Source organism: Rhinolophus hipposideros (genome assembly GCF_964194185.1).
Source record: "Rhinolophus hipposideros genome assembly, chromosome: 21".
In the NCBI taxonomy this organism is placed as follows: domain Eukaryota; kingdom Metazoa; phylum Chordata; class Mammalia; order Chiroptera; family Rhinolophidae; genus Rhinolophus; species Rhinolophus hipposideros.
In genome coordinates, this window is record NC_138067.1 from 4,782,919 (window position 1) to 4,837,699 (window position 54,781).

General features: G+C 42.0%; 2 protein-coding genes across 2 annotated transcripts; both read left to right on the top strand.

The window, feature by feature from the left end:
* Positions 1 to 2,772: 2,772 nt before the first annotated feature.
* Positions 2,773 to 14,195, top strand: CNEP1R1 (CTD nuclear envelope phosphatase 1 regulatory subunit 1). The gene is made up of 6 exons (XM_081030351.1): positions 2,773 to 2,930; positions 4,108 to 4,179; positions 6,473 to 6,546; positions 9,557 to 9,666; positions 9,794 to 9,848; positions 12,838 to 14,195. Exons 1-6 carry the CDS (start codon positions 2,906 to 2,908, stop codon positions 12,877 to 12,879), a joined length of 378 nt encoding a protein of 125 aa, XP_080886477.1. The 5' UTR covers positions 2,773 to 2,905; the 3' UTR covers positions 12,880 to 14,195.
* Positions 14,196 to 20,111: 5,916 nt separating this feature from the next.
* On the top strand, positions 20,112 to 52,897 carry HEATR3 (HEAT repeat containing 3). Its single transcript, XM_081030352.1, has 15 exons — positions 20,112 to 20,427; positions 20,550 to 20,722; positions 22,077 to 22,164; positions 23,535 to 23,647; positions 25,560 to 25,669; positions 27,948 to 28,088; positions 29,568 to 29,845; positions 33,407 to 33,497; positions 33,611 to 33,768; positions 34,046 to 34,128; positions 35,048 to 35,184; positions 40,634 to 40,722; positions 45,982 to 46,125; positions 48,308 to 48,484; positions 51,998 to 52,897. The coding sequence occupies exons 1-15, from the start codon at positions 20,290 to 20,292 to the stop codon at positions 52,118 to 52,120; spliced, it is 2,043 nt and encodes a 680-aa protein (XP_080886478.1). The 5' UTR covers positions 20,112 to 20,289; the 3' UTR covers positions 52,121 to 52,897.
* The last annotated feature ends 1,884 nt before the right edge of the window (positions 52,898 to 54,781 follow it).

Here is a 54,781-nt window from a genome sequence, read left to right on the forward strand (position 1 = left end):
TGATGCCAAACCAACTTGCATTCCTGGGATAAATCACACTTCATCATGTTGTAGAATCCTTTTTATATTTGCTAATATTTTTTGAGAGTTCTGTGTGTGCGTTCATAAGAGATAGTCATGTATATTTAAAGGGGTGATGGTGAGTGTCACGCTGCCATGGTATGTAGGTTCCATTGACTACATTTAAAAGAATGATGTAACAGTTTCTTTACAAACGTCAATATCTACAATATATCACAAATGACATCTTTTACAAGTACTCAAACCCGTGATGAAAATTTCAGGTGTAACTTTAAAAACATGTGAGGAGCATATGGCTGTAAAAGGTGTTTTAGAAGATATAGCCGTGAAGTAGGGTGAGGATCACTGTTGTAGCCGCTTTGAGGAGCCGTTGGAAAGTTCTGGGCATAAGAGTACTGTGATCTCTTAGTGTTTTTACAAACCACTGTTTGGAACAAGGATGGAAGCAGACCAGTTAGAGGCCATGACAGCAAATCCAGGTTATATGGTGTTTGGGACCAGAGTGGTAGCAGTGGAAGTGGTGAGAAGGCATTAAGTTTTAAATATACGTTGAGAGTAGAGCCAACAGAAGATGCTAACTAATGTGATATACCATACTGGGGGGGCGGGAGAGAGAGAGAGAGAGAGAGAATGAATCAACAATAACTCCAGCTACAGGGTTTGAGGTTGATCAACTCATCTATGGACTCACCTCTGAAACGGCTTTAATACTACCCTTTGGCTCATAGAGCTGTTGTTGTGGGGTGTAAAGGGAGATATCACACTCGTGAACTATGAAAGGTGGGGTGCCAGACCTCCGAGCAAAATACAACAAACTTTAGCCGTTGTATTCAATATCCCTCTTCAAAGCTGACCTTCATTGCCTCACTGATGTTTTAAGAATCTTTGATTAAAACAACAACAACTTTGGTGTTTAGTCTTTATCTTTTCACCAAACTCTATTCTTACAGAGGACAAGAAGGAAAGATTTTTGCATTCTCGGCTCATATCCCAGTGCCTGGAACATGTATTCCTTAAATACTTGTTGACTATCTTCTCCTTGCCAAATTTCATCCATAGTATGTGTCTACAAATCTGTATCCTTTGGTCTCCCCATTATTTCATGTTCCAAATTTCATAACCTGACGTAAGGCTCTATGTTTCTCTCCTCCTGTACTACCCCCCCAAGCCCCATGACCCATACACATAGATGCTAATGACAGGTTAATAATGCGCCCCCTTTCAAAGGCATGTTCAGTGTTTATTTGTGCACAGCTGAAAATGAAAGGTGGAAAGGGAGAACCCCAGGAGGTAGTCCTTGGTCTTCCCTCTGTTGTCCCAAACTCTTGCTAGAAACTTGCACACCCGTCAGGAAGACAACAGAGGACTGCCTCTTTGGAAGACGCGTTGGCACAGCTCCCACGGGCCACAGTGCGTTGCAGCGTCCTGTTCGTCCGGGTCACTGCGCCCCTGCCCACATGCAGCCCAGGAGAGCCTGTCCAGCCCAGACGTTCACTAGCCCTTCTCTCGGCACTGCTGGGGCCGAAGGGAAATGTGATGAGTGAGCCTTGGAGATGGAGGGACGAGGAGTCAGGCGCGAGCGCTCACTGGGGGCTTAAATCCAGGCTACGACCAAAATGGCAAGACCCGGGCAAACTCATGTTTGCTTTTCTCGGTTGTAAAATGAGCCTCTGAATGCCCACCTTGGTGGCTTTCAAACGTCTTATTATTATTATTATTATTATTATCGTTATTATTATTGGGACCCTCCGTTATTTACATAATGATCAGAACCCAGCGGGCACCCCCACACGCAACCAAAACAGAAGATCATGAAGCAATACTTGTGCTTAATTCCAGGGGTGTTGATATTTTTAAATTTTACTTTTTTTTTTTTTTTTTGTAGTAACAGTCCCGGTTCATTGAATGGCTTTCCCACCCCCGGGGGTTCGGCCCCCGTTCCCGCAGGGCCCTCTCCGAGGGGAACCGGAGGGCGCGCGCCAGGCCGGGCGCGGAGCGGGGCGCCCCGGGCCGTGGGGGCGGGGCCGGGCAAGGCCGCCGCCCACGTGGCTCCACCGGCACCGCCCGCTGCCCGCGCCGGGACGAGGCTCGGCGCCAGCCAATCAGCGACGGCCGTGCTTCCCGCCGGCTGTTCGCGTTCACCGCGCGCGGCGAGCCGGTCGGCGCACGACCTCGAGGACGCGAGCGAGGACGCACTGTACCCCAACATCAGGGTCGTCGAGGCCTTACAAACGTTTCCCGAGTCCCAGGCATCGGGGCACTTTGTGCTGCCTCCCTTGTGATTCGTGAACGTGGCCGCAAGAAAAACGTGATGGAGGGGGAGGTGCTTGCAGACGGGGTTGCACTCGAGGGGCGAGGCGCTGTACGTTAACTGCATTCTTTACGGTTCCAGGTAGGTCTGTACCTTTTCCCCCCGGAGTCCTAGACGGACGGCAACTTGTTGATTTCTGTATCCCGTGTCCGCGACCAGAACACTGCCCGGAAGGTACTGAGCGCTCAGTAAAGATTTGAGGAATCAAAGAACCGAGCCGGAAAGTAGAAATACACGAAGGGACGAACCGACTCGGACAGGTTGCAGTTCCTCCCCGCGCCGGGAGGCGGCACCAGTGCAACAGCAGCCCGGCCGCCGGCAGTTCTTGGCCCCTCCGACTGACCGTCCACCCAGGCCCCGAGGCGAGTGAGTAGTGGACCAATAGGAAACCGTCTTAGTGGTGGGGTCTGACAGAGGCGCCCAATGAGCGTAGCGGGTCTAGGCAAGGGGCGGTGCGACGAGGAGGGCCAGAGAGGAGCGGTTAGAGGTGGGAGTCCGTGTTGCGGGCCGGGCGGGGGCCGCGGAGCTGCAATGCGGACGGGAGCGCGGCCGTGACCGGAGCTGCCGCCCGACATGAACTCGCTGGAGCAGGCAGAAGGTAGAGCGGGCCCTGCGGACGGGCCGCCGTGTCCCGGGCTCGTCCCGGAAGCCGGAGGGGCAGGAGGGGCAGGAGGCGAGGAGACCCCGCCCCGGGGAGCGGAGGCCGCGAGCGACGGGCCGGAGCGGCCGGGAGCCTGGGGGGCGCGGGGTCCGGCTCCGAGGCCCGAGGCTCCGAGGCCCGAGGCTGGCCGGCCCTGGCGGGACGCTGGGGGGCGTTGCACGTGCTGCGGCGGGGGCCCCGCGGTGTAAAGCGGGCGCTCGCCCTCCCTGGCCGGCTCGTACCCCGGGAAACAGCGTGTGTACTCGGCGCCGCGCGGTGCACGTGCCGTTGTCCTGCTGGTCTCGTGAGTCGTCGTCCCGACCCCTGTGGTTTACTCGGAGGACCGCGGGAGCCGTGCCCGTCGCGCCTGCCGGGTTTCCGGTGCCACCAGGCGGGTCAGGAAGCACCTCCTGATGCCACTGGTAACGTTTGCGGGACGCGGCTGGGGCAGGGACCCCCCCGGCTCCTAGGAGGGCGCCCCTTGGACGCCCCGGCCTTCCAGGGGGCGGCGGCGTCGGCGCTGCGGTCACCTGTCCCCGTGGGCAGGCGGCACAGGGCGCTGACCCTCCCGCCCGCCGCTAGCAGGCCGCGTCGGTGACGGCCGCGCGGAAAGTCGTGGTCGTGGGTTGTCGGGGCCGGAAGTGGGCGCCGGGCGGCGGCGGTCGGGCGTGGGCGTTCGGTGACACCTTGTTCTGCCACGGGGGCCCGGTTCTGCCAGGGGGGCCCCGGTTCTGCCAGGGGGGGCCCGGTTCTGCCGGGGGGGCCCCGGTTCTGCCAGGGGGGGCCCGGTTCTGCCGGGGGGGCCCCGGTTCCGGCGGCAGCAAGACCCGAGCTGATGGTCCTTTTTTTCGCGAGCCCCACGTTTCTAGCTTTGGGCTCGGGCCTGAGGCTGCTGCTGACTGTCCACACACAGCTTCTAAAAGTGAACCGGCCAGTGTCCTTATCTGTGGAACTGGGGTTAAAGAAACCTAATGTTTTGTCTGGTGTTTCACGCTGTCACAGTAAGCGGAGTAAGCAGTTCAGTGCCACACGCAGGTGGCTTAGGCCCGAAGCAGTCAGAGTGCCCGGGGTTTCATCTCTACAGACTCCGACTAGTGGGAGCAGCTAATGAGAAGGTTGGAATCTTTTTCCGTAGATCTCAAGGCTTTCGAGAGGAGACTTACGGAGTACATTCATTGCTTGCAACCCGCCACTGGACGTTGGAGAAGTAAGTGCCTGAATGTGTTTTTAAGGGAGAGTCAACTGACAATTGATACTTTTATCCCTGCCTAGCAATGATTGGCTTTGATGGAAAATCTGGTTAACAAATGCTTGCTTTACTAAAACACAACATTTCCTTTTGTTTTAATAGGTTTAAATTTTATTTAACATTATAAATAACACGCTGTAAAGAAATTTTTTTAAAAAGGAGCTGGCCACCCTAAAAGAACAGTCTTTGTGGTTGAATTTTTATTTTCCCATTAAAATAGATGTACTTTTTTATTAAACAAATGTTACAAATTTGATAAACAACACGTATAATAACATTTTCAGTAGGCCTGTTTAGCAGTTTTACTATTTGCCTACAAACTATTGAAATAAAGTTTTGTAAAGGAAGATCGTACTTAACATATACTTGCAAAGGTTATACAATTATCCTTAACTGATTTTAACAAAGCATAATTGTGCTGCTTTGGAGCCTAGCGTAGAAAAAAAAAAAAGTACATTATTATTGTCTAATCATAGATATCATGAGTACTACAAAGTATGATTTGAAAGAATTGTGGCTACTGCCCAGTGGAAATGTATAGGAAATGCAAACGTACAAGTGATGACATCAGTAAACAAAATGCTTTGCTGACTGATGTTGGAACCACTCTTAATTTCTTAGACGTTCCTTGTTGTAATTTAATTCCTGCCAAGAAAGAAGTACAGCAGCCCACATCAAGGACATATTTCATTTCAAAGTGTAACTCAGTTTTTGGGACCAAAAGAGCATTAGTGAAGTTAGGGTTCTGTTTCTATGGTGAGATTTCTTGTGTGATTTTATTAGATGTATTTGCACAGTTTTAATCGTACGTTGCTGTGAGAGTTCTGATTGGTCAGAATTCACAAGTAACGATTTCCTCAGGTTCTTTAGTTTACCTAGGGATTACCCCCAAAACCTTGCTTCACTGCTACTTGAGAATCTTTTACAATGTCCATTATGCTGTTCTTAGAAAATGTAAGATAGTGAACACACTTTACTTTCTCTGGTTCATGGTCTCAGTGCTTGCGTGTTAATGACATAAGCAAGCTTAATGTACAGGAAAAAGTAGGTGTGTGAGGTCCCTTCTAGTGGGTTTGCTTTTGCTTCACTTAAAAAAAACAACTGTACTGTAGTATATCTTTTATTGGCAATAAAGAATTATAGGAAATTGAGTTTATTCTGAGCTCAGACATAATTTTGCAAGTTTGATTCTGTTACTAAACATCTAAAATGAGATATTTTTCTGTGATTTGCCTCTTCTAAAAGTACATCACCAGGAATTCTACATAATTGAGGTTTTACTATATTTCTGTTGCTCTTTGAGGCTTGATCTCTGCATTTTAAAAATGTGGGCGTCCCAAATGAAAGATAGTAACTCTTGATCAGAGTATTAAGTAGGTCTTGGTGCCTTTTTATTTTTATTTTCTTAGAAATGCCATTCTTAAGTTTTACTTATGATCTATTCAGAATTTTTAAAATAATTCTAGCTTAGGGGGGATAAAGGAACGTTTTCTAAGATCTGCTATCAGTAATCTCTACCCCGACTTTCCTTTAAGTCCCTTAAAGAAAATCTAATACTGATTGGTGTGTTCCATCCACATTTTCTAACACTGACTTTTGTTTAATTGAAGAGCAGGCAGTTAACTGCAAGGCAAAATCCCTTAGGCAGAAATCTCAGTGCGTTCATAAAGGAGTCTTTGTGTGGTTTGTTTACATTAGACAATGAGAGGTGTGTTTTTTTACTTTGTAAGATCTGTGATGTCCGCACAAAGCACATTAAAAGTTATATAACATAGAATCTTATATTCAAGTTTAACCATCTTGGTTCTTACTGTTTTTAATTTCACTAATCTTCATAAGTTCTGTCTAAAGTAAGAAGGGGGACAGTATCCTTAATTACAACAAGCAGGTCTCCTAATTCCTGAGTCAAGTGCATTTTTCATTTAACATTGTGTTTCCCCAAAAATAAGATCGGGTCTTATGTTAATTTTTGCTCCAAAAGATGTGTTAGGGCGTATTTTCAGGGGATGTCTTATTTTTTCATGTACAACAATCTACATTTATTCAAATACAGTCATGTCATCTTCTTCTGGAACATCGTCATAACGTACTAAATGGGTCCGTCTGGCTGACGATCTTAACTGGGGCTTATTTTCGGGGAAAGATGGTCAAGTGCTGCATCTTTTGGCTGTCATTTATTAGGAAGCAGTGGTAGTAGTATCGAATATTAAGAGCTTGTTTCCTTACTAATTTCGTGTTTATCTTTCATCAGTGCTTCTTATAGTGGTCTCTGTCTGTACAGCTACCGGTGCCTGGAACTGGTTAATAGATCCTGAGACACAAAAGGTAGAAGTTTTGATTTAAAATATTTAATAGATAAAATGAGATACTGGATATAGCAGTGTTTTGTTCGTTGTAAAGTATTATTCAAGTGCTACCTATTACTACTAATAGTGATATTAATCATATTAAAAATGTGACATATTAATTTGCTTAAGAACAACTTTGGCTGCTGGATTAACTATCTTTACAGGGAAAGGGGCCTAAGAAATGTTACCCCACTTATATTCTCAGTCAGTCCTGGACTCCTGTGCAGCTTTACGTACCTCTCATACATGTTATTATGTATCTCAGTGTATACGTTGTCTTTGTTCAGCTTTGTTCATTTAGTGTCCTCAGTGCCAGCTTTTAAAAGTTAGAAAACATTTTCTTCTATGAGTTATCTCTGTTAATACCCTTCCTCATCCCATAAAACGTTTGAAACGACTTTGCAGGAAACATATAGTAAAATAGCAAAATATAAATGTAATAATAAGTCAGGATTAGAAACAAACTAATTGGACTAGGAGGTCAACACCAGGAAGGATAGCGGGTCCCTGATGTTAGAGGCCAGGTGGGCCAGCACAGCTGCCAGAATTGAGTCATAGATTAGTCTCTGAGTTTCCCAGTCAGTAAAGTCACAGCCAGACCTGTGGTGTTCAGTCTCTGTGAAGAGAAGACATGTATAAGTTCTTTAAGATGGCAAAGCTTTTCTCCCCTCAGTATTTATCTTTAACAAAAATTTCCAGCCGGAAGTTTAATATAAGAACCACCGAGAGATCTCCCACTGGGCACCAGCTAAGAATATCCTATACCAAATGCAATAACAGATTTCATAATCTTATTTCTTGAAGCATCCTTTGATGAAAGCTGATAGCATGTTTCTCAGATTGCTACCTCTTTCTACTAACTATGTCTTAATTTCATACTCGGGCTTTTTTATTAGAGAACCAGTAGTCTCCAATTTGTTAGTGGAGGTCCCCACCCAGCCCAGTGCAGCTTTATTTAGGTAATGATGTAATTTTCACAAATCTTACCTCCACTTCCCCTTCCCCCTTTTAACTAGGTAGACTACTTCCAGTGGCTTTGTTTATCACTTTTCAGGTTATATAGGAGAAAAGCCTAATAGTAAGGCTTTGTCAGCAGTCTAAATGGCAATTCAGACAGCCAGGGGTTTATTTAGCATGCAGTTTCCCTGACTTTATCCACTAGCGTGGAAACATAAAAGGATAGGAAGCAGGGGAGGTTGGTGATGGAATTTTATGTTAATAGAGGGGTTTTTGTGGCAGGTAGGAAACTCTCCTGTGTGTTCATTTATAAAAATCTGATCTTAAGGCTGCTCTTGGTACTCATCTTTAGGGGAAGAGTGAAGGAAGCTGGGAAGAAGATTGAAAAAGGTCTGTCTTGGGAAATGAATCTGACTTCTAATTGGGAAAAATGTAAGCTGATTTCAGCTACTTGAGATCTTAATAAAACACAGAATTAAATGTAATTTGAAATAGGCCCAAAACTCTGTAGTTAATATGATTTTCTAAATTAGGTGAGAATATAACTATTAGCCTAAGGCTTGGCTCTCTATATTTTAGTATTTAATAACCTCAAACCTGATGAGAGTTTTCCGCAGCAATTGTGTCTGTAGCAGGAGTTGCAAACTCAAAAGCCAATGGCTAGCTGGAGGAACCCCAGGTGAGAATATGGCAAATGGGAAAGTACATGAACACCTGATCGAAAGGGGGAAACTGCTGTTTGGATGTAGTTGATTATTGCCATGGAGGAAAGAAAGCTGGTAGTGACTGATCTAATTCAAATGAAGACATTAAACACTGTGTGCTAACGTTGTGCAAGCCACATAAAACATAGTGAGGCCATGGGGTTAAACTGTCCTCAAAGGTTTGAAGGAGCCATTCCTCTGGAATAGTAATCTTCAGGAGCTCATTCTTCTGGGAGCTGCTTCCCTCCTGATGTTTGTAGCAACTCCTTTCACATTTGACAAATGTATAAGTTTAGCTCTCAGTCTTGAATCACGCAAGCATCTCTTGGCATGATGGTGCAGTGCAGAGCCCCGTAGTTTGATTCTGTGACTCCCACTTAGTTTCTAGTCCTTTTGATTTCTTTTTCCAGACTCTAAATACTTGTCTTTTCTCCTTTAATCTGCTTTCCTGTTCCCCACTAGCCTGGCTTCAATGCCTGTTCTTGTTCCAATCCTGGATCTTAGACCCATGTCCCTTTACATATTGTTAGTTAGTATCGTGTTTTCTGCGATCATCTGATTATGCCCAGATCTGAAATTAGCCCTTCTTTTCTCTTGAACTCTAGTTCTTTGTGGATAGCTACTCATTGTCTTCCCTGCTTGAATGTCCTGTGACTGTCTAAATCTCAGTGGCTTCAAAACAAAACTCATTGGCTTCTGCACAGAGGAAGGCTGATGCTAGAGCTGAGTCTTATGGATGTGTAGGAGTTAGCCAGGCGGAGAGGAGACAAATTCACTAGCATATGTGCAAGAGGCCCATGAGATGATTCGACTGGGACCAAGTTATGCGTGGCAGAGTTTGCCCAGCTCTCTTTAACAGGGAGGGTAACTAGATCATGTTTGACTTGTGTTTTCATTGAGACCAGAGACCTCATCTTTATTGCACAGTATTTATCGAGCACCTGTGTTTGCCAAGTGCTACTTCAGATGTTGGGAGAACAGCAGTGCACAGGGTGATGGCCTTGCTCTGTGGACCTTAGTCTTGTGCTTTTCAAATTGCTTCTCCCTGGCAAGCGTTCGGTGCAGTTTTGGTAGGGTGGGTTTTGACTATAGGAATGAATGAATGGAGGGAATATTGCTGTATTGTCTCGCTACACTGAAGATATAAAATGTACATTACATATTTTTATAGCATAGCAATACGGAGAAATAGGATTATTGGAAGTCTTCAAATCCTCATATTTTCGATGATGAAAATGTTACATATCTTTATGCATGAATGGGGAGGGTAGGAATCAGTATTCTAAGATTTTTAACATTTTTGTATTGCAAACTCTTCCTCTACAGGTGTCCTTCTTTACGTCATTATGGAACCATCCGTTTTTCACCATTAGCTGTATCACGCTAATAGGCTTGTTCTTTGCTGGGATACACAAGAGAGTAGTTGCACCATCAATGTATCCTTTACCACGAATTGAGTTTTATTCTCTGAACTAAGTTAAAGCACCTTCTTGATGATCTAGGTGTGTTGTTTAAAAGATGACTCTTGAAATGAGAAATTTTCCTTTGACCCCATTCATTCAGTATAGCCGCTCGGTGTCGAACTGTATTAGCAGAGTACAATATGTCTTGTGATGATGTAAGTATTTTTTTCTCTAGGAAATTATAGACATGTGAAATGACTGAAATGTTTAGTTTAAGTAAAACAGGCATTTTATACAAACAATAAATTGTCTCCATGTAATTAATAGTGGGAATATTCCTCATAGCATTGGTTCTAAGACACTTTTTTAACATCTCTGAAATTGAGATTCTTCTAATAATCAGTGGTGTCTTAACAATTAAATTGGTAGAGCTGACAGTTTAATTTTTCTTAATGACATAAAATCATGATATATCTTATAATTGAAGCCATCTTAAATTTGATGAAATACAGTGTTCAATATTTATTCGCCCGAAATGGCTCAGTTCGATGTTGGTTTTGTAAACTATTATTTTTCTGATGGTATTTTGTATGTGGGATCCTAAATAGAGGCATAGATTAATTGATGGACTATGGATATACAAACCTGCTGTGTTTTTAAAAGTTGATCACGTACAAGGTGTGATCAAAAAGTATGGTGAATGTTTTTAAAAAAATTATTACAGTAAAAGACACCTTGCCATTAACCCCCCCTCAGAGTCGTCCCCCTCGCTTCAAACACACCCCATCGTTCTTGCCACTTTCTGAAGCAATTCTGGAAGTCCTCTTTTCATTTCCATTTGTTTCACCTGTCATACTGGCAGAAATGACACACTTGGAAGATACAGCACGGTGGTGGGATGGATTCACCCATACACTACTCGCTGAGAATACACATTGGTACAGCCATTTCGGAGGGCAGTTGTTATCATTCTTACAAAATGTAAAATGTGCATGCCTCACAACCCTACCGTTCTCCTCTTCATCTACCCTGGGGAACCACCACACATGCACACAAGGAGGCAGGTACAAAGTTGTTACTGTGACGTCCTTTGCAGTAGTGAAAAAATGGAAACGATTTTTATGCTTCTCAGCAGGGGAATGTTAAAATAGGCTGACTATGGCCACATCTTAGGAAACCAGAAGTCAGTCTGTAAATAGGGACATAGAAAGACATTCACGACATAATGTTAAATGCAAAAAGGAAATTACCAAACTGTGCTGAGTTTGGTACCATTTGTTTTTAAGTTTTAATTAGGAAAATTTCCAAACATAAAAAAGTAAAGAGAAGAATGTAACGAACTCCCATGTATCCATTTTCCAGTGTCAACAGCTATCAGCTCACGGCTGGACTCATTTCATGTGCTCTTGCCCTCATGGAATTATGTTGAAACAAATCCCAGGTGATACATTGTACCCCCAAATATTTCAGCACGTTAGAAATACCACATTTTTATTATTGATACATGGGAATGTAATCCATAGAAAACTATCTGGAAGAATTCATGCTAACACTGTTTTTTTCTGTAAGTGGGCCTAGCATTTGAAGTAGAAGCAGACAATGACTTTACCTGTATTTGAATTTTTTATAATGAGATTACATTAATGTATGACTTATGTAATTTAAGGTAAAGATATAATAGATTAAAACCATGAATAGACAAATAGTATAGTCATACAGTGGAATACTATATATTTTATATAAAAAGGTACAAATTGCTGAAATGTGGTAACAGATGAGACTCAGAAACACATTGAGTGAAAGAAGTAGATGTAAAAGAACACACCATGGGATTCCATTTATTTAAAGATCAGAAACAGGCAAGATTAATCTATGGTAAGCGGTTACGTCCGTGTAGGGAATGCGGATCCAATGACCGGAAAGAGTCATGAAGGAACTTTCTGGGTGATAGTAATATTCTCTAGCTTAATCTGGGTAGTGGCTACGTGGGTGCATTCATTTGTCAAAACTTACAAGACCGTACACAAGATTTAACTGTATATAAATTATACCTCAATAAAACAGAAAAATTGGTATCAAAGTTCTACCAAGATATCACACTATTACCCAAATTAAGTGAGACTCGAGAGGTCAGTAGTATCTTGACAATACTTTTGACCTGAGGATAATAAAAATCTGTTAATTGAAACCATCTAGAATCTTACCAGCTAAAGATAAACACCATGTTTTATATTTTGTCATATTTTCTCATTTACTTTTTTATAAATTAAAGGTGTATTATGGATTTTTCAAACCTTTGACTCAATGTTATGATTTAAGAGCTGCCATTTATTGGACATTAGCCATGAGTGAGGTATTGGACTTTTAATCTGTGTTATCTCACTTAAGGTCTTCCATTTTGTTTAATTATACGTCATCCCATTTTATGGCTGCATCGTAACTTAATTCCCTATTAGACATACAGTCTCCACACTTTCCATGTTATGTCAGTTGTACGTTCTCCACTAGAACTTTGCTTCACGAGGACAAGGGACTTTGTCTACATCGTTACTGGATCCCGGGTATTTCACACAAGGCCTGGCACACGGGAGGCACTCGGGAAATGTTGAAAGAATGAATAACACTTATATGCACATCTTCATCTGGCATTTAGGTTTTTCTTCAGATAAATTCCTAGAAGTGGAATTGTTTGGCATATGTGGTAGGCACTTTTTTTTGGCTAAGTATGACAGTTGGCCATCCAGGAAAGTTGTATTTACTTATGAACACCAGCAGTGTATGAGTGTCTATTGTTCCAACCATTGGTTTACATTTTAACTTGAAATTAAAATTTAATGTTAGAAAAAGAGAAATATTTTTGCCAGATACATAGTTTCATTCTTGTTCTATATACTTTGTTTGGGAAGGAGCATAAATTAGTCTCTTCAGGTTGGGATTTTATTTTATCCAATGTATTGATTGGCTGATTTTTAGATAGCCCGTGGACAGGAAATTCGTCAAATATTAAAATTGTATATGTGTGTTACAAAGTAATAGAAATTTTGGAAGAAACCTCCACACAAAGGAAACTTTGAAAACATAGCTATTAATTGCTTAATCTTGACTAAATGCAGAGAGGTGCTCTGATACCCTTCAAGGTTTATAGATAAGTGGTGGTGTTTTTAGAAGTGTGCATTGAAAAACTTTCATTTTGTATTTTTACAGACGGGAAAACTCATTTTGAAACCGAGGCCTCATGTTCAATGACAGTCTGCACTCATTGTTATGGGACCGAAAACAGCCTTTCTTCAACTGAGTGGTATAGCAAAAGCCATAAAGGATTCCTTTCATAGTTGGATATGTGAAGGTCATAGCAACAACTGACAAGAAGTGTGCAATATTTACCCAGATACCTTGATGATGGTGACTCACGTTATCAGTGCTTTGGTACCTTTGATTATCTGTATTGCAGTATTAGTGTCACTTTAGTACTTCAGCTCCTGTGAAGATGTTCGCAGATGAAGTATGTATGTATGTTGCTAAGTTAAACTTAGAAACAGAACCTCATCCAGTTTTTATAATGTATTTTTGAAAACTACTGTAAATAGCAAATCAATGCCAATGTTAAAGAGGAAAACGTTATGTGGACTTGGTTTTCCTGCACCAGTATTTCAGGAACATCTGGCCATCCCTACAGCTCTCAAACCAGCCGTTCTGTACAGCTGTGCCTTTCAGTTACGCTCCTCTCTTTTAATCTTAATGCAGGAAAAACAGATTGGGCTTAGACTGAGGAAAAGTCATCTCCATTATGTTGTAAGAAATTGGAAATGTATTGAGAAACAGTTTTTATTAAACCAGATAGTGAACTTCAGCCACTATTGTGGTGATATTTTCCTGTTCATTGTTTTCATTTAATGCGAAATTTACTTTATATTTTAAAAAATAATTATAAGAACGCTCCAAAGGCTTCTGAATATACAGGTTTAGTTATAAATTATGTCTGGAAATTTGATAGTCATTGTTTTAGATAATTGGATTTTACACTTTGTAGACATGCTGTTACACAAGTATTGCACAGGTGTAATTGATCAACCACTCCATCACAAGGAGAACGGGGGCGGTGCCACAAACCAGAGTCTACCATTCTCACTGTTTAGAGAGTGTTACTGACATACTGTGTATGCATATTAGCCACATGTACTATAATAGCCCTTAAAATTAAACTATTGGGATTGCTGTAAATATTTTAAAGATCTGGAGGTGCCTTTTACCTGTTTATTAGAAGATTTTGAAAAGATTTAAATTATTTCATGAGCAGTCTTTTAAATTTCATTTAACATAAAGCTGAAAATTCACTAACAGGACAAAAACGTTTTAACAAGGCTACCATTTAACTTAAATGTGTTCATCTTGGCTTTCATGTGTATAAAATTTTATTCTTTGAACTGTAGCAATAAAACCCTCTGCTCCTAAGATGTCTTAAGAGGGTATTCTATATATTCTGCATTGTTTTATTTTCTGTAAATTTTGTAGGTAAATATGTGCATAAAAAATAAATACTTTATATATAATTAGCAAATGGGCTTTTTCCTTGGTGTATTGTAAGTCTCTAACTCTAACAAAAATGTTTAAACATACTGTGTTTCAGATACAGGCTAGTTCCAGATGAGATACTTTATATTTCAACTCTGTCCAGTAGAGCAAATTGCAAGTAGCAATTGTACTTACCCACTTTATCAGCCTATGATTACTTTCACTATGTCTTATTCATCATTGTCTAATAACATTTAGCTGTTAATCAGGAAATGTAGGTTTTCTCAAAGTGTGCTTTACAAGCTTGCATTGCCAGTTTCCTCCAAGAGTGGAGGGATTTTATAGATCCTTAGATATTCTTGGAGTTACCTACTGTGAGTGTTTAATGAAAGCCGTGTATCTTTTCCCTAACAGAAATACACCTGTGTACATACATATACTTTGCATTTGGAGAGGATTTCATGGGTTTCCTGATGCCAGTCTACTTGGAGTCCATTGGCTCCAAGACAGAAACTTTTGTTAAAGATTTTTCATACCTTTAGTCCTAGCAGAACAGTTCATTTTCCAAAAAAAAATCTTTACTTTGGTCGAAATGGCCCAAGGATCATTGCCAGACTGCTTCTCTTCACCGCCACCCTCACCCTCAAACCCACTTTTGCAAAGTTAGAGAATTACTGATTGAATCCAGTCATGTATTTTACAGGTGGGGAAGACAGTCTCAGTTTCAAAGTAACTCGACTCTAGGTCCCCAAGACTTACAAAAGACAAAACCGGCACCTGAACCCACGGCTCTGGATTCAGATTAAAAGGATGTTCATGAGTGTGTGTCAACGTTGAACTGAATTCATGAAACAGTACAGTGTTATGGTTAAGAACGTGGACCCTTGGGGTGGCCGGTGAGCTCAGTTGGTGAGAACATGGTGCTGATGACACCAAGGTTGCCGGTTCGATCCCCGCATGAGCTACAACCTCCTTAAAAGAAACAAAAGAAAAATGTGGACTCTTTATCTCCAGAATGGATTTGATTCTCAGATGTGCTCCTTGCTAATTTTGTAACTTGAGGCAAATTGTGTACCCATGGTTTCCTCAATTGTAAAATGGGCATAATGCTTTTATCCTAGGTAGGTGATACATAGGACTGAGGTACAACGTCCAACTCCCAGGTTTGTATTGAGTATTAAATGTGTTCATTCGTGTAAAGCGCATGAACGGTGCTTGGCTACAGAGGCAGTGCTCAGTAAATCTAGTTGGTAAACCAATCCTAAAAGTTAAAAAAAAAAACAACTCACTGTTGCAACCTCACCCAATGTCAACATCTCTGTTGAGATAACTAGGAGGAAATTCTGCTTATCTTTTGAACCAAGCAAACACCTGAAGGGTGGATTAAATGCAAAAAAGAATATTTGGCCTCTGACGAAGAAACCTAAAGTGGCTCTAGGTGCCTTCTTCTCAGACAAGCTCACTGAAAACAAGGCTCCAGCTAACCTAGTGCTGCCTTTTGAGGCTCGCCTTTCTGACTGGACTCCTGATGGGCGTTTTGCAGAGACAGTTCAGACATTCTCTGCCTTCACCAGCAACTAGGGGAGCTCTGACTTCCTCTCCTGTTGACACCATAGAAACTTGAACCTCATTCCTCCCATGTGAAACTTTCTATATGCTTTTAACATTGGGTAAGTGTAATTTCTATCTCCCCCCCCCTTTCCCACAAAAATAGGAGGTGCGTCTTGTCTAGAACAAACATTTTAAAACCATGTTTTTTGTATATGATTGTTTACGATGAAAGTCTGATTGTGTAAGAGACATCTGTTACCTGAAGGTTTTGGTGTGTCTTTCATCATTGTTGTAGACCACCCTTGTGGCAGGTGCTTTGCTGGGTGTTTAAAATGTGAGGAAAAACTTTTTACCTCTCAGAACTTGATGTCTAGTGGAGAATACAGACCCGTGATAGAGCAATTACCATGTGGTTTAAGGGCTATGAAAGATAAAATGGACGCCCAGAAGAAGGGGGTCCAGCCCAGACAAGACTTTCTAAAGAAAGTTATGTCCAAACAGATCTGAAGGGTCAGTGGTGAGGGGTAGGGGCAGCGTGGAACTGCAGAGGGGTCATGGCCAGAGATGAGGCTGCAGGAAAGGAGGAATTGGCTTGGCAGTTTTCGTGAGAGCAGCCGGAAGCCACCGAAGTGTTTTGAGTTGGGAAGTGATTTAACTAGCCTTGCGTGTTATGGTCATGCCTGACTCTTGTGTGGACTGAAAGGGCATGACCTGGGAGGGCATGACCTCGTCCAGGTGAGAGATGCGGGCTCCTGAACTAGACTTCTGGTAGTGGAACCAGAGAGGTCAGAGCTTTTGGACGTCAAAGGAGTGGGACCTAGAGGCTGAGAGGGAGCAGAGGAGCAAAAAACATACCTGTACCCCATTGGAGAAATAAAGGGTCTGTGATGACCAGTGTTTGGGAACTGTTAGATCCTCCTTTTGGAGCGTCCCCACGCTCCATGTTAAAATTAAATGCTCTAAGTGGTCCTGTTGATGAGAGCCCTGTTTCCACCCATTTCCCTGCCATTTTGTAAAAAAACTATTAACATTCACTGGATATTTGGATAATTGTCAGGACGGTTTCTGTCCACCAAGCTCCTTTTGAGTAACCCTGCCAGGTTTAGGGACCAAATCATTTTAGCTCTCCCAGGAGACTTCCCCAACCCCTTTGTGTTTGGGGTACAGGCATGGGGGGAGGCAGTGGTGCTGCGTTTCAGGGCAGACGTAGTGCTCAGTGGTGGTGTCACCAGGTTCCTCATCAGGCCAGTTTGATGGCTTGGGTTTGGGCAAGATCTGGAACTAGAGGTGTTTGATTAGCTGCAGACAACCAGCAACATTCCTTATTGGTAACTACTGAGTCACTTTAGGGCCAGCTGAGACGAGGGCAGAAACCATCATGGGGGAGTAGACATCTCAGGAACTCAATTCAGCTGAGTGCTGGGCACTGGCAATAGCCCCTGCCCAACATGGGGCTCACAAGCTAGTGGGGACAGCACACGTGGGCAAATCCTAAGAGAGGTACACGTGGCGTGTCTGCTGGGGCAGGAGAGAGGATGAGGACAATACGCTTGGTCCCACAGGACAGCCATCTTTTTGGTTTACTTCTATCCCACAGTGAGTTCTTAAAACTCAGGAACTGTAAGTAGATCTGAGACTGTGTACCAGGACAGTGGAAGTGATGAATGCCACGGCGTGCTAAGGAAGTTTGCTGAGCTCTGCAGTCCCCCAGGCCCAGGTAAAGCAAAGGCCGCAGGGATTTCTGGGAAGACAGGTGGCTCCTGGCAAGTAATGATGTGTTTGAAGCATGTGGCAGGTTGCTGTGGCTTCGGTGTACCGTACAGGTCTGAACCCTATTCTACATGGTTCAGTCATGTACCTACATGCATGGGACTGTCGAAGACTTTTAAGAGATCTTGATCAGAGTGTGTCTGAGGAAGACTACCTTCCAAATCTGTGAAGGGGGAGACACAGGAGTCAGCAGCTAGTTCCTATTTAAAACAGAACTTACCTGACCAGTAATTGATTACAATCATTTTTATTATCTCAAGGGAAGAGGCTTCTAAGCAGTCTAATTCAAAAATTCCCTCTTGATAAAGAGAAGGAATGGTTAGGTAATCATTGCTAGATAATCATTGCTTGACTAGATTTTTTTAAATGACTGGTTAAGGATTAATAGATTAGTTAAAGGTCACTGGGCTCCTCTGAAACTGTTAAAAGGTCACTGGGTTCCTCCTATGACTGACAGGTGGTTCCCTGAAGGACTCCTAAGCTCATTAAATAAAGTTTACCATTCATTTTAGCAGAAATGTTAATTTCTCACAGGGAAGAGCGATTAACGGAAACAAACCACAAAACTCTTCCCTGCTAAGGTTTTGAACCATTTTTTTCTTGCTCATCCCCACAGTGAGAGAAACAGCAGGAATCTGTTTTTATTTCATCCTATTCTGTCTAGATTATACACCCTACTCTTTCCTGATTATATAACCTCTATTCATTCAAGAAATTGCATGCCTATTTTGTCAGGTCTTGGGCCAGTGTTGGGAATACAGTGATATGTGAAAGCAGGCAGTCTTGTCCTCATAGGGTTTACATACCATGTTTCCCCGAAAATAAGACCTAACCAGACCATCAGCTCTAATGTGTCTTTTGGAGCAAAAATTAATATAAGACCCAGTCTTATATAAGACCCAGATATTATATTAACCTGGTATTATGTTATATTATATTATATTATATTTATTATATTATCCCTGGTCTTATATTAAAATAAGATGGAGTCTTATATTAATTTTTGCTCCAAAAGACTCATTAGAGCTGATAGTCCAGCTAGATCTTATTTTCGGGGAGAGTATGTATATGAGTATTGTGTATAACTATATACAAATAACCTTAGATTGTAATTGTAATTTTGAGCTGTGCTTTGAAGCAGAGGAGCAGGATGTGTGCTATTTTAAGGGAGACCTGTTTCTGACTTTGAAATCAGAGGAGGCTGACTATGATAAGTGACAGGAGGAAAGGGGTAGAGGCTGGGAATTATTTAAAGTCCGAGGCAGAAAAGCGTTTGGCCCTCTGGAGGGTGACAAAAGCGCAGAGAACAGGAGGTGACAGAAGATGAAACTGGAGGCTGGGAGGAGACCCAGCTAAGATTGTGATCTTGATCCTAAGGGAAAGGGAAGCCATTGAAAGGTTTTAAGCAAGGGAGTAAATGTAATGCAAAAATTGGAGGGATATTCATTGCAAAAAAAAAAATCGCTTTAGCTGTTGTATGGAAGGACAGGATGGGAAAAGAGAGACCGGAAGGCTATGTGACTGAGACAAGACAAGACAATAACTTGGACTAGGGAAGTGGCAGGAGATCAGTGGCCAGATATGAGAGATCTAGGAAGTGAAAGCTACCAACATATATTTGGCACTCTCAGTTTTCCTTGTTCCTAAAGTTGGTCTTTAGTAGGCTCGCGATTCTGTACAAGTTTAGCTACACCTCTGTGATTGTTTTTCAAAATATGCTACAGTAATTCATGTTATTTCCCTTAACTAGGCAGCCAACTCCTTGACGGCTGGGTTGCCATGGGGTGGAACTCTTCTCCATAGTGTTTACTTGAAAGCTATTCGTTTATAGGGTGTTCAATAAATACTTGTAATTATAAAGACTACCCAAGAGTCTTTTGCACTTTTCCTCCTTTCTTAGCACTTAGCATAACTGTATTTAAAGTTCATATAGTTACTATACACGTATTTAACACATCTCTCACTAAACTCTAAAATCCGTAAGGAGAAGGACAGGACAGGGACAAATGCCCAGCACCGTACCTGGTGCTCAGTAAGTATGTGTGAAAGATTCCTTGTTAATCGTTAAATAAAAGTTTCAACCAAACATTTATATAGTGCCTATTATGTGCCAGTCCTGTTCTTAGCATGTTAAACACATTAACACATTTAATTCTTGTAACAGCTGCATTAGATATATTTTATTGATCTCCCCGTTTCTCTAATGAGGAAACCGAGGCAGGAAAATTAAGTAACTTCTTAAGGGAGTGCATTCATTCTAAAACATTAACTGGACTTTAATTATGACAGGAACAGTGCTAGGCACGGGGGACACAAAATCCTGGTTAATATTTTTTGAACACTACTACTATACGTCAGGCTTGCTGTTAGGTGCTTTGCATAATTGTATTTAAATCTCACAGTAACCTTGCAAGTTACGTATTCTTAATCCCATTTGATTGTTATGGAAATTAAAGATTTGGAGAGGTTCCGAGACTTGATAACGTCACTGGCTGGTGGGAGGCGGAGTCGGTACTACCATTCACATCCAGCCTCCTCGGGCGGGGAAAAGCCACAGGGCTCCGCCCCACGGCCAGGCCTGGCCCCGCCCACCCTGCCCTCTACGCCTGCGCGCTCTCCGCCCAGCCCCTCCTTGCCACCATCACGCCACGCGCCTGCGCATTGCTTCGCCAGGTGGGCTCCGACGATTAGCTGGTCCCGCTGAGCCGCGGCCCGAACCCCCAGCATCCTCGGGGTTGGCTACACGTCCCTGCCAACAGCTCGGCAGCATCTTGCCCTTGCCCTGTCCTCTCTCTCTCGGTCTTCCCTCCAGCTTACATTGCCATGGGCAAGAGCCGGACCAAGCGCTTCAAGCGACCTCAGTTCTCCCCTACCGGCGACTGTCAGGCCGAGACGGCAGCGGCCGAGAACGGGACTGAGCGAGAGGAGGACGACGGGCCGGCAGCGGAGCTGCTGGAAAAGGTGAGGCCAGGGCCCGCCGCCCCCGGGGCCGGCACGGGGCCGGGGGGCGTCTGGGGCAGCCCTGGCGCCGCGCCGCGGGCCTGCGCTCTGCGGTCCCTCTGACCCTTGCTTGGGTCCCGCAGCTCCAGCACCCGAGCGCCGAAGTCCGCGAGTGCGCCTGCGCGGGGCTGGCCCGGCTGGTGCAGCAGCGGCCGGCGCTCCCGGGCCTGGCGCGCAGGGACGCGGTGCGCCGCCTCGGGCCGCTGCTGCTCGACCCCAGCCTGGCGGTGCGGGAGACGGCGGCCGGCGCACTGAGGTGAGCGGGGGACGGGGGGGGGTCGGGGGGGGCCCGGGGGGGCCCGGGGGGGGGCCGGGGGGCCCGGGGGGGCCGGGGCGGGGCCGCGTCCAGTCTGCGCCTGCCGTGCGCCGCGCGCCCTGGGGGGCCTGTGGCCGCCGCAGTGCACTTGTCCTCGGCGGCGCGGGAGCGCCAAGCCCTGCCCGGGGCTCCCATTTGCAGAGGGGGCGTTCGAACTCGGGCTGCAGCCTGCAGAGGCCCGCGGGACCCCCTGAACACGCGCAGCCGCCCTCCGCCCTGTGCCCCGCATCCTCCGCTCAAGGCCCAGCGCACGTTATCCGCTGTCCGAGTGTCCGAGAACTCTCCATCCGTCCCTGAGGTTCTGGGGACCCTTCCAGTATATGTGCCAGGTCTTCTCGGTGCAGGGCATTTTGAACAGGCAGGACATTGAGTAAGACAGCCAAGATCCCACGCTGATGAGAACAGACAGGAAACTAGTAAACAGGTGAAACAGGTAACATTAGCTAGCGAGACGTGCTATGCAGAAAACCAGGAGGGTGAGGAGTTGGGGGTGAGACCGTCCATTACATTGGACATCTCTAGATGACATTTGTGAACTGAGAGTTCATCAAGGATAGAGCCAGATACGGAAAAACGGAAAGCATTCCTGGCTGGGAACAGCAACAGCAGAGAAGTGAGACCGCGGAAGGGTGAGGACGGAGGTGGTGGTCCTTGGCACTGTCAGGAATGAAAGGTTAGTGCGGCTGAGGAGAGGAGGGAGCGGGGTGTCATGGGAGATGAGGCTGGAGAGATGGAGAAGGACCTATTCTAAGCAGGAGTAACATGACCTCATTTACCTCTCAAAATGCCACTCTGGTGGCTGTGCAGAGAATGGACTGTAGAGGGGGCAAGCGTAGAAGTTAATATTCTAGTTCTTACAGCTTTGTCTATATGTATTATGTTTCATTCATTGACCTGGCAAGTCGGTTGCTTCAGGGGTACCATTCTCAGTAGCCTCACCCTGCAGCCCTTGAAGTCTTGATTCCAAGAAAAAGTCCCTTCACATAAGATTAGGCTGTGACATTAAATAGGGAAAGTCTTCTTCCCTCTCCCTTCCCTATAGGCACACACCTGTGTACTAGCTCAGACTGAGTTGTTACGTGACTAAACATGACTAAGATTTGTTTACATCATGTACAACAAGGAGCAGAATAAGTGGAAATCGATGGATTGATTCTGCAACCTCCTATGGAAATAATAAGCAATTTCATCTGGGAAACCTTAAGTATGGTTAGAAATAGAAATAAATTTGAGAGCTGAATAGTGTTTTGTGACATGTGATCTGAAAGTAACACGTTTTCAACTTCTCACGTAGAAATCTCAGTGCTTGTGGAGGTTTTGAAGTTTGTGATGACATGGTGGCTAAGGATATCATGACTCCTTTGGTCGCTCTTCTAAAAGAGGTATGCGGTTTGTAAAGTATCCTGATGGCTAGTTTTTGTTTTTAATGTGTCTTGTATCCAAACTTAGATTTATTTACGTATTTATTTTGTTAGTACTTTGGTGTTAGTTTTTTTGTCTTCCCTCCAAACATCCTATAGGAATTTTATTTTCCTGGGAACACTGATCTCTCATCGTTGATACCAGTCTCTGGTTTGTCCCCAGTACCTTTTTTATATGCTAGTTGGAAAAGATCTTCCTAAAATTATAGACTGACTCCTGTAGACTTTAAACTTCACACAATAAAAAGAATGAGTATTATTGATTATTTGTGTGTTGGGTGTTATTTTGTGTTGTGTATTATTAAATCCTCACATCAGCCCTATCTAGCATCTGTAAGCTGAAGCACAGGTATTAGGAATTTGTCTCGAAGGTGACATTAAGTCCCCAAATTTAATGTGCCAGCTTTATTGCATGGTGTAGTTTTGGAACTAAAGATTCTCTCTGGCATGCCTCTGGTTCACTGTTCTGTATTGATGTGTCATTTTCACTTCTTGAAGTTCATATAAAGAATATCCAGTTTTGATAAGAGGCATCAGTCTTGTTTCCTTTAAAGTAGTGTTACTCCCAGGGGTGATGTGCCCCACAGGGGACATTTGGCAATGTCTGGAGACATCATGTTTGATTGTTACACCTTGAGGGTAACGGTTGCTACTGACACGTAGTGGGCCAAGGAAGCTGCTGACCATTCCACAGCGCACATGCCAGCCCCCACAACAAAGAATCATCCGGTCCCCAATGTCAGTAGTGCCGAAATGAGAAGCCCTGTGTTTAGGGGGTGCTGTGGATTATACAGGAGGGGCACTGCTGCAGAGCGGTGGAACCAGAATGCTCAGCTTCACCATGCACCAAACTACACCTTTAGCAAGCTCTCTGTACCTCAGTTTCCTATTTGTAGCAGGAGGCTGGGGATAACAGTTCATCTCCTTCATAGGTTTGTGGTGAGAATTAAATGACTTTATGTAAAGTTCTTACAATAGTGCCTTGCACGTGAAGATACCGTGTAGATGGTAGCTCTTAACCATATTTACCTTTCTTTGCCTTATTTACTGTCTTTATCGTGTTAGAAAAAAGACTTGTGTTGATTTTACATTTTCATTTCAAATGTGAAATGCTTTATATCTAGTTTGTACAATGACCTGTGAACCTTTCTTGTCTGTATTTCTTGCCAAATGGGAGAATGCTGTGGGAACTGGACTGCTTCTGAGAATTTGATTGGCTTGTTAACCACTGTAATTTCTGATGTTTCTTTTTTGTGATTCTTCACTATCATTAGCCTTTTTGTTTAATTATTCTTTTGGACCAGGGTGCTAATCATGATATTTGTTTACAGTGTAGCGCTGGGCTGGATTCAAATGAGATGCCTCCACAGGAAAAAAAAGATCAGAACAGAAATTCTATTGAGAACATAGCCAATGAGGCCGTGAACGTGCTGTGGAATATCTGGTAAGATGCTTTCCAGACATAGCCTGCTGCCCCACCGCTACGCAGACTGCTGCGCTTTCTGTTAAACCAGAGGCATTTCTGTTCTCTCTGGTGGACCTGGAAATCTGTGCTATTAGTGCTTGGTAGGGGGTCATGTCACGTGACCTAAGATCAGCCCTCCCATCGCATGACTACATCTTTCTCGGCTTCACAGCTCTTCTCTCCAGGCATTGTTACTGACAGTAATGAGGGGAATCACGGCCATTGGCACGCACTGCACCCCTGTCCCCACCGCCTGCATTCATCTTAAAGCCAGCCAGGCCCCAGTGCAACAGCTGCCTTGGTCTGGCATCTGGAATGAGACAGGGACCACAGACCGTGGCTGGTCCTCCCTGCTGGCGTAGCCATTTGACAGGAAGAGCTCCTGTGGCCCAGTCGGGAGAGGCCATGCTCCATTCCATGACTGCAGCATGGGGGGGTGGAGTGGACTTGCAGTTAGGAATGGAAATGACTAGACACACAACCTGGATTTGTTTTTTCTACCCCGCTTTCTGTTCCACATTTCTAGCAAGATTCTGTCATCGTTCCTGACTTTTAATCAGCAGCAATGATAGCTTCTGACCTAAAAGCATAGGTATTTCTTAGAATACAAGATTAAATTGGCTCTGCAAAGTTGCCTAATGTATGTGGCCGTCCAAACTTGCCTATGATCTCATTTTAAACGAGTGTATGCGTTCCACCAGGAAAATGGGAGAGATCAGATTTGAGGAAATGTCATTTGAACAAGCTGGTGGGTGCTGTTTTTCTGTACACCAGATAACTTGAATTTACATAAATTGTTGAACTTGGAAATTTTCTAACAATTTGTTTGGAAAGAGCCTGAAAAAGTGGCCTCCACAGGGGTCTGTCTTTCCTAATGCCTGTGAGGCCTACCTGTATCACTTCCAATTATCAGAGCTCTTAGCGTTTCTGTTTTATAGTTTGCATTTTAAATTATATTTACATATGTGTATATTTTAAATTATCTTAACACTTGTATGTCTTACCTTCCTGACTATACCTGATTTTACTGTGGGCTTCATGAGGGTAGGCTCATTGCCCTAACTAGCTCGCTAGAAATAGTTTATCTTTAAATGAAGGATTGAATTTAATAATTTAGTCAGCTCTGTTAACTATTAGTGTGTCGTGTGTATAAGTAGTGTGTGTATGGGAATGCTTTTCTCTGGAAACACGGATACAATTATAATTAGCTCTGCTTACCCTGTATTTAGTATGTGTGTTTATTATTAACAGTGATAACATTAATAGCTTTAATTCTGATTCTTTTACTAAAAGATGTCATTTCAAAAATATTTATCACGGTTACTTCTCTGTTGCCAATTCTGCCTGTTGAAATTATAATAGCAGTCTAAAAGGAATTAATAAAATTTAATCTTACTTTCTTTAAAATTTGTGCTTTTTGTGTGATAAGTATAGAGGCCTTTTCGCCTCACTTTAACTTATTATTACTGTGGTTTAGTGGCAAAACCAGTAGGCTAGACCCAGGGAACCACCACTAACAAAATGTGTGATCTTTAGACAGATCACTTGACTTTTTGGGGCCTGGGTTTCCTCATCTATGAAATGAGGAGATGAAACAAATGGTTTCTAAGCTCTCTTCCAGCTCTAACCTCCTATAAGGAAACTGGGGTGCAGGTGAAGAGCTGGCCTGAAAGACCCGACTGCGAAACAAATAGAAACACAGATAACCAGTTGTGTTCATGTACAGTGACTAGAAATTGGCATTGATTTCTTCATGTATAAAAATGGCGGGTAGTTGACTTCACCTCTTGGGTTCTTTTATAAAGCCTAATTTATTTTTTCACGAATGTATGTGGTTGATTTCTTAATGTTAACGTGAATAGTAAAACTTTTTTCTCCCCCTTCAATTTAGTGAATGCAGTAGTAGAGCAGTATCTATATTCAACAAAGAAGGGTGTTTGGAGATTGTGTTAAAGTATTTAAGTAGGTTTCCTACCAATGTTGACCTGGCTATTTCAGTAGGTAAGTGAAGAAAAGGTGATGATATGTTAAGTATGTGTGGTCTTACTCAAAAAGCTTTATTCAGACATAGCATGTTTATTCTACAGGAGTGATTTTTCTTTTTCTCACTGTGTATAAATGCATAGCTGAGTTCTGTTTGTTCTGAATCTTTTAAACTCTGTCATTAATACTTTACTTACTCATACAATTTTCCTGCTCTTCCCTCGGAAAGGGAAGAAGGTAGTTATGTGAGCCTATGTGGTTTCTAATGTATTACCCTTCTCAGAAGCCTTTACTAATTCTTGAGCTTTCATCGCCCATTTACTGAGACATAGTAACCCACATCTACCAGGCCTTTGGGCCACAATTAACTGGCATCTAGACTTATTTAAAGATCTTGTACCACTCTCTCTTACTTTCATCAGAAAACTGATAACCTGGGCTTTTTTTGAGATAGGATAATCAGTGAAATTTCACGTAGGCCTGCTTCCCTTCTGTGGAGCAAGGAAAGTCTTCTGGCAGCTTCGACTGCCTTGGCTCCCTCGCCTTCTGCACATGGGGTTAGAGCGCTGTGGGAGGTCCTCACTTAGCAGGGACATGAGGCAGAAACTGGAGGGTGGGTGGCTCAACAGAACTTTGGGGTAGAGTGGAGAAATAATTGATGAAAAGCTTTCCTTTTCTACCCATCAGAATGGCGGCATCCAGCTGTCCTTTTATTTATGCATTTCTCCTGCAGTTATCCTTACTTTAATTTATTACTGTATTATTCCTCTTCCTAAGGAGTATTCCCCTTACTGATGCTTCTCTTAGCTCTAATGGGTACTTTCAAGAGAACAGAAAATTTAAAAAAAAAAAAAAGTGGAATAAATACTACTGCAAAAATTAGTTTATCAAAAGGGAAACTTTGGCAGAGGGGAGATTCGTGAGTAAATGTGGATTTTTGTAAACAGTTGAACTAAGAAATTGGTAGGTAACTTCATCTCAGAGGGCAGTTTTTCTTACAATAAGAATTACGATAAAAGTGAAGTTAGCTCATGGCTTTTAAAAGAAAACCTTCATTGCTATCTTTGTGCATTTAGTCTTGTTATAGATATTTTTTAGTTTTTTCTCTAATGAACTTTTAAAAAATGTATCAGAATAATTTTGAATTGTATAATGGTTTTCTTTCTGCATTTAGCTAGGTTCATGAGTTTTTAAACAAATGTCAAATTATTTGTTTTGAAAATCAAACAAGGTTTACATATAGTTAAGTGAACTTCTGAGATTCCATCCTGTCTGTTAGTACAGTTTTCTTTGAATTTATATTGTCTTTATGGTAGCAGGCACAGTTTATTGTGGCTTTTGGCCAAAGTGAATTTAATTAGTCTCTTAATGAGAAAAATAATACATTTGGATCTATGTATATGTGCAAGAGCCAGACGAACATACGTGCATATATATGGGTTTGTATACAAATGTATTTTGGGGACCAAACTAGATCACAGAAATAGCATATATTTTTACTAATTTGAATGGGTGTGATTTTTAGACCTGGAAAGAAATGGATTTGTATGGACTACAATATCTCAAAGAACACCCATTTGGGCTTGCTTCTTCCTCTGTGTTTCAGAGGTCTCTTCTGTCAAAACCTTGCATGCAATCCCAGATGTTTTGATACTTTCAGTTAATTATTTTTAATGTACAAGTTGTAACCTATTGTCTTATTTTAATGCAGGGGAGGAGTTAAATGGATCATATGTCTATTAATATTTTACCCATCTCTTCATTTTCTCATATTTTTCTGTAAAATCCTTTTTTTCTTAAATATTGCTTCATCAGAAATGACCACAACTTTTAAGGTCATGCTGAATGTAAAGGAAGCCAGAATGTCCCCAAACCTAGGGCTTGTTATTGAAGAGAACTTCTCGAAGAGTGTCCGTGGGACTGGTGTTTGGTCTTCAGGCTGTTTGCTTCTGGTTCATGATGAGTAATTGAGGAAAAGCCTTTATTGATGTTTATAGTAACTCCACATTGTCATGACATCTAAGAGCCTCTGCAGTTGTATTTTGTAAAAGTCTAGTTCTGTAAAGAATTAGAAATTAAGAAAAAGAAAAGAAAGAAAGGTGTTCTACAGCACTGGTGGTTTGAGAACCCTCATTTGCGTGTGCCATCCTGAGGTACAGCATGTATATTCTACAACAGCTACCTGGGGCTGAAGGAGTTGTAAAGATGCAAATGTGTTTGGATGAGCTCGTTTGGTGTAAGTTATCCTAGCAGAGTGAATTCATCATTTCTAAATACTTATTTTTTGTCTTCCTAGCATATTGTTTGCAGACAGTGACCGAAGATAACATAGAGCTACTAAAATCTTTCAATGCCCCAGCGCTGCACGTGCTGGAATCAGCGATGCTTTCTCCTGGCAGGTCCATGGAATATGTCCTGTTAAGGACATTGGTGGCAGGTAAGGTTTAGCCATTTGTGATAGTGTGCTTTTTTAGTAACTTGCAGTGGGTAGAGATCGGGGGCCAACATCCACTTACTTCACCGATCAGAGCCTTTGGTGCTTATGTCTGTTCTGAAAATTGTAATAATCAAGTGGAGACCCTGAATTCAAGCAGTTGTGCATAGTTGGGAAGCCTTCTAGAATGGGTTTGTTTTCAATTTAACAAACCACCGCTGTGATAAAGAAATGCGATTGTCAGGATGCCCTGATTAACCAATGACCTCAGAAATTCACTGAGATGCCCAATCCAAGACAAGACCACTCACTTTTCTCTAAGATCTTCTCCGCCAGCTCTTTTCTCCCTAGAAATTCTGAATACAAAAATAAGAAATAATCTGACCATCTGTTGAGCAGTTGGTAGTTTATACAGTTTCTGTGTGTAGTTTCCTCTTGCCCTTTGGCCTTGCAGAGGTAATGTATCTTGAGAGGTGGGTGGTTCTTTTTTATCGTGGTAAAATACACGTAACATAAAATTTACCATCTTAATCACTTCTGAGTGTAGTGTTAGTAATGTTAGGTTTATTTACATTGCGCTGCAGCCAGAACTCTTTTCATCTTGCAAAACTGAAATTGTGTACACGTTAAACAACTCCCCATTTCCCCTTCCTCCCAAAGCCCCCCAGCATTCTGCTTTCTGTTTACTCTCGGTGCCTTATGTAAGTGGAATTATATAGTGGCGATTTTTTGTGTGTGTGCGACTGGCTTTGAAATTTCACTTAACGTCCTCAAAGATCATTCATGTTGTAGCATGTGTCAGATTTTCCTTCCTTTTTAAGGCTGAGTAATATTCCAATGGTTATTCCACATTTTGTTGATCCATTCATCCGTGGGTGGACACTTGGGTTGCTTCCACCTTTTGGCTGTTGAATAATGCCTCTGTGAATATGGGTGTACAAATACCTGTTTGAGTCCCTGCTATCAGTTCTCCTGGGTATATATACCCAGGAAGTATTTTTATTGTAACAGTCACTTTTATCTACTGAGTGGTACCACCTGATGTATTTTGATAAGCAAAAAAACCAAGAAACTGCTGTCTGGTTTGTCCATGAGACTTTGGAATTTTTGTACATTCCATTCCACTCGTGGAATATAAGAAGCTGCTTTGGAGAGCAGCTCAGGTTAAGATGAAAGAAAGCAAGGCAACTTCATTTTCGTTTGAAGAAACTTGATCAGTGCTCTCTTGGTCTGTTGCTGTGTGGCCTTGTGTGCCAGTGAAGGGAGGTGATTGTGAAGGCTTGTAATAAAGGGCACTGCCTCTGTGCAGAGCTTTTCGACATTTAATAAAAACTGAACAAAGGCAGGAGGCAGTGATTTTTTTTATCGTGATTTTTTGAATTATACCTGAGCCTAAAGAAACCTGTCTTGTTTCTGGAAACTGTATTTAATAAAAGATTTCACAGGCAATTCATTTGTCCTTATGCTCATTTTTTTTCCCAGGCACAGTTTGGAATCTAAAAGACATTATTCCATCCAAGAGTCAGGCAGAAATCATAAATGCCATACTAAAGATCTTATCTGAAGTTTTGGAAATGGATGCTGGTGAAATGGTTATTCAAATGAAGGAGACCGAAACGCAAAGGTTAAAAACTGCTGCAGAGACTGAAGAAATATTGGCGAACTCTAATGGTGGTGATTTGATTGAAGATGATGAAATGGAAGATATGCCTCATAAGAGAAAAGTCAGAAGGAAAACTTTCATTTCGGATTTACTTCCAGTAAGTTGGATCACACTTTCCAACATGGATTAATTAATACTGCTATTTCCTTTCAACAGGTATTCTGAGCTTTGTAGAAAAACATGTTACTGCAAAATTAATTACAAAGTGAATTTCAGTAAAAATCATCTTTTCCTATTAACACTCATAACATTAGAAATCTATTCCCAAAGGGACGATCGATTGGGAGAAGGGGGGGAATCTCCTGTCTAAAAAGAAACTTTTATATAAAAATGATTCAAACGTGGGATAGACCAAACTTTTGCAACATTTTAGAAACATACTGTCATCTTCCTAGCTTTTTTGTTTCGTCACTTCATTTACACACTATCTCCCAGACTGTCTTCAAACGAAAGGGATTTATACTTTTCTTGTCTCTTTGGTTTTAGTATTTTGCCTTACCAAAGTACAAAGTAGCAAGCCACACTTTCACTTACCCATTACTGCCCTGCACAGGAGATTGGGTAATTGTGAGAGTCAGTGATGGGTTGTAGTTTTTGGGTGCTCGTGGCATACTCGGGCCAGTGGATGTGATTTTGGGGTGAGGGTGTGCAATCTTGGTTGCACGAGACATTTCAGCTGAGCCAGTCAGCGGAGATAGAGCCATTCCTGGGGAAACATCTCCCCAAGGAGAACAAGTGGTCAGGAAGACAGGTGAGACCGGGGGTTGGGCTTTATTCGTTCCAGTGCCCATGTGCTGTGCTCCTACTGTGTGCCCAGCACAGCATCATATGCTCTAATGAAGACAAATATCTTGCCTTTGGAGAACTTTTGCATCTTGGGAGGAGCCATACATAATTATAATTTAATACCTGTGCTAAGAACTGGGTAGGGCTCTTCTAAGGGAAGGCACACCTACCTCAGCACTGATAGGAGAGGAAAAGGCTGTCAGAAAAGGCTTTCGGGACAGAATACCTGAGCTGTCTTAAAGGCTGGGATAAGGGGCAGCATGGTGAAAGCAGGTTAGTGTTGTCACTAGTCAGGAAAACCAGTCAGGAGGCTGCTAATGTCATTCTGAAGAAAGATGATGAACTGGAACAATGCCACTTCCTACAATTTCAGACATGGCCTGTCCTTATTCCTAGAAAATACACTGAAACTAAGAATTGTCTTAAGTCAGTGTCTTAGAGTTTTGATAAGTTTATGCCCAATCAGAATTCTTTAAATGGAATGTACTTGAAAATAAATGACAGTAGACTACATTCTTGCATTCACGAAGTCTTGTCAAGCACGAATTGACGGTGTTTTAAGGAAATCAAACTGTTGTAGTTAGAACGACTTTGCCAGCTCTCATGAATAGAATAGCTGTGAGGCACAGCCTGGGGTTTAGGGCTGGGCTGACTACAGAAATGAGAAGGCCAGCCTGCCCTTGAGTTGCTTTCAAATTGTAAAGTGGCCTGAAAATCATAGCACACCCCCTTTTGGTGCAGAGGCGTGTATCTGAACCCCCCCTTTACTCCTCGTCTCACTTGTGCGTCCGAGTCAGGGTTGAAGAGAATTTAAAATCAGTAAAGCAAGATAGACAGACACAGCTGTGGGCCTTGTCCTCCCCAAAGGGTGTTTACAAAGAGCCCAGCACCATCTCTGTTGTCACAGGAAGGGCAGGGGCTCTAGATCTGAGGTGTATGGGGCTTCACACCCACATGTGCAGTGTCAGGATGCCGCAGACCCGGACTGCAGTGCTTGTGCAGTGCCCGCACTGCACTGCCTTTCTCCTGATTGGTGCGCCGAGTTTTACCCCGAACTGCTGTCAGCAGAACCGGAAATTCCAGGTGCGCTGTCAGGGAACGCTGGGAGTGGAGGAGCTCCTGAAGGAAGCCAGAGGGGTCGAAGATCGACAGCTCCCAAGATCAAGTGCCCTGGTTAGAGATTTGCTTCTCTAAGTATTACTTAAAAATAGATTTGGGTGCTTATAAAATGCAGTGTTTTCTCATAACAAAAGCTTGCTTTTCAAAGTCTGTTAACATAACTGAATAGACCGGACATTTGAGACGCTGGAGCCAGGCATCGTGCGGCCACGTGCCAGGAATACCAATTCACCATCAGCTCTCGTCTTTCTCACTGCCCAGTGGCTTGTGCAGGAATCCTTTAGAGTCAAAACCTTTAATCGCATCATTTAACTTAAGGAGCTATCATCTCAAATATATAAAGAAAGGACCATCCCAGGTTGCTGTTTTAACACGTGCAAAAGTAGAGTACTCCCTGCCTGGCTTCCATAGTTGTCAATTACCAAATCATGGTCTGTTTTATTTCATCTGCTTCCCCGCCCACTCTCCCCTGTCCTACTGAATATTTTGAAGCAAATCTCAGATGTCTGAGCAGAAGAGTTATATAAAAAGGTGGACGTTATTTTCGGAATGCTTCTAAGCCAGATCTTCATACATTTTAAGTGGAGACGAGCCCAGCAACAGCATGTCTTATTTATAAATGTTTGTTTAGTTGAATGTTATACGCAGCAAATAGGGATAATTTTTATATTCATTCTTGCCAGCAATAAAAGGAATAAAAATATATAGGGATTCCTAAGCTACATCTACTTACTAAATTAGCAATTTGCCTTTTTTTTTTTAAGAACATGTTTTGAAGTTACAGTTAAATTGTTGCACAGGGAAGTTGCTGGAGGATTATAAATGAGTATAAATATTCTAGAAAGGAAAATGGTAATCTGTCATAGGTCTGTACTTGTGTTTTTAACCTTGACCCAGTAAATGTGAGGAGATAAAATATCCAAATAATCTGAAATTTTCCGCACTCATGAAATACTTAATAAATTATAGTGCATCCATCATTCAGACAATAGACATTATTTTTAGCTTTTAATGTAAAATACACATTATTTTGGAATATCCATGTAGCTATTTCACTTTTCATAGATGACTTGAGAATTAAGGTCATGTAAATTTATACAATCCATTTTTCAAATGTTAATTGGTAAAGGTTATGTTATTTACTTCCAGTGGGAAAAAAAATCCCCCTTTTTCTTCTTTCTTAAAGAAATGCTCTATTGCAGTCTTCAAAGAAAGCCAGGAAGCAAGGCTTTCTGCTCCTTAGCTAAGCTCTGTTGGTCATGTAAGCGTTTGTTAGTAGTTCTTGTTAGTGCATCTTTTCCAAGAAGACATCTATGCATCTGAAAGCAGGTTGGTCAGGTATAGACAGGTGCCTGCGGTCTGAAATGAGCTCTTGTTTTAATCTTAGTATGCTGAGCTACTTCTCAACACATTAGGTTAAGTTTCAGGGTGAATTCAGTTCAGAATTCCTGACTATTTATCTGTTCTCTCCAGCTACCTAAGCAGCACTCACAGAATAGCCCTGCAGGTAGATGGAAGGCCAGTTAGCGGTGGCCTGCTCCCCAGTGCCAAGTGGGATCAATGCTCATTTGTACTTCCAGCATTTTTGACTTTTCTTCTATCCATGCCCCCCGCCTAGCCCCCTCCCCCCGCCCCCGTGTGCTCTATCCCGAATGCAAAAACCATCTAGGAGGCTTTAACTAAGGAAATTCATCAGGAACTATTTTCCCTAACGTGGAGTGTTGGTTGTTTGATGATTCTGTGTTTCTTGAAGCCTACTGACAAGGAACTGAGAGAGGCCATCGCCATCCTGACAGCTCAGCAGACTGCTCTGGAAATTATCGTCAACATGTGCTACAGTGAAGGTTTGTTACCGGCTCCCATTCTCTCTCCCACCCTCCCACCCCCCACTAAGGGGGCAGCTCCCACGAGGATTTCCTTAGCCCTGCCAGTAACGTGTGATTTGCTCTCTACGCAGGTCCCTCCGATGATGAATGGGAAGAGCTCTCTAGCAGTGATGAAAGTGATGCATTTATGGAGCGTTGCTTCAGTGAGGACGGTGGCCAGCTGCTCTCTCCCCTCTGCCTCTCCCATGAGATTCACAGCGCTCTCACCAACTGCCTCATCCCAAAGAAGGTAATCGTGTGCAGTCGGGGCCCATTAGGGAGCATGGGAAAGGCTTAAGAAAGCTTCTCATTCTGAATGCAAAGAAGTAAGCTCGCGCTGAAGGTAATTGGTAAGACCTGGGAAACAAGACGGCGCCAGCAGTACTGAGAGTGGGCTAGAACGTATGCTGGTCAAGCCTTACTGTTTATTTACGTCAGAAGGGCAATACGTTGGGGTCTTATAAAGGGATCGCGTGTGAAAAGAGTCTACTCTTTAACCTGTGCTTTACTGCCTTTTTTAAATCTAGGTTTTTGAGAAAACTGCCTTTCCAAACAGCATTGCAGTTGACATATGTTCTAAGAACCCCACTTGGAAACCTTTGATTAGAAAGTAAGAACTTCTCTGCTTCCGAAACTGTTTGTCATTGTGTTGTTATATGAAATAGTGGGCCATTCAATAGAAGATGCTGACTGTCCCCCAGATTCAGTAGTTCTATTTCTGTGTGTATTCCTTAGAGAAACGTGTGCTCACGTGCTCTAAGACCGAGAATGTTCAGAGCACTGGTTCGCAGTTTCCCTCTCCTTGAAAACATCTTCACTCTCCATTCGTGGCAGAATGGATAAATATACTTGGCATCATCTTCGAGTAGAATACATACAGCAATAAAAAGACTCTGAACTAGAACTACTCACAGCATGGATGAAACAACATTGAGCAAGAAGGCAAAGCACAAAAGAATACACACTGTGATTCAGTTTTCACAAAGTTCAGAAACAGACAACACTAAACTGTTTTGTTTAGGGACGCATACCGAGGTGGTATGATCCCTCTAAGTCTGGATAGTGGTGACCTTCAGGGGTCAGCGAGGTGGGGCGTGAGGGTGCTAGCAGCGTTCATTTCTTATCTGGGTGCATGGTGTCCACTCTGTAAACCATTTGTTAGACTCTGTATATGCATTGAAGTGCTTTACTGTGGGCGCGTCATATTGCCCGGTAAAGACTAACTTTATAGATGCTGCCATGTATCGAAGTTTTTCCGAGGCAATAAGGAGGCACGGCTCATTGGTGAGCCGTGATACATGGCAGCATCTATAAAGTTAGTCTTTACCGGGCAATATGACGCGTAAGACAGCTTGAGTGCGCAGGCAGTTTGATTGGGGGGTTAGCAGTTCCCTTTCCAGTTCTCAGCTCACTGCCACCGACCGCCTGCCTGCAGATAATCCCATCAGAACCCAAAGCTTAGGTGAGAAGTTCACCCTTGATAGTGCTATTGTCAGAGAAACGGACCACACTGTCTCCCTTCCTTCCAGAATGAATACCATCCAGTGCAGGGCCCTCGTGTGTCTCCAGAGTCTGCTGTCCCTTCTGGATGTGGAGCCTCTGGGCGGAGCGCCAGCCCTCCAGGCCCTGGCACAGCACCTGTCACAGCTGCTCTTTTCTCAGCCAGGTAAATACCTAGGCCCCACTGTGCAAGACTGCTTGGCTGGAGCAGAGTTTTGAAGGGGCAGAGACGTGGACTTTGTAATTGTACGTTGTTTGTCATTCAGCCTGCAGAAACCTTTCCAACACGGGCAGTCATGGACTTCAACTGCCAGCACTACGGAGTCAAAACACAGTGTGTAGGCAGGTCTTTAGGTTATATTTTTCTTATTAAAATCGTTTCCATCTAGTTGTGTCAGGCCAATTACGGCTGAATCACAAATATCATAAATATCAGGTCTCATTAACATATTTGGTTAATTCTCTGCTCTTCATTTTTCTTCTTAAACATAAAACCATTTGATTTGCATTTGATTGGGTAATACATACACGTATTACAGAATTCACAAGTTACAAGAGGATGTAAAAGGGAAAAGCTTCCCTCCTTTTTCTCATGCCACCCAGTTCCTCTCCCAGAGCTAGTCACTGTTACCAGCGTCTTGTATGTTTTTCCTGAGAAATTCTCAACATGCAAGTACGTATGTGTGTTTTCAAGGCAAACGGTAGACTACCATACCCACAATTCTACTTTTCTTTTTCTAACACATACCTTTATTCAGAAAGCTTTGCATAGTAAGAGCTGAATCTCCGATTTGCAGGTCTCTGGTATGGATTGGTTTCATTTGTAGACAAAAACCAAAGCAGATAACATTGGTAGTTAACTAAGTGACCTCACTGAACAAGGTGTAATGCATGCTCTTCAAACAGCTTTTTGTAGTCTTGGTAGTAGAATCTCATTTAACCTGGCCACTGTAAGCTGTAGGAGATGAAACGAAACAGATACTGACACAAAAGAAAAAGTGGTTTATATAGTAAAGGAAAATTCCCCACATTACCCAGCCATCATGTATATGAATGTGCTGCTTTCTCTTAGCTCCTCGGTTTCAGAATGTTTTTAGGGATATTTTGAGGGTAACCTGGAAGATAGATAGTATTTCCTTTCTACACTATAGAATCTACCCACCAAATAAGATATAACTTCACTATGTTACAGTCAGTGGGTTATTCCTGTATTTCATTGGAAACCTGTTAACACTTTCTCTTCTGAGACACACCATTAAGTTAAAATTCTTAAAAGATCAAAATATGGCCAAAATATTGACTAAATACATGTTTCTGTGTAACCACCCATTCAAGAGTTGGTCCCGGTTTTTAGACATCTATTTCACACTCTTATCAAGTTCATGAGATGGTGTGTGTTTTAAAAGTTCTAGATCTTTAAAAATTCAGCAAATGTTTTAGAAACCCATATATAGTTGTGTTCTGTCTCTCCCCACCTTGTAGCGTTTGTCAGTTAACCGTTGTACTTTTCCAGTGAATGCACTCAGAATGCACTCAGGCTGTGCGTTCTTTAGCTCATGTGATCACGTGAAAGCCATGCCCCCCCCCCCCAGTGCCAGGCCCTTCCCCCTGCAAGCCAGGACTGGGCAAGCTCTAAAGTACAGAGGTGGCCGTGAACTGGTCGGTGTGAGCTGGCCAGGTGATGATTATAGCTTTGTATTTCTCTCCCAGCCCTATAAACCCAAACGAGAGAGATCTGGATGGTTTGGGCAGGGGATAGGAGATAGCTGACTTTTACTGGCATTCTGGCTTCCATCAGCCAAGCAGGATTTGCCACCCACCCATTCCCTGCTCCCAGGGAGCAGGACCAAATAGGGGAGTCTATAGCCAGGGCTTCCAGTGAGCAGGACTTACCCAAGTCTCTTCCTGCTTGGAAGCCCTGCCTAACCTGCGGGAACCCAGTCTGCCCTAGTTCCACGAGTTGCCATCTCTTGCCTCTGGGCCGTATCTCAGGAGGAGTGAGATCAGGGTGCCCCAAGCCCTATCCCCAAACAACAGGAAGAGTTTATTTCACTTGAAAACATTCCGTGCGTCTGCTATACAGAAAACACGTAGGTATATTTCTACGAGTTCAGCTGGCTGTTTGTGGTCACTGATGCTTACATATGTATTAGCTGGAAAGGTCACCAGGAAAGTGTACCAAACTGAGTCTTGGAGAAATACTGGAAAGTTTCTGAATTGTGGGGACATAAAATTAAATACTCTGATTTGTAAATAAATTTCAATTTCATGGCTATTCTTGACATAACCTTTTCTCATCAGAATGAAAATTTTGATAAAAGGAAAATGGCTTGTATTGAGAGATGATATTCTAACATAGTCCTACGAAACATTTGGTATTTATTAGATAATGTAATCCTACGGGTTCTATATGGATATTGTGAACTGTGACTGGAGAATTCTGCGGGGACAGTGTGGCTAAATTTCTGTCCTTCTTTGTGTTACCATGTTTGAGAGTTATAAATGTATGAGGATCAAATGGCTCCATCTAGCTTGTTTTAATTTTAATGCTAAAATACAGTTCTAAATGGTTAACTACCTATACTATGTTTGTGGCTGACATCAGAGATAAAGGGAGAAAGTTTTTCAGTAGGATCTGGTCCTTGCATTCAAAGCACAAATATCTGTGTCTCCTTCATTAAAAAAATACTGATCTTCAAAACATCAAGACATTTTAGCAATGATGTATTTTCGAATTGGGTCAGTCTATCGTTTGCTCCATTATATGGGTTCTAAAATCGTTTAGGATTCCCTCTTTGCCCAGATTTGGGGAAGTGGATAGCTCTTTTTTGTTATAATGGTGGTAGCCCATATTCTGGGATATGTGTTGTAGTCCATATCAGAACATGGAAAGTCAGTCTGAAAAGTTCACCTAAATGTAATTTGCAGCTTGATGACTTGTAGGTTACTTATTACCTACATTTGAGCATGCTACAAGTTCCTAGATACTGTACAAACTTGTCGAGTGGAAAGACATTTTTGAATCACCTCTTTTGTTTAACTTCTTTTGACATTTACTTAATTTCTTTGAAAATACCATGTGTATTGACCTTTTACTGAGAATATGTCAGAAAGGCAGGGTGGTTTGAAATTCCTTTCCCACATTTGGCTAAATGACCAGAAATGTAAGTTAAATAAAAATTGCTCGGGCCGGCCCGGTAGCTCAGGCGGTTGGAGCTCCATGCTCCTAACACCGAAGGCTGCCGGTTGGATTCCCACATGGGCCAGTGGGCTCTCAGCCACAAGGTTGCCAGTTCAATTCCTCGAGTCCTGCAAGGGATGGTGGGCTCCGCCCCCTGCAACTAAGACTGAAAGGACAACAACTTGACTTGGAAAAAAGTCCTGGAAGTACACACTGTTCCCCAATAAAGTCCTGTTCCCCTTCCCCAATGAAATCTTTAAAAAAAAAAAAATGGCTCAAATATTTTTCTTAGTTTACGGATGGTGTTAAGTACACATAACGTAAAACTGTAGTGTAATTTAGATTAGGGTTTTGAATCTAAGGTAATGATTATTTTCCTGAGAGTGGAGGACAGAAAAAAAACTGATTCTGAGAAGTGTTCTAGTTTGTATTGAGTTCTTCATAATGTGGCTTGTTTTGTGTGCAATTCATGAATTTCTAGGGCTACTCCTACAATAAAAAATAAATATATAACTTACTTTTCAGAGCCAGTATGGTGACTTCATCAAGTTTCCCAGTAACTACCTTATGCCAGTTTAGAGTGGCTATCAGGTCCGAGGTTTTATGAGGCAGGCATTACCCCAACCTCCTGGTGAGAAAGCGGAGAGTTAAGAAGGTTAAGGAACTTTCCCCAGGTCATTCATTCTTTTAGTACGTATTTAAAGAACACTTACTTTATGCCATCCATTGTTGTAGGTCTGAGGGATACAGGTGTGAAGGAGATAGGCAAGGCCACTGTGCCTTGGGGGTTGCCTTCTCGTATAAATAAAGGTTTAGTGTCATTTCAGCTATGGAGAAAAAAACAGAATGGTGTGAGGTGTGATGTGTTAGGCAGGTTAGTGTAGAAAGGGAACATCTGAGCAGAGACCAAAATGAAATGAGAGGTCACATGATGTCACGGACAGGATTCCATCCCAGGTCTGTCCTGACGCTCTCCCAGTGTCCCTTCTGTGATTCTTACGGGAAATCCCTACCTCTGTACACGAAATATATCTGAAAATGACAAAGCCCCCAAATATAGTAAGCTTTGAATCAAGTTTGTGCAGAAGATGCTTCACTGTCATACAGGCAGCCGAAAAAGGGGGCATCAGAATCTTTACTGGGGCCCAGGGACCACAGGGCAGAAAGCCAAGGTGTCTGTTGCTACATAACAAATCACCCCAAAACTTTGTGGCTTAAAACAACAGTCATGTTGTTTCTCATGGTTTCTGTAGGTCGGGAACTTAGGGCACAGTGGAGATGGTTTGTCTCTACCCTCCCCACGTTTAGGCCAGAGGTTTTCAACCACAGGCAGTTTTGGCCCCCAGGGGCCATCTGACAGGGTCTGGCGGCCCTTTTTGTTGTTACACCTTGTGGGCTGCTGCTGGTAACTACAGGGTAGAGGCCAGGGACGCTGCTAAACATCCCGTAGTGCCCAGGAGACCATACACACAACAAAGCATGATCCATTCCAGAGCGTCAGTAGTCCTAAGGTTGAGAAACCCTAGCCTACGGCCTCTGCTGGGAAACTAGAGCCAGAGTCATCTGGAGTCTTGCTCACTCACATGCCTGTCAGCCAGAACACCACAGGCGACCTTCATGTGACTTGGGCTTCCTCATGACGTGGAGGCTGGGTCCCAAGGGCAGGAGTCCAGAGGAGAAGAGCGCACACACGTGAGTCAGTGGAAGTCATGTTGCCTTTCGTGCCCTAGCCTGTCACTTTCTTATGTTCTGTTGGTTGAGGAAGTCACAAAGTCCCACCCAGATTTAAGGGGAGCAGAAATAGACTCCACCTCTTCATGGGAAGTGCCAAAGTTCTAGAAGATCATGCTGAATTGGAAATACTGTTGTGGCTGTTTTGGGAAAAGAGAATCTACCACACCACGTCAGTCGCTTTCCCTTTCCACCAAAGGATTAGGGAGCCAACTCACCTCTGTTAATTAGCGTAATTGTTTATTGCTGTTGTTGGGTCCTGGAAACATAGAGGCCTTGTGGCCTGGCCCTCCATAAGCATCAGATCTTGGCTGGCGGTGGGTTTGGGTTGGTGAGGAAGCATTCTGCTTTGGCACGTGACCACCCTACTCTGCCCAGCACCACGATGGTGATCTCTGAGAGGCTGAATTCAGTCTACAAAAGCCAGCTCAGGTTTATCGTGTGCTAAAGTGGGAGTCAAGGATTGGCTGTCTACAGAGCACTCCCTTGTCAAGACCGTTTTAATTGTAGTCATCTTTCAAAGTCAAGTACACGGCTCACGGAGGGGCTGTTTACCAGAAGTGTCGGCTTAAACGTCAAAAGTGTTTTTATTCTAATAGCACGTATTCATATTTAACATGCTTTGGTTTTTATTCTTTTTTTTTTTTGACAAGATGACTTGTCTTGGAGAAAGACAGAGTCACATTTCACTTTTGTGTTTTAGATTTTGCTAAGCATGTCGACTTTCTAGAAGCCGTAAGTAGTGCCTTGAGAGCCCTGTTGCAAACAATGGCCTCCAAGAACATTTCTCAGGTAAGTGTAATTTTCAAGCATGCTGCTCCTGACCCTCCACAGGGATCCCCCTCTGTGATAGCTGCCTTCTCACTTTCATTTTGTACTTTTTATTAAGGAAATGTTCAAACATTCCTAAAAGCAAAGGTAATAGTATCTTATAAGTAAAGATAATAGAACAGTGAACCTGTTGCATGCACTGTCACCGAGTGTCAACAAGTTGTTAACATCCTGTCACTTGTTTCATTTCTCTCTCCTAAGTTTTTGTGTTTGCTTCCTGGAGTAGTTTAAAGCAAAGCATGTATTTCACCCATAAGTATTTTATTACGTGCTTCATTATGTCTGTGACAGAAAATGCACTTTGAAAAACTTAACCACAATACCGTTACCCCAAGCCCTGAAATTAACAGACATTTCTTAATTATCATTTGACAGACAGCCTGACTTCAGTTTTCCCTGATTGCTTTAAAATGTCTTTTTTAATTGGCTTGTTCAAATCAGAATCTAAGATCCACACATCGCTTTTTGGTTGATGTTTTGGTCTCTTAAATATGTTTTAAACAACTTTATTAAGATTTAATTTACATATCATACAATTCACCCATTTAAAGTATACAGTTCAGTGGTTTTGAATATATTCCCGGACTCTTAAACCTCTTACTCTGTAACATTTCCCTTACCCACCCCCCGTTGCCATCCTGTGTATTCATTGAAGAGGCTGTCATTTGTCCCGTAGAGTTTTCCCCTTTGGCAGATTTGGCTGGGTCATCACAGTGGCCTTGCTTCACGTGTGTCTCGATCGCCCACATTTCCTGTAAGCTGGTAGCCAGGCCTACAGCCTTAATTATTTAATTAGGCTCAGGATCTGATTTCTGGCAGACAAGAATAATTCATAGTGCATAATTTTACTTTCATATCACAAATCATATAATGTTATATAAGAGTGATGCTAAGATGAATCAGTATGTTCACTGACTGGTCTTAGCGACCTGGGACCACTCGTCAGCCCCAGGAATCACTAGGAGTTGCAAAATGGAGCTATCCTAACTTCGTCATTCCTCTTGCATTTCTTAGCTGTGATTCTTCCGCAAACAAGAACTTTCTCTCTCATGAATTATTTGGTAATTTTGAACTAAAGTTCCTACCCGAAAAGTTAAGATAAGCGTATGATTCACCACCAACCCCGTTTTTTCCAGAATAATGAGTTGGTACGCTATTAGTCTATCGAAGTGACCAGTGAAGTGTTTTTTTTTAAGTATCATTATGAACTCATGGGTTTTTACATATTTGTATTTCATTCCATTATAGTCATTGTTTTCGATACAAAAATTGTGTCATCTTTAGACAGTAGGAGTCTCTTCACACTGGCTCCTGTCTCTCTTTGACACGAACCCAATGGTTTCTGACAGCTTTTTACTTAAATTTGATTCTATAATTGTATCTTTCTTATGCTGGAAATTTTGCTTCTTAGTGACATTAAAATTATCATTTGTTCCAGAAAAACAAGTGGAGACGGGAAATGCGGGGGTGTGAGAGCCCGGGCGACTGCGCGGGCGAGCGGGGGCCGTGTACTCGCGGCGGCACGTATGCCCAGGCCGAGTGTGCACCTGGTGTGATTGGGCGTGAGCGGGTGCGGCCGGCTTTGTGCAACTGTGTGGGCCTAACAGAGAGAGAGAGAGTGTGTCGGACATTGTGTGAAGTGTGCACTGCGGGTGCGAAGGTGTGTGCCCCGGCGTGACTGGGTGTGTAAGACCTGGGGTGCCTGGGTACGCCATTGGGCAAATAGGTGTGGGACACGAGCGGGCCCACTTTCCTGTGTGAGGGCTGTGTATTTTCAATCCCACTTGACATGGCTGTGAATAAATTGTGTGAAACCGAAAAACAAACAAACAAAAAAAAACAACAAAAAAAAATTATCATTTGCTTATACTACAGATTGTATTTAATGGTTTTGAAATAGCAATGCCATTATTTCTACTAACAATAACACTACTGAGTGCAGTTTAAGATTTCATTTTGATTCTTCTTGTCCTCAGGAAAAATCCTTCCAGGACTACGTAGTCAACTTGACTCAATTTTAAAGTTGCTTAAAAAAATTCTCTGTGTGGCTTGTTATAACTTTTGCTACAGCTTTTTTTTTTTTTAAGAGTGTTTTGTTTGCTTTAATTTTAATTTTTTAATTATGTAAAATAGTTATACAGTTGTAGAGTTAAAACAAACGATTTGTTCAGAGAAAATATGATATATACATACAGTGGAATATTATTCAGCTTTAAAAAAGAATGAAATTCTCCTACGTACTACAATACAGATGAAACTTGAAGGCATTGTGCTAAGTGAAATAAACCAGACACAAAAGGATAAATATTGTGTGGTTCCACTTACATAAGGTAGCTAGAAGAGTTAAATTCATCGAGACAGAAAGTAGCACAGTGGTTGGGGGCAGGGGAATAGGGAGTCTCTTTAATGGCAACAGAGGTTCGGTTTGGGAAGATGAGAAAGTTCTGGAGGTGGCTGGTGGTGGTGATTGTGCAACAATGTGAATGTACTTACTGCCCCTGAGCTGTACATTTGCACACAGTTTAAATGGTACATTTATGTTTATTTTACCACCCAAAAAAGATGTACTTAGAGAGGTCTGGCTTTTATCCCTTTGGCGCTGGTCTTTCCTTTTCACTATTGACAATCATCCTTTTCAGTTTTTTAGTTTTCTATTGTTCTTTTTTGAAAACGAGCAAATATGTATATATTTATATTTCACCCTTTTCTTAAAAGTAATGCTTCTGCACCTCGTTCTTTTCTCCCCTTTTGGTCGTCATCATGTATAGATGCCTTTTTCGTTTCTTCTTTACAGCTTCATCTTACTCTGCTGTGTAGCGATTCCGTATTTATTCAACCTGTTATCGATGGATATTTGAGTAGTTTGCAGCTCTGCTCTTGCAAATAGAAGTGCACTGAAAAGACTTCTTACAGACGTTGTTTTGTGTTTGTGCCATCGTGTCTTTGGGACACACTGCTAGCAGTGCACTTGCTGGGTGGATGAATAGATGGATTTTTAAGTTTTCTAGGGATTGCTGCAGCCCCCTCCTTGGCGTTACAGCCCTCTCGAACCCCAGTGTTTGAGAGCGCCTGTTTTACCATCGCCCCACTAGCAGCGTATATTGTCACAATGTTTGGTTTTTACTGCTTTGACAGGTGAGAAATTATACCTCAATTTTAACTTGCATTTCTCTTACTATGAGGAGGTTGGACATCTTTTCATGTGTTTTAAGAGCCTTTGCATTTCTTTTTCTGCGACTGTTCCTATCTTCTGCCAATTTTGGTCTTGTTTGTATATAAGGCTAAATCTAGGGTCTTACCCCAGTCTACTGAGGCAGAAACTCTGGGGAGGGAGCCCACGTTTGAGCAAGTTGTGCAGGTGATTCTCATGCACACTAGTGTGTGAGGACCACTTTTCTGACCCACCCTCACTCCTTCCTTCCTAAAACCTTCCAGTGTTGTCACCATGTCATTAAACCGTACCACCCGCTTCTCTTGGTGCCAGTCATCTGCCACCCCCTGGACACTCCTCGTTCCATGAAGCTTCTGCCGCTGGGCTCTGTTACTCGTCACTAGTCCTGTCATAATTCTAGGTGGCTTCACTGTCCACACAGATGCCCCAATAACCTGGCTTCACAGTTCTTGGACCTTCTGTTCCTTCTGTGGTCGCGTCTTCCTCCATATTTCCATAGCAGAGTTCATGGGAATGCCTGGTGTTTTATGGTTAAATATAGTACATGCTGTTGGCTTCTAATATATACTCTTTACCTAAACATGTTTTTATATATATTTGAGAATTTTTTTTTAAGAACATAACTTTTGACTCTTAGTTTCTGTGAAATGGGAATGGTTGTAATGCCTGGCCTGCTGTATGGCTATTCGGAGGATCAGAAAACTCTATACTGTAGGGCTTATAGGAATAGAAAGCATTTTTATTGATTTTCCATGGTGTCCAGGCAGTAATTTACTGGGCCAGTCTGATGTTTAAAAGAAATTACTCAAAACTCAGGTTCAGTTAGTGGTAAATTATTCACATATATTAAGGTCATAAGTGCTCAGGTTGGCTGTGTATTGGGCACGGGCGTAGAATACTAGAGCCGGAAGGACCCTGGCTCTCTAATGCTTTATAAGGAGCAGAAACCAAAGACTAGATTTGCTGAGTGACAGCACCCAGCGTGGAATACAATCGTCCTGCTTCCTGTCTAGTGCTTTCCCTTGTAGGTCTGTCCATATCAGGCAACTCAGTTTGGGAGCCATACTGGTAACAATGCAACACCAGCCCTGTCCCAGCTATGGAGAATGCCAGAGTTCGTAGAATTGTTTTCATTCGAGTATTTTCTGAGAAACCTGGGCATATTTGTTGTTACTCTTAGATGTGGCAGAAGCAATGCAGGCGATTCAGAAATGAGTTTGGTGATTTAGCATTGCTCACTATTTGTATACACAGTAATAGGCAGCATTTAGTGGGTGCTTTATATGCATTACTTAGTCCTCGTAGCAACTCTGTGTGATGATGATTCTCCCTGAGTCACTAATGGGGAAATGGAGGATCTAGTGGGGTTTGGTGACATGTGCTGGATTGCCAGGTGGTGAGCAGTGGAGCTGGGATTCAAACCCAGGACGTCAGACTCCAGATCCCAAGCCCTTACTCTCCACGCTGCGCTGCTGCTCACAGGCAGCACGGCCCTCCCGCTCTGTCATGATGCCCATGTCATGTGTGTTCATATTAGCTTAAAATGAACAGTGTCACTACATGGTGGGGGCCCTGTGTAATTTAACGGATTTTACAGTCTTTAATAAGTTACCACAACACATATGTCTCAGAGTGAGTTCTTACCTTGTATCGGTTCAGCCCATCTTTATTAAAGCTACGTGATCCTGTTTTTACATTTTCAAAACATTTTTTTCTGATCAGTGTTGAAAAGAAATTAGAATCTCTTTAGTCTGTGTACATTGGAATGAAGGTCTTCTTCACATAAAACTAACAGGAACTGAAGCCCCCTTTCCAGGCTTACAGCTTTGATAGATTGAATAATGACAGTGACATGAACAGGCCTCAACTTAGTTCAAAATGACCAGCTGTATTTGGGGGTGCTTAGAACTAACTATGTAATAACTTCTTAGCTAAGAATTTATGTCTCTCTTCAAACCGTGCGGCCTATAGAAGAGATTCCTGTCCGTCCTGTTTCACACGCGAATGGTTGTGTTTAACACTGGAAACACTCGCTTCTCTTTCCACAGTGCATGACTCCTGATCAGCTGGTGACACTGTGCAGAGCGGGCATTCGCAGTAGCAACGTCGGGGTGAGAGTGAATGTTGTCAGTATTTTGGGAATCACTGGCAGCGTCCTAGCCAAAGAAGATGGTACGCTTGAAATTCTGAAGGTAAAACAATCTGCTTCCAAACTAAAACGTTAAATAATTCCAGATGGGGGATGAGTCACGGTTGGTGTGGGGTTTTTAAAACCTCTGTGGACAGCATGAGAAGAAACCAGATTGAGAAGTTAATTACTGAGGTCTATTATTAAAATATCCCTTTGGCTTCATCTCACCACATGAATGAGGTAGGGACTTGAAAAACTGAGTCGCACTTTGTCATTTAACTTCCCTCCGGAGATCCTTTTTCACAAATAAACTTGTCTTCTTCGATGAAAGGCCAACTTCAGAATTGTTGAAGATGCCTCTGGCTTGGCTGTTGCACAAAATGTGTGTCTATTATATTCTCCTACTGAAGAAGGAACACTCTACCCGTGTCCTCAGCACACCAGGCTAACTCACGTTTTACAGGATACCACACAGTTCATTCTGATCCCACTCCATAAATTACAGCAGCCTGTGAGTGCCAAGCCACTGGGAACCCACTCAGCGTGTTCGCTGCCAGCACTCTGTCTCAGCCCAGTGGCTTGGGAGCTAGAGGTACAGTATTACCAGTAATTCAGAGGACAGGAGTAGTAAAATTACCCTTCGTCGTGCTAATGATTGCTGGAGTGTTAATTACTGACTAATGGGAAATCAACCGGTTATTATAAAGTACTTCTTAGCTGCTAAGAACTTTACAAGGATAACTGATAGTTTTAAGAATCTTACTTTAAAAAGATGGTACATGCACATAGCAAAACATTTAGGAAAGGAGAAAAGAATAATAGAGAGTGAAAAGACTCATCTCCACACCTAAACTCCAGTCCCGCAGTTTGACTCTGAGAGGCAGCCACCGTTACCCAGTGCTTCTGCATCGTTCCAGGGGGTTTGATATATAGACACGTAAGTGAGGGAGAGTGTGGTTCTGTGCCTGTGGGTGTGTACACGTGTACAGATGAGTATGTGTGTATAACCCCTTCCCACCCTTAAAGACTGGAATTGCCAAGGGCTGCTTTAGGAACAGCAAGTTTTTCTCGGGCATAAAATAAAGTTTTAAACATGTTTTTATTCTATTTCAAGCATAAAGAAAAGTACAGTGAATTTTGTGTACCCACCACGCGTATTTAGCAATGATTAGTATTCTATCATATGCACTTCATACAGTTTCTTTGCTGGGTATGTTAAAGGAAAGACCTCATGGTATTTGGCGCCTGTTGGTTCCGTATGCACATCTTAAAACGGGCGATTTCGTATATAATCACCATTATCACACCTTCCATATTAACAGTCATTTGTAAATATGTCTGCTACCTGGTCTGTCTTCAAATTTTTCTAGTTCCAGAAATATCTATTTGCAGATAGTGTCCTTAAACCAGGATCTGAGTGAAGGCTGCACGTTACACTTGGGTTGGGTCTTCTAGCCTCTCTCATTCTAGAACAGTTCTCCCTGAAGCATCACCGACGCCCCACCACCTGCTTTCTCGTTGACTCCTGCATCCATTGTCCCATGCTGTGTCCCATCTTCTGGATTTGTCTGATTGCTTCCTTGTGGAGTTAAGCTTGTTCCTTCATCCTCTATGTTTCCTGCAAACTGGAAGGGAGCTCTAAAGGCTAAATTAGATTCAGAATCCGATTAATCTTTTTCATAAGACAACTTCATAGGCGATGCTGTGTGCTTCATATTATATCATCAGCTATTAAGTCTAACTAGTATGTTAGAGGTTATCTAGACCACTTAAATTCAGATGAGAAAATTGAGGCTCCGAGGGGTTAACGAGTCATCCAACGTTCACCCTGTTATTTATGGTAGAGCTGGAGTTTGGAGTTGGTGTTCTTAGCATTTCCACTCTTCCACCCATAATGCCAGGTGTCCACATCACCCTTAAGAATTAAAGGGTGAAGCAGAGCAGCCAAAATAAAATAAGTTTACTCTTGAACAATTCTTTGTAGAAATTTCCTAAATCAACCTTTCATAGATCATTGACAGATCTTAATTCATTTTATTTAGGAATATAAATTCTAATATATGCCATTTATCTTGCTTATGTTATACTTGGTATATTTATATATGTTAAGTTTAATCTTTAGTCTTTCAAAAGTTTTGCTTTTCCCCTGGCATTCTTATATAAAATATTATGCATAAATTATTGTCACATTGAAAGTTGACCTGAAAATACAGGGTGCTAACAGTGTGTTTTGTTGACCCCAGACCATTGGATGCTTTCTGCTTGAGGTCGTCACCCAAGACCCTTCCCTTGTCGTGGTAGGAGAAGCTTTGGATGCCCTCTTCGATGTTTTCGCAGATGGTAAAGAAGCCGAAAGGGCCTCAGTTCAAATTAAATTGTTATCTGCTCTGAAAGAATTCCAGCCAGTCTTCAAAATGAAGGTATGTAGTTGTTTTATTTAGAAGTGCTTCCGTCTCAGCAGTGTACGGGAGGAGGGTGTGTGCGGTCCCTCCAGCCCTGTCAGGGATGCGAGCAGCACCACCTCTCCCGTCTGGGTGTGCTCATGGCTGAGTCACAGCTCAGTCATCCCGTCTGTTCAATCACTGCGGCCTGAGCCAAATGGTGTCGGACAAGTTTTTCTTTCTATAAGATTAGTACCGTTAACAGTGCTTCTTTATATATAAGCACCACAGGCGGTAGCCTCCAAACCCCTTTCATATATTTTAGCTTTATTCTGTATCGTGTAACACATCACAGCTTGATTTCATCGTCAGTTTTTCCTTTGGTGCTCACTCCTAGCTAGTCTATACTAGAGAATGTGTTGGAGAATGTAGCGACTTTCATTAGCTGTTTTGTTGATTTGTTCCATCAGAAGCATCAAAGCTAACTTTGAGTCAAAACATAATTTTCAGAACCTCTTTAGGTGGGGGGGAGGGGGGCCAAAGGGAGCAACCGGGGATTTTAAAGCAGCCTTGAATCACGTGTCTGTGCATTTAAATTTACCATTCTCCTCTTACCAAAATCTCATTTTGTAAATTATGACATTTTGAGAAATAAAAGTATTTGTGCTTTTTGCTTTTAGATTTTAAATTCAACATTTGCTTTTAAAAGGTTCTGATGAAAAAATTATCTTGCTTTTTGTTGTTTCCCAATCTGTATTTCTTTGATCTAACCAGTTTCTAACGCAAAATGCAGGTCTCGTGGAGAGAACTCTGATAAGTTTTAGGTGAATATGATTGTGTGTCTAGAAATTCAAACGTTCTGGAATTTTTTTAAGGCATAAGGAATAGTTTCCTTTTCCAGAAGCAAAGAACAATAGCAACACATGCCACGCATGTCTTACGTCATTGTTACATCTGAAGTCAGTGTTAATTTAAGAACAGTAATTTGGTCTATTTTAAACATTTTCATGTTTTGGCATGTTACATGTAAAAATTCAGGAATAGTGGCTAGTATTGAATTGTTTCACCAGTAGGTAACTTAATTCTGGGGTGAAAAGAAAGTGAACAGTTTACTCTTAATTATGCTTTGTTGAAGCCTGTAGTTTTCAAAATTTGTCTGTCTTGGGTTTTTTTTGGCGGGGGGCTCTAATTGACATGTAACACTGTGTTAGTTTTAGTTGTACAACATGATTTGATATCTGTACATATTGTGAAGTGATCGCCACAGTAAGTTTAGTTACCATCCATCACCTCCCATAGATATAATTTTTTTTTTCTTCTGATGAAAACTTTTATGATCTACTCTCTAGTGTTGTGACCTGTAGTCAGCATGCTGCATATTGCACCCCAAGACTCATTTATCTTAGAACTGGGACTTGGTACCTTTTGACCCCCTTCACCCATTTCGCCCACCCCCTGAAGTTGGTCTGTTTTTTAAGCAGTGAGAGGTTTTATTACCACCTGTCTCTTGCTCGTAGGTAACCACACTGAGTGTTTCTCTAAGCAAAGACAAATGTACGTTAGGATTTCCCCCTTTATTAACCAAAGGGCACCATCATATATTCATAGTCCTGCACTTGATATGGTTTTACCTAACACCTGTACATGGCCGTTGTCCACATTGTTCTAAAGGTTACAGGCCCTTTAGACTTCTGAAAAAGGAGTCTGCAGGATAAGGAGGAAATATCCCCTATTTCCCTTCAAGGAAAACAGATCAAACTGCAGAAGCCAATGCTTAACAGTGAGTTACGTAGACAACGAACTAGGAACTTGATCCCTAACCTCTGGGAGGCCTGTTGTTCTGATTGATTTTCCTACTTAATATACATTGCTATGGTAATGATATTTAATTGTTTTTCTTTTCTCAGAGGTTATAACATCCTAATGAACAATTTCTTTGTTAGCCAGAGGGGCAGCCTGTAGTTTTCTATTTGAAGCTCCTTTGTGAACGAAGCCACAATTGCAGTAAAGGCTATTAAGTATATATGTAGCCCCACATTGTGTTTAAACCCAATATGATGTGTTTTACTCAAGAGCTTCTCCTGAGCAGTGGTTCGCAAAGTGCCCTGGCTCAGCAGCAGCAGCTGGTACCTTGTTACAAATGTCAGTGTTCAGGCCCAAGTCCAGATCTGCCAAAAATCGGGAACGCTGTGGACGGGCCCACTGGTCTGGCTCTCCACAAGCCTTCCATGTGATACGTCTGCGTGCCACAGTGTGAGAACCACTGCTCCAGACTCCAGGTGAAGTGTAGTTCACACACCATAAAACTAATTCTTCTAAAACCTCCAATTTAATCGTTCTTGTAACTGTCATTGAAGAGGTGCACAGCCTTCAACCAAAGCAGCCATCAACAAAGCAAAAGTCAACCTACCAAATGGTAGACGATATTGCAAACAATACGTCTGATAAGGGGCCAATATCCAAAATATATAAAGAATTCATGCAACTCAACAACAACAACAAAAAATCCAATTAAAAAATGGGCCAACGACCTGAACAGACACTTCTCCCAAGAAGACATACAGTCAACAGATATATGAAAAGATGCTCAATTTCACTAGCTGTTAGGGAAATGCAAATCAAAACCACAATGAGATACCATCTCATACCTGTTAGAAAGGCTATTTTCCACATGACAAGTAATAAGTGTTGGAAAGGATGTGGAGAAAAAGGAACCCTCATACACTGCTGGTGGGAATGCAAATTGGTGCAGCCATTATAAAAAACGATATGGAGTTTCCTCAAAAAATTAAGAATAGAATTACCATATGACCCAGCAATCCCTCTTCTGGGTATCTACCCCAAAATTTTGAAAACATTCATAAAGATATGTGTACCCCTATGTTCACTGCAGCATTATTCACAATAGCCAAGACATAGACAACCTAAGTGTCCTTCGACAAATGATTGGATAACAAAGATGTACATTTATACAATGGAATATTAATCAGCCATAAGTAATGATGAAATGCTGCCATTTGCGACAACATGGATGGATTTTGAGATTATCATGCTAAGTGAAATAAGTCAGATGGGAAAGGATAAGCACCATATACGATTTCCTTCATATGGGATATAAAACAGAAAGCAATAAATGAATAAAACAAACAAATTCATAGACACAGACAATAGAAGGGTGGTCACCAGAGGAGGAGGGGAGTGGGTAGAGGAAGAAGAGGATAAAGGGGGTCAAATATATGGTGATGGAAGGAGACTAGATGTTGGATGGTGACCACAAGGCAATGTACAGACTATGTATTATAGAATTGTATACCTGAAACTTATATAATGTTATTAACCACTGTTACCCCAATAAATGTAAATAAAAATAAAAGGTACACAATCTTAATTGGTCTTTATGGCTCATGTACTGTGTTCCATTTACCTTGGAAGTGAAAATGTTTCACCAAATTCTGGCAGCTGTCTTGTTCTGAAAATAAATATATCCCAAATTAAATGCTTTCTTTAAAGGATAGTAATTTATACCAAATCACATATGATTTATTTTGGCAGATACGAAAAGAAGGAAGAAGTAAATACAGTCCAGATCAGCTGTGTGTTCTCGACAATGTGAAGATGAATTTGAGAAGGTTTGTCGCTTATCAAGAAACTGTTGAGAAAAGACTGACTACTTGAACCATCAAAAGAGAGAGCAATTCTTGCACCAAAGTGTTTAATACTACAGGCTCTTCTTTGAGTGTATATGTTTCTGAAAGTCACTTTTTTTAAAAGTTATTTTTTAATGTCTATATTCTGTATATTAATTTGAAATTCTAGAGAACTTCAAAACCTGTTCAGAAATTTTTTGAGCTTCAGGATCTGTGTGGCATTTCTAGTGCTCTCTAAATTATGTTCCCAGCATGTTTTAATCACTGAAAACACGAAGAGCAGGCACAGAAATCTCAGGAGGTTCTTCATGTGCAGTGAAGAAGCTTCTGAACAATCATGGTTTTCTTGAATTTTGCAAAAAAAGAAAATCCAGAGCATTGCTTGGATATTCTTTTAAGCCACCATCATTTTATATTAGCTGAATTTTTAACAAATATGAAGACAAGCTTTATAAAATGTTTTTGGTATGAAGTATACCAATTATGTTTACTTTTTGTGAAGAAGCAAATGAATTGAATTTGTATTCCACCATTTACTAGAAATGCTAATGAGCTAATAAGGTCATTATCATTGTCTGTACAAATGGATCTGATCAATTACTGCTTTGTAACTTCCCTCCTTTTTTAATTTGACATGGAACCAGAATTGGGAAAAATATTTTTTAATAAATAACTTTTTAATTGGAAGCTTTGTGTCTTAAAATATCTTTAAATCCCAGGTAACCCTATTCCTGGTGGGTGTTGGCTTGCTGATGGATATTGATTTGAATATATGTGAGATATTAAAAACAAGATTTACCACAGGAATCCCCGCAGCATTACTCACAGCGTCCTTGAGACGTAGACAACTAAAACATTGTTGAGAGAAATTAAAGAAAACCTAAGTGAAGGGCAAAATATACCATGGTCATGGATTGGAAGGTGACATTTCTTCCCAAATCAATCCATAGATTCAAGGCAGTCCCAATCAAAATCCTAGCAGGCTTTTCTGTAGAAATTGACAAGCTGACTCTAAAATTCTGTGGAGAAAAGCTAAGGACAAAATATCTAAAACAACTTTAAAAAATGAACAAAACTGGAGGTCTCTACCTGAGTAAAAGATTGCTATAAAGCTATAGTAATTGGGACAGTATGGTATCAGCATAAGGAAAGACAGATGAATGGAACAAAATTGAGAGTCCAGAAATAGACGTATAATTATATGGTCAACTTATTTTCCATTAAGGTGTCAATTTGATTCAATGGAGAAATAATAATCTTTTCAATAAATGGTGCTAGAATAACATATCTATGTGCGAAAAGACCATATATTCAAGAGTCAAGGTTTAATAAAATTGGATATTTTTTACTAATTCATCAAGCAAGTTCTTAAATTCTGGTGACTTATTTTTCTGTAAGTGCAGATGGGGAAGCATACAATGACTATTAGTGCACTTTTGTGCCGATGCCTTAATTCATACTGCCCACCAGCAGTTGTACCCACCAGAATTATTGTGCCTACAGTGCCAGTGTGGCAAATTAACATTTTAATAAAAAGCAAAACACCCAAAAAATGTTGGTTGCAAAAATAGTTTTGACCTTGTGGGCCCCCTAAAAGGATCTGTGAAACGCACTTTGAGACCTACTAGTCCAGAAAGGGGTAAAAAGAAGGAAGACTGAAGCCAAGCTTGGAAGAAACCTCATATTAAACAGTCTGATTGGAGCAAGAACCTGAAAGAAAACCCCGAAGGACTAACCTGAGAGGTAGGAGAAAAATCGGACGTGTGCCAAGTCAGGGAGGCCAACGGAATGTGTTGCGGAGGAAGAAGCAGCCAAGAGCATGGAATGCGGGTTAAGGTCACGTAAGAGGAGAGCTGACAAACGTCCATTGGTTTTAGTGACGTCACCAGTGATGTTGGCAAGAGCTATTTCCATGGAGTGATCAGGTCAGAAGTCAGATTGGAGGGAGTTTGGGGAGTGTGAAAGGTGAGGAAACGAAGCTGGTGAAGAGAGACCAGGCTTCAGAGAAATTGTGAAGGGAAAAAGGAGACAAGACAGTAGCTGAAGGAAGAAGTCACAATTGTGAATTTACTATAAATGAATTGGCGAAGCACTGGGTGTGCAGGATAGAGCGGTAGGAAATTTCAAGATGATTGCTGGTTTCCAGCTTGTGGAATTAACTGCTCGTAGAGGGGAAACAAGGCTCAAGTTAGATGGAGGATACCTGTAGTTTGAGTTGAGGAAGCATTTACTTGGGAAATCTTAATTTCCTTCTTAAGGAAGTTGGTTCTTCTCACCCCATCCAGCCTCAAAACCTGCTAACTGCTTCTGTTGATAACAAAGATTGAGAGTTGCAAGATCTTTGTTAACGTTCTCTTTATCTTGTCCCTTCTTTGAGTTAAAAGTGTGCTTTGGTTTTACTATTTACCCCCCCCCCCAAAAAAAAGTTACAACATGTAGTGGAAGATTCTCAAATTTTGCCCTACTACAGAAATGTATATCTTTAATTGAAAGTTTCTGTCTACCTAATTGAGCAATTCCTTATTTTCATGAATAGCATTAACTTATTTTTCTCTATGGAGAGTGAGAAATGATAAGCAAGTAGTTTCCATTATTGGCTTAAATCTGTTTTTATCCTACCTAATCTTACATAGGAATCCAAATTATGAAAACACAGTTGCCGTAAAAATTTTAACATTTTCCGCAATGT

What these genes read in the sequence shown, in the direction of transcription:
- CNEP1R1 (XM_081030351.1), top strand. Translation starts at nt 2,906, where the DNA reads ATGAACTCGCTGGAGCAGGCAGAAG. An exon ending in CGCCACTGGACGTTGGAGAA is followed by an intron (nt 4,180 to 6,472) that starts GTAAGTGCCTGA and finishes ATCTTTCATCAG; the next exon opens with TGCTTCTTATAGTGGTCTCT. An exon ending in AGAGTAGTTGCACCATCAAT is followed by an intron (nt 9,667 to 9,793) that starts GTATCCTTTACC and finishes CCATTCATTCAG; the next exon opens with TATAGCCGCTCGGTGTCGAA.
- HEATR3 (XM_081030352.1), top strand. Translation starts at nt 20,290, where the DNA reads ATGGGCAAGAGCCGGACCAAGCGCTTCAAGCGACCTCAGTTCTCCCCT. An exon ending in CAGCGGAGCTGCTGGAAAAG is followed by an intron (nt 20,428 to 20,549) that starts GTGAGGCCAGGG and finishes TGGGTCCCGCAG; the next exon opens with CTCCAGCACCCGAGCGCCGA. An exon ending in GTACGCTTGAAATTCTGAAG is followed by an intron (nt 46,126 to 48,307) that starts GTAAAACAATCT and finishes TGTTGACCCCAG; the next exon opens with ACCATTGGATGCTTTCTGCT.